Source organism: Camelus bactrianus, chromosome 5 (genome assembly GCF_048773025.1).
Source record: "Camelus bactrianus isolate YW-2024 breed Bactrian camel chromosome 5, ASM4877302v1, whole genome shotgun sequence".
In the NCBI taxonomy this organism is placed as follows: domain Eukaryota; kingdom Metazoa; phylum Chordata; class Mammalia; order Artiodactyla; family Camelidae; genus Camelus; species Camelus bactrianus.
This window is the reverse complement of record NC_133543.1, coordinates 95,426,678-95,498,132: the sequence shown is the minus strand read 5'-3', so window position 1 is coordinate 95,498,132 and position 71,455 is coordinate 95,426,678. Positions and strand designations below refer to the sequence as shown.

At 44.3% G+C, this 71,455-nt stretch overlaps 3 protein-coding genes and 1 non-coding gene across 9 annotated transcripts; 3 read left to right on the top strand and 1 right to left on the bottom strand.

Moving 5' to 3' along the window:
* Window positions 1-24,900: 24,900 nt before the first annotated feature.
* Window positions 24,901-25,694, bottom strand: LOC141577663 (small cysteine and glycine repeat-containing protein 10-like). Its single transcript, XM_074363238.1, has one exon. The coding sequence runs from the start codon at window positions 25,632-25,634 to the stop codon at window positions 25,305-25,307; it is 330 nt and encodes a 109-aa protein (XP_074219339.1). The 5' UTR covers window positions 25,635-25,694; the 3' UTR covers window positions 24,901-25,304.
* Window positions 25,695-27,311: 1,617 nt separating this feature from the next.
* On the top strand, window positions 27,312-27,980 carry LOC141577662 (small cysteine and glycine repeat-containing protein 9-like). The gene has a single exon (XM_074363237.1). The coding sequence runs from the start codon at window positions 27,373-27,375 to the stop codon at window positions 27,688-27,690; it is 318 nt and encodes a 105-aa protein (XP_074219338.1). The 5' UTR covers window positions 27,312-27,372; the 3' UTR covers window positions 27,691-27,980.
* A 16,917-nt stretch (window positions 27,981-44,897) lies between these two features.
* On the top strand, window positions 44,898-63,332 carry SLC19A3 (solute carrier family 19 member 3). 6 transcript variants are annotated; one of them, XM_045512121.2, is made up of 9 exons: window positions 44,898-45,025; window positions 45,652-45,702; window positions 48,717-48,819; window positions 52,606-52,683; window positions 53,981-54,132; window positions 56,342-57,155; window positions 59,676-59,868; window positions 61,159-61,300; window positions 62,081-63,332. In XM_045512121.2, exons 5-9 carry the CDS (start codon window positions 53,983-53,985, stop codon window positions 62,255-62,257), a joined length of 1,476 nt encoding a protein of 491 aa, XP_045368077.1. In that variant the 5' UTR covers window positions 44,898-45,025; window positions 45,652-45,702; window positions 48,717-48,819; window positions 52,606-52,683; window positions 53,981-53,982; the 3' UTR covers window positions 62,258-63,332. The 6 variants fall into 6 exon arrangements, with proteins under 6 accessions (XP_045368077.1, XP_045368076.1, XP_010947205.1 ...); XM_045512120.2 differs by lacking the exon at window positions 52,606-52,683; XM_045512122.2 differs by lacking the exon at window positions 52,606-52,683 and having other exon boundaries at window positions 45,006-45,021.
* A 6,459-nt stretch (window positions 63,333-69,791) lies between these two features.
* TRNAT-AGU (transfer RNA threonine (anticodon AGU)) lies at window positions 69,792-69,864 on the top strand. Its single transcript has one exon. It is a non-coding gene; the product is annotated as a tRNA-Thr (tRNA).
* The last annotated feature ends 1,591 nt before the right edge of the window (window positions 69,865-71,455 follow it).

The following is a 71,455-nucleotide window of genomic DNA, read 5'->3' as shown; positions in this document are numbered from 1 at the left end:
ATCTGCAGTCTGAGGACCACCCAGGGTGGCCATTAAACTTGGTTAGATCTGAGAGACCTACCGGGCTGGCTACATGCTGGAGGGGGCCGGGACGCAGGCAGAGCCAGCAATCACTTGCTAGTTGTGGGTTAGTAGCGTTAAGAAGGTAATGGACCTTGTTTATTAAGGGACTTAATTGGGGGTCCTGGTTATAAGGCATGAACCTGTTCTATTTTTCTTTTCCTAATCCTTACCAGGTCTATAGGAGGGCCCTGAACATGTGGGCTGGGGGTTTATATCTAGGGAGAAGGCCCCTGCCAAATGCAATTTGGTTAATGGGTCCCATTGGAACCCCCATCATTGAAGGAGATATGTCAGCAACTACTTTTACAAGTAGCAGAAGGGTTTGAGTTTTTTTCTAACAGGGAGGTATGGTTCCTATAGCAGACACTGACTGACCATTAGGCTTCCTATTGTAGAGAGATAGAGCACAGCTAGTATTAGTTTCTGGCCTCTGTTTCAGTCCTGGGGTGCAGTGGCTATCAGTCCTACAGCTAGCAATATAGCAACAACACTCATTAATAAAATTAAGTAAGGGCGCAGTTCATTTTACGTCTTGATCGGTGGTTCCTCAGGCTTCCGCTGTGCATTGACTAGCCAGCTTCCGAGTGTGGCTAGAGCAAGGCTTGGTGCTCTCTGGCAGGTGAAGTGGGCATCTGTGGTCTTGATTTCAAGTGGCTCCTCGATGTCCTGGTCGACTCTCCAGACGTCCTCGTCTCATGGTGATGCTTCTCTCTTTACTCTGATGTGAATCCACGGGGTGATAACCTGCAACTTTAAGAGCTGTCAGGATGGTTATGTAACTGGGTAGGGCCCCTCCAAGTGGGTTCAAGGGGTTCCTTTTTTCAATCTTTTACCCAGACTTGATCTCCAGGCTCATATGGGTGTAACATTGTTCCCAGTGAGACTGGGATCCTGTCGGTTACCCACCTATGGACTTTCTGCATAGTTTTTTCGAGGCCCTGCATTTGCTTATGAAGTTCTAAGTTTCCCACTTCCCTAATTCTTTCTCCTAGTATCTTCAGGGGAGGGGGTCTCCCATATAGGATTTCAAATGGGAGAATCCCATCTTGGACCAAGGGGCATAGAGTACCCACTGGAGAGCCACGGGCAGAGTGTAAGTCCAAGGTAGTTGAGTTTCTTGACTGAGCTTTATCATATCCTTTTGTAGGGTCTGGCCCATGCGCTCTCTCCTCCCTGAATTCTGGGGCCTGCAGGCCTCATGTAGATTCCAGCAGATATTTAGTGTTTTTGCCACTTGTACTATTTCTGCCACGAATGCAGGTCCATTGTCTGACCCTATGGTTAATGGCATCCCAAATCTGGGAATAATTTCTCTGAGTAAGGCCTTTGTTACTTCTCTTGTCTCCTCAGTCCGTGTTGGGTATGCTTCTACCCATCTTGAAAAGGTGCAGACAAAACCCAGCAAGTAGTTGTATCCTCTGCTGGACCCCATTTCTGCAAAACCCATTTCCATATCTTTAAAAGGAGGCTGGCCACAGCACTGGATTTCTCTTGGTCCAGTTGACCCCTGTTGTGCATTGTTCTGGGCACATAAGAGGCAGCGTGCTGAGACTGAGGCACAGAGGGATGGAAGTCGAGGGATCAGACAGTACCGTCCCAGCAGGGCCTCTAAGGCAGTCTTCCCCAGGGGGGTGAGCTCATGTTGCTGAAGGACACCTGGTGGGCTCATCGTTCAGGTATATATATCCATTTGTCAGGCATCACCCACCATCCTTCCTTTCTGCTGGTTCCTCCTTTAGTTTTGGCCCAGAGTTTTCCTCTTGGCCGTATGCTGGAGATGTTGACAGCAGTTTGGGTGCTAGTTGACCTTTGGGATGGCCCCAAGCTCTCTGGCATTGCCCGACTGACTTGCTGCTTTTTGCATAGATTGATCTGCTAGTTGGTTTCTTCTGTTTATGGGGTCATTTCTTTTTTTGGTGTCTTTTACAGTGGATGATTGACATCTCTTGGGCTCCCAAATGGCCTCTCATAGTAGTAAATGGGGACTTGTCTGGTTTTGGGGCCATGGTGGTCTTAGACATGTTGGTTAGTTTCTTTGCCTCGGCTCACAGCCCATGTGGAAGGGCTCTCTGGTATGTCCGCAGAGCCTCCCGATCAGCTTGGGAGTTAGAGTTCCATTCTTGTCTTGTGTCTGGGGCTGCATCCTGGGCCCATTCCTCCGCATCCATGGTTCCCTCTGGGGCCTGCTCTTGTAGCCATTTTCTAGTTTCTGTTATGATCTGCTTTCTTTCTTTAGTATTGAAGAGTGTCAGTAGCAGCTGTTGAATGTCATCCCAAGTCGGCTGGTGGGTCTGGAAGATGGATTCTAGGAGGTCAATCATGGCCTGAGGTTTTTCTGAATATGGCGGAGTGTGGTGTCACCAGTTCAGGAGATCTGTTGTACTGAAAGGCTGGTAGTACAGGATGGAGTGGCCAGGCTGTATGGAGCCATCATTGTTAACTTGTTGGGGCCCTTGGGTCTCCCAGAGAGGCATCTGGAGGGTGGCTGCTGGCTGGGCAGCCTGCAGGGCCCGACAAAGTTTCCTCCCCTTCGGCTCCCAGCTCAGAGCCCAGGGCAACCATGGTGGTACAGGCGGCGGTGGACCATCCAGTAGAGGCAGCTGTGGTGGAGCCGCAGAAGCAGGAGGAACATATGGCAGGGGTGGCATTGGCAGTTCTTCAGGGTTCTCCCAAAGGACTGGCCTCATTGTATCTTTCTTTTTCATCTTTAATGTCAGGACCACGAGGATCTTATATTGTCCCTGACCATTCCCGTAGACCCGGACCTATGGAGGCAAGGTTTGGGCGATCGTTAGCCAAGAGTCAATATATAGGAATTGGTCAGGGTGCCCTGGGGGCATGGTGATTATCCAGTATATGGCCCTGACAGCTGACAGGTCGAGTGTGCTTTCCAGGGGCCATCCCAGTCCGAAGGTGGGCCACTCTGACTCACACAACGTGCACAGTTTTTCTGGTGACAATTTAATTCCATAGTTTCCTGAGAAACCCTTTTTGAAATTCTCAATCATGCAGCCCAGAACTGTTGGCTTTGATTCTGAGGCTCCCATTATTATTTGTTGGCAGATTTTATGGCCTGTAGGTGTTGGTCTGCTCCTGGCACCAAGGACTGTGACCCCAGTATCTCTGTTTTTTTCCACTCCTCAAAACAGGGAGTTTTCAAAAAGCTCGCTGCCTCACTGGGCCTAATACCTATCTGCCCAGCTGCAGGTGCTGCCGATGAGTTGGGGCTCCCCATTAGGCAGGTAACCCTGAGACTCCCCTGGGCCTGGATGAGCTCTAGGGGTCCCTGCATAAAGTCTTTCCTATAGCCTGAATTGACAAAATATGAGGCCAGGATGGCCGGCCGGTGGCAGAATAAGTGGACCAAAAAGGGGGACCTCAAAGGAGGGTTTCAGCCAGTCCTGGGGTGGCTCCCTCTGGCTCAGGTCTTGTGGTCTTAATTTTAGACGGAGGAGTAATAGTGAGGCTGGTTTATTAATCGCGACAGGATATTCTGGGGGACTGGTGACAAGGTCGGGTCTGAAACTCTTTAAAGTAGTCTCATCTTAGTCCCCAAGGGCACAGAAGTCTACTCATGAGCTGTTCTATGTCCCTTACCCTCCCTGTGTAGCCACTCTGTGCCGGTTTCGCAAACGAGACAAAGGGAGTGTTTTTGCTACATCTGCCTGGCCGCTCCCCTCACGGGGACGAAGGTGCCTCTTAGCTTTGGCAGGTCCGTATAAACTGCTGACTCCGATCGATAACCCAAGGGGCTGATACCGCCATGAGCCGTATGAGGTCACCATGGAACCACAGGTTGGGACTCTCTCGATCTCCGTAGCAGAATGCTGTGGAGCTAGAAACTAGAACCTGATTACATGCTTCACAGGCCACACATTCATTCACACAAATACACAAAGATTATTTGCACATCCGCCTCCCTATCACTGGGGCATCCCTAATCTAACCTAATCTAACCAGATCTCCCCATCCAGACTACTGTAAGATGGGAAGCATAACCTGATCTCCCTGTCCGGACTACCGTCAGAAGGGGAGCCTGTAGGAGGTGATCAGTCTCCACTTCTGTCCACTTGGACAGAACCTGAATACCCTAACCTATATATGGACACTTTCCGGGGCCCCTACCTTGTTTGGCCATGTTGCTTGGTGAGTTGGTCCGTCCCTCCACTGAGTCCAGTTGGGGCACAGCCGCCCAGAGGACTGAATCACCTCCACGAAGGAGGACACAGAATACTGTTGGGTGGCACACCTCCTTGTTCACTTTTGGAGTTCCCAACCTCCAGGAGGTTGCTCCACCGCCCCGGTGGCTCAAGGGACCGGCGTGGTTGGAATCTCGCTGGGGCCTCCAGAAATGTTGCAGAAAAATCTGTTACAGCTCAGTGTTACAGCTTGGTATTACAGCTAAGTTGTGACAGCAACCTGGATCCGGGCGAGAGACCAAGCAGCACTCAGAGAGTTGGAGAACTCAGGTTTATTACGCCAACAGGCCCAGAGGAGTTAACACTCCAAGCTCTGGACTCTGTTTGTAGGTTTATACAGGCTTTTACAGGCTGCCAGTTTACACTTTTCAATGTCATATGCCAGTAAAGTATAACAAAAGTTGACTGATTATGAACAAGCTTTGTAGAAATGGAACAATCAGGAGGGAGAGAAATAACCATTTGAGAGTGAGGGAAATGGACCAATCAGGAGTGAGGGAAATAACCAATCAAGAGTGAGCTCCATGCAAATGAAATACAACAAATGGACCAATCAGGAGTTAGCTCAGGGAACCAATAGAATTTTAAGGGTAAGTTCCAAACTCCTAGAAGTAAGCTGCTTCAGAGGCAAAGAATGAGATAAAGCTGCGGGGCCAGGGAACTGGATGGTGTTGGCAGGAGAGTAGTGGCCCTGCCGGGGGGGTCCTGCTGGTCTTTTTTTGTGGGGGTTCCCACCTCAACCTGAAATATTCTTTTTTTAAAGAAGATCTTCAGTGAAATAACAGCAATAGCCAAGCACTCACACTAAGCTTGACAAAATGTCCCTTGGGCATCAGGATTTCTGCTGTTGTGACCCATGCATACTCCTTTTTAGCCAAAAAAATCATAAAAGTAGAGAATTTCACATATATATTAAATTCAATGTGGGGGGGTATCTTTCTCACAAGTACATTTCCTCAATAGAAATTAAAATCCTTGTTTAGTCACAGAAGACTCATTTCTGCAGATTTTTAGACAATTCCAGGTGTCCCTACAATCTAAATATTCTCTATAACAGAGCATAAAACCACTTCTCAATTTAGAATGGTATTTTCACATTGAATGTGAACAAATCAGGTTTTGGAGTTATGCAATTTTTAGGTGAATGGTGCTATCTCTTCTGGAAAAAAAATGAATTTTGCATAGAAGATCACACCCACACCACTACCACCATCAGCATCACCACAAACCATCCGTTTGTATTTAATAAGCATGAATAGAGATAGGTAAGAATTTCATATTCCAAGATGTTTTAAACAGTGTTTTCTCATTCCCCATTAGCTATTTTTGAAAATGAAAAACGTCGAATTGGGCATGGAGAAATAGCCACTCCTTTACATTATCAGCAAGAATGCTAAAAGGTACTATTTCTTAGAACAGCAATTTAGCAGTTTGAACATTTTTGTTTTTACGTGTTTGACTTTCAACTCAGAAATTTCCCATCCCAGGCAAAGGTGGACTGTTTACAAGGCTTTTCATGGCAGTGCAGTTAGAAACGAATAAAATAGTAAACGTCTGCCACCGAGGTCAGACTGAATGTCGTATCTGTGCAACAGAACACTGCACGGCTGTCAAAATAGGAAGATCGATCTATGCCCTGAGAATGAATGACTTGAGATCTAGTATATGTTCAAACAGTAAGCTTCATTGTGTCCAAGATCATTTACGTAAACAGAAATTTAATAAAAGAATTGTAAGAGTCAGGAGACTGATGATAACAATGAGGTATACATGAGGTGTTGTTCAGGTGCCTGGGGAGTGAAGGGGATTCGGGAGATTTCAGGAAGAAAGAAGACCTGACTTGATGGAAACCTGCAGGCTTCTCGATGGCACACCACCGCCAGTGCCGGAGTGTCCTGTGACATCGCACTTGACTTTAGTGCCCCAGGGAGCACTTAGCTGGGGACCAGTGATCTGAATTCTTCCAGTTTCGTGGATTCTTTTCATCTCTTTAAGCACACGCAACTGCCTCGGGGCTGCGCTGAGGGACTGCAGGCAAAATAGAGGCAGGGAGAGCCTGACAGGGGCTTCTTCATGACCCTGTGAGGGGCAGGGGTCTAGTTTTCAACTGACCAAACGCCTCAGTATCTCCAGGTTCCTAGGGGCTAAAGTAAAGTAATTTGAGGGGGAAATCAGGGGATTCTTATATTCACATTAGCTCAATCAATAGGCATTAAGTAGTTCACCCTAATTTTATTCCCTGCAAGTTTTTAGAGTCCTGTAGATCCTGTCCAAAAGGTCCTCTATCCTCTGAGAAATAATAGACCTACAACTGTCTCTCAGATTCCTGAGGAAACACACCCAGATGAGAGAGCCTTTTCTCCAAACACAATGACCACAGCAGTGAGGACTGTCTGCGTTGAATTACCATTTCCTATTTAGAAATTTAGTTCAGAGTAATTAATCATGAATGAATCTTTGTTGAAGCTGGATAGCTGGGAGTTAGTTACATATGTCTGAATGAGATCTGTTGCCTGCCACAATCAGTAAACAAAGGATGCTGAGGTCATCAAGTCATTAGACACTACTGCCTCCTGGAGGGGACCAGCGAGAACTCAGGATGGAGACAAGCAGGCAGCCCAGCCTCTGCTGCCACCCCCAGCTGTGCCCCCTGAGGGAACTCAGGATGAGGGGAAAATGGGCAGGAGACTGGCCCTGGATGGCCAGCTGCATATCAAAGGAATGATTTCAATGAGCTCAGACCTTTGTACCTTCCTATACACAGAAAAGCTCTAAATTCCTAAACAGATATCTGGTTTTCTTTAATTCATAGTAATCTTTGGATGTTCCCACTACCTGGTCTTTGTTGCAAAAACTCCTATGTATCCTGTCTTCCTGCCTCTTCAGAGCAGTTTCTGAGAGCAATCTGAGATGCTGCCTCCCAGGCTCCCATCCTCAGAATGTCCACCAAATAAAATTTACCTCTCAACAGTTAGGTTGCGCATTATTTTTCAGTTTACATATGTTTAAAGTTCCTTTTTTTGTTTGTTTTGGTTTAATGTATTTATTTGTTTATTTGCATATACATACATATGTTTGTTTTCATATTCTTCTTCATTAAAAGTTACAAGACATTGAATCTAGTTCCCTGTGCTATACAGAAAGCTTCTTTATAATAAACAGTTTAAAAACCCAAAAGATCAACAAATGTGTTCAGTTAGAAAAAGGTGCTTAACCTTACTAATAATCAAGAAAAATACTAATTTTTTTCATCTGCTATATTAACAAAACATTATTTTTAGTATCTATCTAGTGTTGGTGCTGATTATAAAGCAAGCATTGTACACTGTGGGTTCGAAGACCTGACATATTTTTATAGAGGACAACTTTGTAACTTTCCTCTGTATGTAAAACATGGATAACCTTTGATGTAGTAATTCCATCCTTAGGAATTTACTCTAAGGAAATAATCAGAAGGGAGAAAACACTTGATGTGTTGCTAACATTTATCCATCTCTGACTTTGCAGATTCAGTTCATCTGCAAAATAACCATGTGGATTAGATATTTTTTATTATTATTATTATTATTATTATTATTATTATTATTATTATTATTATTATTATTATTATTATTATTATTATTATTATTATTTCCATTAGAGGAATAAGGAGACCAGAGCGGTGAAGTCACTCTGTTGTGGAAAGATCTGCTCTGGGCCCTGAGGAGACAAATAACTCAGAGACAGGGTCTTGGAGCTTAGAAGAAAAGAGGCAGCTTTATAGCTTTGCTGGGCAAAGGGGACTCACAGCAGGCTAGTGCCTTTAAAACCGTGAATCCACCTTGGGGATGGGGCAGGGGGATTATATCCATAGCTTAAACAATAAAGCATGGATAACAATCAACAGAATTATTTCCTTCTCATAAGACTCAGAGTTGGGTCAGGGCGAATCCCTGTGACCAATTCCATAGAGGCTGGGGCTTGTCAGTCTTTTGATCTGTTTATCTTATAAGTGCCCAAGGCGTGGTCTTCTTGGTAATTTAGGCTATTTTGTAAGGTTACAGTCCCATGACCTTCTGCTTGGAGAACTACTCAGAGACCAAGCATGATTACTACTTTCGATTACTGGAATAAAGTAGAAACAGTAAAATTAGTAGCTTTATTTTAACTACAGGACTAGAGCTATGAGTAGCAACTGGTCAGTCTGGTTAGTTGACTGTTTTAAAGGCGAGCATAATAATATGCAATCTGTTAGCCTACGTGCAGCCATTTTATTAATTTTCCTTCAATTTTACAAACTAGTAAGTATTAGAGCTGGGATCTGACCCCAAAACCGGGGGGTTACTGTGTGTGGACAATCATTACAGGATTAAAGGTACATGCATGGAGTTTGGCCAAATAAACTGCACTACATACATCTCATGGTTATCAGATGAGCCTCAAGCACATTTCACTCTCAGACCCGCGCTGTCTGTACTCGCTTGTGTACAAGGCTGATCTTCCCTATAAACATCACACAGTGTTTTCCAAACAAGGACAAACTAGTGTCGAGCTTCACATCACCCAAATGTCCAGGAGTCTAATGACAGTAGGTCCCCATTTCCATTAAACCCCACAGTAACCACTGTGTGATGTGGGGGAAAGGCTGGCTCCATCCCCAGCTTGCTGCTGGAGGTTTGTCCCTCTGGTAGTCACTGCTGCCCCACCCTCTGCCTCTGCACCTCCCACCTCAGCTTGTCCTGAGAGGTCCCTAGGGTGCCAGGTCCCACACCCGGGCCCAGCTGTCCCCACTCACAGTGCCCACCCAGGCTTTTCCACCTCCAGCCTCCTCACCATGGAGCCCCTTTGCTGCCTCCACTGAATCTAGGGGCCCCTGCTCTGCTAGGCTGGTGCACCCTGCTGGAGCTCCCTGCCCTTACACCGTGCAGCCCACTGCCCCTTCCCTCCTCGATCCCCAGGGTGGAGCAGGGTCTTCCTTTAATTCCCCACAACCTTCCAGACCCAAGATTACAACCAAGTAAGTTTCCATGTAAGGTTCAAGGACAACAGGAAGTGACTTAAAACAGTGACCAATGACCAGTACAGCCTTGCTCTTCAGCTCTGCGAGCCTCCGTCCACTCCTCTTGTGTTACTGGAGCCCAGCATCACCAGACAGCTCCCCTCCCCCTGCAGAAATACCCCGAGGCATGTTGCTCCACTTGTGGTCCAGGCACAAACCACAGTGAGATTCCAGTGAAATCATTTGCCCACCCTGGGCAGGGCTGCACCCTATGTCCTATTCTGAAATTTAACGCAGCTCAACGTGCCGGACTCTGGGAATATCTGCTCCCTCCAAGGTATATCCCGCTTTATTCCCACCCACACAGATGTGGTCTTGTTTCCAAAGCCCAGTTTCACAGAAGGACAATTCCCTCAGAAATTGTTAAACCATCATCTGTCTCTCCTGATGCCTGGAGTATTTCATTTATGAGTTATGTGTATGGGATGTGGAAACTAAGTCTGTGCTGAGAAGTGCCAACTTCTGGCCTATTGATTTTCATGGTCCCTCTCTCACTAGGGGTTAAATTGAACTGGGGCATCTTTTCTAGAGACTTGAGGTCAATGCTCCAAACCATCTGTGAGCACCAGCTTGAACAAAAGCACACATGGCCTGAGGAAAGGAGACCCCTGAATCTGTGCCAAGAAAAGGAAAACAGCTACCCAGACAGTTTTATGTGAGTGCAACTAAAAGACCTGCCAAATCGCTGTGACCCCATGGAACCTCCCTGCCTGCCTCTTCCAGATCAGGGTGAGTGCTCATCTCCCTTGTGGACCTGAATCAAAGGAGCAGTGACCTGAAAGTAGCTTGAAGTCTCCCCACTAAAAATGGAAATGGCTTTCAACTTTTATATGAAACCTTTACTGCTCTATCCGAGGTTTTACAGGGGTGCAATTACAGGAGAGCAGTCAATTGACAAGTTTACATGTTTGAAACTGAACTGTTGATCTCAAAAGAGTGCTTGTCTTCCAGACACTCCCTTCCCAGTTACTGTCAGTTAAGAGCAACTTCATCCTTTCGGTTGCACAGACCGAGAAGACACTGGCATCACCTAGGCTCCGATTTTCCTCTCACGCCTGCACATCGTACACTGTGTGTGGTTCACCAACAAGGGAGTCAGTGTGTGGTGGAAAGTAACCTCTTAATTTTTATGTTCCTATAATAGGTTTCCTTACAATAAAATTAGTGTTTTAATAATGCACAACTTCTACTAATACATCTGTTCAATTATGGCCACACAAGTATTTTATGATTTTAATCTACAAAGAGACAGTTAAGTAGTAAAGGCAATGAAACAAAAAATCTCACTAAATTGGAGTCAGATTGTAGACAGTTAACATAATCAAACTAAAGAAACCAAGACCTAAACAAATAGACTTTCCTTTAGGTGCTGAACTTCATCTGACTATAGACACTGAGATCAAAAGTTGTTAGAAAAGTCGATCTAGAGGTAGGGAGAACGTGATGTCATAAGGGTCCAGGAATACAATGTTCCCAGAATCCTTTTTCTGGCTTACGTAAAAGGACAGTTGTAGACACCAAAATTTTACCATCATGTAAAAATGTACTAGAGACAGATTATCCACTGATTACTCTAAACCCATCTCAAACACACATTGGGAGGTCTTACTCATTTGATGGGTTTAGTTGAATCTTTGGCTGAGACACAGTTGAACAAGAAAAAAAGAGAAGATGTCGAGGAGTCTTTGAATGCTGATTTTATGTGGTTTATTGGGAAAAGAATTGTCTTAGGTTTACAGAACCAGAAAGCTGTAACAGAGCTAGAGGATGGAGAAGCCACAGGAAGAGGGGGAAAGAAATGGAAACAAGCATTTCAACAGTAAAATATCAAGAAACTGTAACATTAAAACTCATCACTCCACTTTGGTGGGCTGACACTTTGGTGATGGACAGAGGGAGACTGTGTTGTAATTTTTCATTTGGAGACAGGATCTCAGGATGGGAAGATCAAACCCTTCAGCCTGAGAACCAGTCTCATGTCACCCTTGTGACATTCAAATCAGGGAGGGCTGGCAGAAAGAAAGAAAATCTTACCAAGGAGGCAGCTCCCTGCAGCATCTTCCCAGAAGCGGGAGCCGCCCCCTAGTGGCAGCACTGCCTCTTGCAGCACCTCTGCTGACAGCAGCACTTCTGCTGACAGCAGCCCTTCCCGCAGCCGCAGCCGCAGTCACAGGAGTGGCGGCGGCACGTGCGGCGGTAGCAGCAGACCACGGGGGTGTTGCAGCAGCTCCCGCAGCAGCCCCCACAGCAGCCACAGCAGGAGCCGCCCCGGTAGCACCTGTACGAGGTGCAGCTGTCACAGCCGCCACAGCCACCACCGCAGCCACCACAGCCACAGCCACCACCGCAGCCACCACCACCGCAGCCACCACAACCACAGCAGCCCATAGTGTCAGCAGAGAGGACTCAGGAGAGGGGAGGACGGAGACTCAGGAGGTGAGGGACGTCTGATGCCGCCTCCTGCTGGGGGGGGCCCTTATATACCATCTTCAGGAGCTGAGCCCAGAGACCCAGCCTGTGCCTTGTTGTTGTTTATCCCACTTCCCATAAACGATCTCACAAGGCCTCTTACATCCTTCCTTGTTGGCCAGCTGATATTGCTAAATCCCGTCTCTTAAACCTATATTTGCATTAGAACACACTTCTGAGAGCTTTGTGCCCATAAGAATGTAAGTGTGTATGTATGTTTTGCCCCGGGGTCTAGAATAGTGCCTGGCCTGATGTACGTGTTCATCAGCCAGCTGTTGGTTTAAATAAATGCCTACAACACTTAAGAATAATCTTCAATTACTTGTAACCATGAAAGTCTAAATCTAGAGCCAGGTAAAAGTCCTGTTTCTATGTCCACTTCTTAGGCATCGCAGGGTAGAAAAAAGGTTGTTTTTCTCTCTACTGGTATTCATTACTCACGCCAAGTTATAGAAACTTTTTGGAAGAATAAATAAAGAGCAGGAACCCAAATGGAACGAGCAGACATCCCCACATGTACTTTTCATCTCTCCTTTAAACTCACTTCTGCTTTTCCTGGCTCCCTGAAATACTTTGTTCACAAGAAGAATTTCTTCATCATTAAAATGGACAAAAATAAAATACATTTGTGTGATGTCAAATGATAAAAATATAATTTTGTGTAACTTCCTCCTAAATTATTGGCCAAGAGTGAAGTTCCTGTTTGTTGTTTGTCTGTTAAGTAACTGGTAAACAAAAACAAGACAGACTTCATCTGGTGGCTGGCCTTCTCTCGTGCCTTCATGGGCAAGACTAGTGTTTCAGGCTGACCATGGCTAAGGGGGAATGTTTATTTGCAATGATTGGTCTCCATTTGGCTGACTCTACCTGTCAGTATGCCTTTTTGTGCCCCGGGTATCCTCAGGTGTCAACAGCGGTCCGCAGAGGTATGTTCTTGTTTGACTGTCTTGAGAACTGAGATCTGCCTGGCCAGGAGCTCCAGACAGCTCCCAGGGAGGGACCACGCCACAGTCCCCCTGGGGACACGCTTGCAGCTTCTGGAGGGGAGACGCCCCGGCTTTGCTGGCTCTGTGCTGCTCCCAGGGCTTTGGGGTCCCTGGTTGACAACTGGCATCTCTTTGATAACTTAACCTTTTGAAAGCCAGAGAGGGAACCCTGAAAATGCCCTCCTTTGATCTATTTCTCCCTGAAGCCGAGGCTGTCCGGTCTCTCCCTGCTCTCCGTTCCGGGTGCCCAGCACCGTGCAGAAACCCTGCTGAGTGCCCAGAGACCCAGGAAACGTCTACGATGGTCGTGTCGGAGATACAGGCAACATCCTGAGTCCCTGAGACCTTCTCTTCCCTACACTTCAGCCTTCACTTTTCTAGTTCTGGACTAAAGATATGACACACAAGTATATCATTCATAACAGAAAAGTCCAGGTTCCCAAAGGAGGATGCTCTGCTGAAAATAGGAGGTTATTTCAAGGTTCTCAGGAAGGAAGTAAATAGAAGGTCCTGTGAGATCCTTCCGTGGCAATTGGGCTACAGCAGAGGAGGGACAGTATTTAAGGGCCCCTGGGGCAGAAGGTGGCATCAGACATTCCTCACCTCCTTAGTCTACGTCCTCCCCTCTCCTGAGTCCTCTCTACTGACACCATGGGCTGCTGTGGTTGTGGTGGCTGTGGTGGCTGTGGTTGTGGTGGCTGTGGTGGCTGCTGCGGTGGCTGCGGTGGTGGCTGTGGCGGCTGTGACAGCTGCACCTCGTACAGGTGCTACCGGGGCGGCTCCTGCTGTGGCTGCTGTGGGGGCTGCTGCGGGAGCTGCTGCAACACCCCCGTGGTCTGCTGCTACCGCCGCACGTGCCGCCGCCACTCCTGTGACTGCGGCTGCGGCTGTGGGAAGGGCTGCTGTCAGCAGAAGTGCTGCTGTCAGCAGAGGTGCTGCAAGAGGCAGTGCTGCCACTAGGGGGCGGCTCCCGCTTCTGGGAAGATGCTGCAGGGAGCTGCCTCCTTGGTAAGATTTTCTTTCTTTCTGCCAGCCCTCCCTGATTTGAATGTCACAAGGGTGACATGAGACTGGTTCTCAGGCTGAAGGGTTTGATCTTCCCATCCTGAGATCCTGTCTCCAAATGAAAAATTACAACACAGTCTCCCTCTGTCCATCACCAAAGTGTCAGCCCACCAAAGTGGAGTGATGAGTTTTAATGTTACAGTTTCTCGATATTTTACTGTTGAAATGCTTGTTTCCATTTCTTTCCCCCTCTTCCTGTGGCTTCTCCATCCTCTAGCTCTGTTACAGCTTTCTGGTTCTGTAAACCTAAGACAATTCTTTTCCCAATAAACCACATAAAATCAGCATTCAAAGACTCCTCGACATCTTCTCTTTTTTTCTTGTTCAACTGTGTCTCAGCCAAAGATTCAACTAAACCCATCAAATGAGTAAGACCTCCCAATGTGTGTTTGAGATGGGTTTAGAGTAATCAGTGGATAATCTGTCTCTAGTACATTTTTACATGATGGTAAAATTTTGGTGTCTACAACTGTCCTTTTACGTAAGCCAGAAAAAGGATTCTGGGAACATTGTATTCCTGGACCCTTATGACATCACGTTCTCCCTACCTCCAGATCGACTTTTCTAACAACTTTTGATCTCAGTGTCTATAGTCAGATGAAGTTCAGCACCTAAAGGAAAGTCTATTTGTTTAGGTCTCGGTTATTTTAGTTTGATCCTGTTAACATTGTAAAATCTGTCTCCAATTTAGTGAGACTTTTTATTTCATTGCCTTTACTACTTAACTGTCTCTTTGCAGATTATGGTCATAAAATACTCGTGTGGCTATAAGTGAACAGATCTATTAGCCAGAGTTGTGAGTTATTAAAACACTAAACACTTTGATTATATTTTATTATAAACAAGCCTATATAGGAACATAAAAATTAATAGGTTACTTTCACCCACACCCTGAGTGCCTTGAAGGTGAAAGCACATGCAGTATACATACAGCGTACAACGTGGATAAATCCCCCTTTGGGATGTACTGCCCTTCTCTATGAACTACCCCTTAGGATTCTCTACCAAAGTCTGTTCCGCATTCAAGGCAAGAAATGAAAGGGGCAGAAGAGGGCTCAGTGATCAGGCAGCTGACTCCGGGACTGCAGAAGTTGATTTACTCCTACTGGTTTCTGCTGGACCAAAGAGGTCCTGCCCTCCCTCTGTCTCTCCCACTCCTCCTGGCAGTGCTCACAGCGAGTAGATGCTTCAGAAGTGTTGCACTGAAAAAAAACTGCAGGAGGCACCGGGCAGGGTCAGCGGGGCAAGCGGGGGTGGCCGGTAGGGGGTGGGGGGCAAGGTAAAAGCACACAGCAGACAACAAGGGCTGGGATGCTTCCTGGGAGAGGCTGTGGGACGATCTCACTGGCTCAAGGGACAACGGGCTCTTCCTGCCGGGCCCCAGTCTGTGCTCAGATGTCCCTACACAATCACACTGATACTGTTTGCTGGGGTGGGGGTGGGGGTGTTATTACTGGTTACTACTTGCCAGCCATCCAGTTAATAGAGGCATCAAAGGATAATAATATAAATAGATGAATTTGCTTCAGCATGTATCTGGCCATCACTAACTCTGTCAAACACTGCGCCCAGCGGGGTAGGATATACAGAAGTCAGCAAAAGCCGGGAGCAAGCCTGCACTAACAGAGAGGGAGTAGACCTGAGCGATAAAGCCTTTACTTCTGAGGATCGTGGCAGAATCACACATGCACACCAGTGACTTAATATTTTTGTATACACATCATGTCCCCTCAATGGAAAATATTTCTTGAGTGCCTACGATGTTCTAGGCACTTTTCTAAGCCTCTAGGATATTTCAATGAACAAAACAGATAAAAATTCCCACCCCCAGGAATTTTTTTTTGGTCACAACTGAAGCTTTATTTTAGTACGTTTCATTTTTTTAGAACATCCCTGACAACTAGAAACTTGTATGTAAGGGTGATTTTTATAACGGTAGGGTAAATATAATATAATAGGTGGTGGAATTGTAACAATAAATAGATTTTATGTATCGATGCACACTTTGACATCCCACAGGTAAAAAAGTCATACTCTATAAATACTCTATAAATAGTGGATTCCAGATTTGTCTTTGAGGGTTTACATGTTATGAATATTTCCGGACAGCCTATTTAGGAATACATTAAAAATTTTTTTTTTTAAATCATAAAGCATTAAAAAATATTTAATCCCTTTTTTCTACAAAGAATGAACATTTCTTAAATATTACAAATACTGAAACAAATATATTAGCTTGCAGATATGTATAATTTACTAGTTTACACTTAAAAATGCAGGATGATCAATTACATGTAAATATATGTATTATATCTTAGATCAAATGAACAATTCGGCATTACTCTGGAGCTGGTTTTGCTGCATTGCATGTGTGCCCAGGGCACGGTTACCTAATAGCCAGCTCAGGCAGCCGACCTACTATTCACTGTCAGGCTTACAGGAGTCGGACCACTAACTCTAGCAAAGAGCCCAGGAAGTAAATGATAATTCCTGTAACAATCGACCCCAAATGGCCAAGACTCAATTAATAAACTGACAGCTCCCCTAGTTTTTGTCCCTTCTTCCAACTAGTGATGAGCCAGAGAAAGCCAAATATGCACCCCAACCAGTCACATAGGTCACCCCACTTTACAGCGCTCAGCTCCAGCTTCCCCACAAAAGCCTCCAGTCAGGGGCCACCTGGATTCTTCCCTTTTTCCACCATAAAGCTCTCCCACCCTGTTTGCCTGTGAGTCTCTGACAAAAGGCAAGTGATTGTGGGTGGCCCTGTTGCCATAGCAGCTCTGAATAAATAGCCTCCACTCACCCCCTTTGACTGCTGTTCATTTATTTCCTCAAGACTCAAGAATTCCACCCCTGGTATGTATACATCCTTGCACGCTTGCTCCAGGAGCTGTATACAAGATTGTTCATAGCAACACTGGCAAAAACAGCAAGACCTGGAAACAATGGAAGGTCCAGTCATCTGGTCAGTAGATGAACAAATGAACAGAAGTATATTCATAGGAAGAAAACCAAAGGAATGCTGGGCGTGAGCACTAGCGTAGGAACTAACCTGGGTGTGGGGGTGCAGATGGGTGGGTTGCGGTGGGGAGGAGCCTTAGAGTTAGACCAGCTTGTCAAGGTCCCAGCCTATTAAACTACTAGAATGCTTAGTAAAGAAAATAAACAAGACCATGCTTAGAGTGCACTGTGAACCAAAGAGATTATGGTCTAACATTTTCTGTGCCTCTGAAGTCTGTATAATAATAAAGTATATTAACATGTGATGTCAAGGAAAAGAAACAGAGCAGAGTACGAGAGATTTGGATTGCAGAGAGGGTGCAATTTTATGTTCGATAGTCCAGTTAGCACTTGGGAGAAGGTGACACTGGAGAAAAGACTAGAAAGTGAAGTGGAAGAGAACTGTCGAGTTATCTGGAACAAGAGAATTGTGGACAGTGGGAAGGACCATGAGAAGGTGAGTCAATGAGGGTGCTAGGTGTAGGGATTTTAACAGGTGACGGGGAGACTGCATTTCATGAGTGTCACTGTAGGTCATTGTCTACTTCAGCTTTGACTGTGGGTGGAGCAGGCAACCTAAAAAGGGTTTGAGTTGAGAAAGGAGACCACTGTCTTACATTGTAAAAGGATTGCTCCAAACAGCACCTTGAGAGGTGACTATGGAGGGGCTACGATGGGAGCTGGGCCATGTTGAGGAAGCTCTTGCTGGTTGCAGGTGATGGGGCCCTGACTTGTGGCGCATGAGCAGGTTGTGTTCTGGTGATGTCAACTGGATTTGCTCATCAATGACGTGCAGGTGTGAGAGGAAAATAGGAGCCCACATGGTGCCAGGGTCTTCTAGGTCAGTGCAATAGAAAGGATGAAGTCCTTGTTAACTGAGAGTAACTGGGAAGGTGGTCTCTGGGAGAGAAGCACTCCTTTGAGGAAGATCAAGAGTTCACTTTGAAACATGTAAAGCTTAAGGTGCCAATTGTCATTGCTCCTGTAATTGCACCCCTGTAAAACCTTAGACAGAGCAGTAAATGTTTCATATAAAAGTTGAAAGCCATGTCCATCTTTAATGGGAGACTTCAAGCTACCCTCAGGTCACTGCTCCTCTGATTCAGGTCCACAAGGTAGGCGAGCACTCACCCTGATCTGGAAGAGGCAGCCAAGGAGGTTCTGTGGGGTCACAGCGATCTGGCAGTTCCTTTACTTGCACTCATACAGAACTGTCTGGGTAGCTGTGTTTCTTTTCTTGGCATGGATTCAGGGGTTTCATTGCCTTAGGGTGTGTTTGCTCTTGTTCATGCTGGTGCTACAAACGTGGAGCACTGACCTCAAGTCACTAGAAAAAAATGTCCCAGTTCAATCTTAACCCCAGTGAGAGAGGGACAATGGAAGTGTCAACTTCTCAGTAGAGACTTGTATCTACACCACATAAAAGTGACTCATGAACTGAAATACTCCAGGCATCAGGAGTGACAGATGTTGATTTATCAAGTTCTGAGCTAATGGTCTTGCCTGCAAACCAAAGGTTTGGAGGCAAGACCACCTCTGTGTGGGTTGGAATAAAGTGGGATTTGCCTTGGAGGGCACAGATATTCCCACCGTCCACCACCTTGAGCTGAGGTAGATTTCAGAATAGGACATAGGGGGCAGCCCTGCCCAGGACAGGCAGATCCTTTCATTGGAGTCTCACTGTAGTTTGTGCCTGGACCCCAAGGGGTAGCAAGATTCATGGGGGCATTTCTGCGGGGGGAAGGGAGCTGACTGGTGCTGCTGGGCTCCAGTAACGCAAGAGGGGTGGACAGAGGCACCCAGGGCCGAAGAGCATGGGTGTGTCGGTCATTGGTCATGATGTTGAGTCACTCCTTGTTGTCCTTGAACCCTAGTAGAAACTTGTTTTCTTGTAATCTGGGGTCTGGGAGGTTAAGAGGAATTAAAGGAAGACCCTGCTCCACCCTGGGGATGGAGGAGGGAAGGGGCGGCGGGCTGGATGGTGTAAGAGCAGTGGACTCCAGCAGGGCACACTCAGCCCAGCAGAAAAGGGGCCCCTGGCATCAGTAGAGGCAGCAAAGGGGCCCCGTGGTGTGGAGACTGGAAGTGGAGGAGCCTGGGTGGGTGTGGTGAGTGGGGGTAGCTGGGCCCAGGTGTGGGACCCAGCACTGTAGGGACCTCTTGAGGTGGGAATCTCCATAAAAAAAAAGACCAGCAGGACCCCCAGCCTGGGCCACTACTCTCCTGCCAGCACCATCGGATTCCCTGGCCCAGCAGCTTTATCTAACTTTTTTCCTCTGAAGTGACTTACTTCTAGGAAAGTGGAGCTCATTCCTGATTGGTCCATTTTCCTCACTCCTGATTGGTTATTTCTCTCCCTCCTGATTGGTCCATTTATACAAAGCCTGTTCCTAATTAGTCAACTTTTGTTATACCTTATTTGCATATGATGTTGCAACGTGTAAACTGGCAGCCTATAAAAGCCTGTGTGAACCTACAGATAGAGTCCAGAGCTTGGAGTGTTAACTCCTCTGGTCCCACAGGCGTAATAAACCTGAGTTCTCCAACTTTCCGAGTGCTGCTTGGTCTCTTGCCAGGATCCAGGTTGCCGTCACAACTGAGTTGTAACACCGAGCTGTAACACTGAGCTGTAACACGTTTTTCTGCAACACTCTCAGGACAAGCTGAGGTGGGAGGTGCAGAGGCAGAGCGTAGGGCAGCAGTGACTACCAGAGGGACAAACCACCAGCAGCAAGCTGGGGATGGAGCCAGCCTTTACCCCACATCACACAGCGTTTACTTTGGGATTTAATGGAAATGGGGACCTACTGTCATTAGACTCCTGGACATTTGGGTGATGTGAAGCTCGACACTAGTTTGTCCTTGTTTGGAAAACACTGTGTGCTGTTTATAGGGAAGATCAGCCTTGTACACAAGCGAGTACAGACAGCGCGGGTCTGAGAGTAAAATGTGCTTGAGGCTCATCTGATAACTATTAGCTGTATGTAGCGCAGTTCATTTGGCCAAACCCCTATGCATGTACTTCTAATCCTGTAATGATTGACTAAACATACTACCCCTGTTAGAGCAGGCAGATAGCTAGAAATGAGCAGAGAAAGGGAGATGCAGACCAATTGCCAGAAATTGAGCAAAAAGGTGGGCCACAGGCCAAATGCGGGAAACCATGCATTATGTAAGCACCAGGGGTCCCAAGCAGAGAAAGAAAAGCAGGAACCTCTTGGCTGATAAGTGGGCACAACTCTGGGGGTGATAAGCAGCCCAGAGACCAACAACAAAAAAAAAGAGAAAAAACAGGAAGCTCCAGTGTCCAAAGGGAACCTTTTCCTCATTATGCCCTCATTACAATCAAATCAGCCTTGCAGATTAAAAGTACCCATCTTGCACTGACGCCATGACACTTCCAATCCAGAGTAAATAAGGACAAGAATCCTTCCTCCCTTTGGGAAGGTGGAGTTGGTATGAAAATCAGGGAATACGACCCCAGACCCTTCCCTCCCTGATGAATATTCCACCCATTCATTTTTACACCCTCTGTCACCAAATTGCCAAAGAAACTGGGGCATCTGCTCACCTGGGCCTGCCTTCTCTCCCCTTGAGAGTGTACTGACTATTATTTAACAAATCCTCACTTTACTTTTTTAACCTCCACGTCATGTTTCTGAACTCTTTATGAACGGAATAAGAAACTTCAACACCAGATACGTCCACTGACAACAGTACCACCACCACCACCACCACAAACCATCAGTGTGTACCTAACAAGCAAGAAGAGAGATATTTAAGATCTTTATCTTCCAATGGTCTTTTAAATGCTATTTTCTCAATCCACATTAACTATTTTTAGAAATGAATAGTATGTTGAACTGGACATAGAGAAATAGCCACTCCTCTACAATCTAAGTACTAAATGGTATTATTCCTTGGGACACCAATTTAGCAATCTGAACATTTTTTTTTTTAATATACCCTTTCAACTCAGAAATTTTACATATTGGGCAAAGACAGATGATTTACAAGGCTATTCATGGCAGTGTAGTTAAAGACAAATAAAATATAAAATGTCTGCCACCGAGGTCAGATTAAATGTCTTGTCTGTGCACAGCTGTCAAAAAGAGGGAGATAGATCTCCAGGAACTGAGAGAGAATGACTTAAGTTTTATTAAGTGTTCAAACAGCAGGCTACAGTGTGTCTAAGATAATTTATGTAAATAAAAATATACCTAAATAACTGTAACACACAGTCAGGAGCAGATGTTACCAGTGAGGTATACGGGAGGTGTTGTGCAGGTGCCTGGGGAGTGACGGGGATTCGGGAGGTTTCAGGAGGAAAGGAGACCTGACTTGATGGAAACCTGCAGGCTTCTCGATGGCACACCACCGCCAGCGCCGGAGTGTCCTGTGACATCACACTTGAGAACTAGTGCCCCAGGGAGCACTTAGCAGGTGGAGCAGTGCTCTGAATCCTTGCACTTTGCTGGACTCTGCATCTCTTCAAGCACACACAATTGCTTTGGGGATGGGCTGAGGGAATTCAGGCAAAATAGAGGCAGTGAGAGCCTGACAGGGGCTTCTTCATGACCCTGTGAGGGGCAAGGGTCTAGTTTTCAATTGACCAAAGGCCTCAGTGTCTCCAGGTTCCTATGAGCTAAAGTAATTTGGGGGAAAATCAGAAGATTCTTATATTCAAGTTAGCTCAGTCTTAGGTGTCATTAAGTAATTCACCCCAATCTTACTCCCTGCAAATTTTTAGAAGCCTGTAGGTCCTGTCCAAAAGGTCCTCTATCCTCTGGGAAATAGACTTACAACTGTGTCTCAGATTCCTGAGGAAACACACCCAGATGGGAGAGCCTTGACTCCAAACACAGTGACAACAATAGTGAGGATTGTTTGGGTTAAATTATCACTTTGCACTTAGACATAATTGATCATGAATGAATCTTTGTTGAAGCTGGATAACAGGGAGTTTGTTACATATGTCTGAATGAAAGGTCGTCAAGTCATCAGACACTACTTCCTCCCCGAGGGGACCAGAGAGAACTCAGCATGGAGACAAGCAGGCAGCCTGGCCTCTGCTGCCGCCCCCAGTGGTGCCCCCCGAGGGAACTCAGGATGAGAAAAAACAGGCAGGACACTGGCCCTAGATGGCCAGCTCCATATCAAAGGAATGATTTCAATGAGTCCAGACCTCTGCACATTCGCATACACAGCAAAGTGCTAAATTCCTTAACTTGAGATATCTGGGGTTTTTTAATATTAACAGTAATGTTTTGATGTTCTATATTTTTTACATATATTCATTTTCTTATTCTTTTTCATTAAAAGTTATTAAAAGGTATTGAATCTAATTCCCTGTGCTATACAGAAACTTTACAATAAACAGGTTAAAAATACAAAAGATCAACACATGTGTACAATTAGAAAAAGATACTCAGCCTTGCTAATAATCAAGAAAAATACTAATTTTTTTCATCTGTTGTATTAATAAAATATTATCTCAACATCTATCTAGTGTCTGAGCAGATCATAAAGCAAGCATCATACATTCTATGGGGGAGTACTTCACATATATTTTATTCAGGGCATCTTTGTACCTTTCATCAGTACACGAAACATGGGTAACCTTTGATCTTATAATTCCATCCTCAGGAAATTGCTCAAGGAAATAATCAGAAGGGAGAAAAGATGTAATGTATCACTAAAATTTATCAAGCTTTTAATTTGTGCCAGGGACTGATTCATTTCATCTGCATCCTGACTTTATGGATTAGGTATTATTATTATTTTCATTATTGTTTCCATTTGAGGCATAAGGGATCAGAAAGGTGAATTCATTGCACAAACTAGTAAGTATTAGAGCTGGGATCTAACCCCATAACTGGGGGGTAGTGTGTTTGGACAATCATTACAGGATTAAAAGTTCACGCATAGGGGTTTGGCCAAATAAACTGCACTACATACAACTAATGATTCTCAGATGAGCCTCAAGCAAGTTTTACTCTCAGACCCACGCTGTCTGCACTTGCTTGTTTACAAGGCTGATCTTCCCTATAAACAGCACACAGTGTTTCCAAACAAGGACAGACTAGTGTTGAGCTTCACATCACCCAAATGGCCAAGGGTCTAATGACAGTAGGTCCCCATTTCCATTAAATCCCACAGTAACCTCTGTGTGATGTGGGGTAAAGGCGGGCTCCACCCTTAGCTTTTTACTGGAGGTTTGTCCCACCCTCTGCCTCTGCACCTCCCACTTCAGCTTACCCTGAGAAGTCCCTAGGGTGCCGGGTCCCACGCCCAGGCCCAGCTGTCCCCACTCACGGCACCCACCCGGGCTCCTCCCCCTGCAGCCTCCTCACCACGGAGCCCCTTTGCTGCCTCCACTGACTCTCAGGGTCCCCTGCTCTGCTGGGCTGGGTACGCCCCACTGGAGTCCCCTGCCCTTACACCATCCAGGCCTGCTGCCCCTTCCCTCCTCCATCCCCCATCCCCAGGGTGGAGCAGGGTCTTCCTTTAATTTCCCCAGAACCTTTCAGACGCCAGGTTACAACCAAACAAGTTTCTACTTAGGGTTCAAGGACAACAGGGAATGATTTAACATCATGACCAATGACCGACACACCCATGCTCTTCGGCCCTGGGTGCCTCTGTCCACCCCTCTTGCGTTACTGGAGCCCAGCAGCACCAGACAGCTCCCCTCCCCTTGTATCTTGCTCCCCCTGGGGTCCAGGCACAAACCACAGTGAGACTCCAATGAAAGGATCTGCCGGCCCTGGGCAGGGCTGCTCCCTATGTCCTATTCTGAAATCTACCTAGCTCAAGGTGGTAGACTATACGAATATCTGCGCCCTCCAAGGCAAATCCCACTTTATTCCAACCCAAACAGAGGCGGTTTGACTCCAAACCCAGGTTCATAGCAGGACCGTTGACCTGAGAATCTGATAAACCAACATCTGTCTCTCCTGATGCCTGGAATATTTCATTTCATGAGTCAGTTGTTTGGAGTGTGGATAATATGTCTCTGTTGTGAAGTGCCAATTTCTGACCTATTCATTTCCATGGTCCCTCTCTCACTGGGGGTCAAATTGAACAGGGCATCTTTCCTAGAGTCTTGAAGTCAATGCTCCACACCATTTGTGAGCACTGGCTTGAACAAAAGCACACATGCCCTGAGGAAAGGAGATGCCTGAATCTATGCCAAATAAAGAAACACAGCAACCCAGACAGTTCTATATGACTGCAACTAAAGGACCTGCCAAATCACTGTGACCCCACGGAACCTCCCTGCCTGCCTCTTCCAGACCAGGGTGAGTGCTTGTCTCCCTTGCGTACCTGAATCAGAGGAGCAGTGACCTGAAGGTAGCTTAAAGTCTCCCCACTAAAAATGGACATGGCTTTCAACTTTTATATGAAATCTTTACTGCTCTGTCTAAGGTTTTACAGGGTTGCAATTACAGGAGAGAAGATAATTGATAGTTTAAGCTTGGCATATTTGAAACTAAATTCTTGTTCTCAAAAGAGTGCTTGTCTTCCAGGCACTCCCTTCCCGCTCACTGTCAGTTAAGAGCAACTTCATCCTTTCGGATGCACAGACCGAGAAGACACTGGGGCCACGGGGGCTCCAATTTTCCTCTCACACCTGCACATCATACACTGTGTGTGGTTTCACCAATAAGGGAGTCAGTGTGTGGTGGAAAGTAACCTCTTAATTTTTCAATTCCAATAATAGGTCTCCTGACAATAAAATATACTCAAAGTAGTTACTGTTTTATTAACTCACAATTTATACTAATAGATCTGTTCACTTACGGGCACACAAGAGTATTCTGATCATAATCTGCAAAGTGACAGTTAAGTACTAAAGGCAAAGAAATAAACCTGACTCACTAATCTTTTGTCTGACTTACATAAGAGGGCACTTGTAGACACCAAATTTTTACTATCATGTAAAAACCTACTAGCGACAGATCACCCACTGATCACTCTGAATCCACCTGAAACACAGAGCAGGGGGTCTTAGTCACTTTGATGGGTTTAGTTGCATCTTTGGCTGAGACACATTTGAAAAATAAAAAAAAAGAAGATATTGATGAGTCTTTGAATGCCAATTTTATGTGGTTTATTAGCAAAGAATTGGTTTACAGAATCAGAAAGCAGTACAGAGACACAGGATGGAGAAGCCACAGGAAGAGGGGGAAAGAAATGGAAACAAGCATTTCAACAGTAAAATATCAAGAAAATATAACATTGAAAATCATCACTCCACCTTGTTGGGCCCATAATTTGCTGATGGATGGAGAAGAGTTGTGTTGTTGTTTTTCATTTGGAGGGAAGATCTCACGGACCAGAGGATCAAACCCTTCAGCCTGAGAACCAGTCTCATGTCACCCTTGTGACACTCAAATCAGGGAGGGCTGGCAGAAAGAAAGAAAATCTTACCAAGGAGGCAGCTCCCTGCAGCATCTTCTCAGAAGCGGAAGCCGCCCCCTAGTGGCAGCACTGCCTCTTGCAGCACCTCTGCTGACAGCAGCACTTCTGCTGACAGCAGCCCTTCCCACAGCCGCAGCCGCAGTCACACGAGTGGCGGCGGCACGTGCGGCGGTAGCAGCAGACCACGGGGGTGTTGCAGCAGCTCCCGCAGCAGCCCCCACAGCAGCCACAGCAGGAGCCGCCCCGGTAGCACCTGTACGAGGTGCAGCTGTCACAGCCGCCACAGCCACCGCCACAGCCACCGCCGTAGCCACCACAGCCGCAGCCACCACTGCAGCCACCGCAGCCACAGCCACCACCGCAGCCACCACAACCACAGCAGCCCATGGTGTCAGTAGAGAGGACTCAGGAGAGGGGAGGATGGAGACTCAGGAGGTGAGGAGCGTCTGATGCCGCCTTCTGCCCCAGGGGCCCTTAAATACTGTCCCTCCTCTGCTGTAGCCCAATTGCCACGGAAGGATCTCACAGGACCTTCTATTTACTTCCTTCTTGAGAACCTTGAAATAACTTGCTATTTTTAGCAGAGCATCCTCCTTTGGGAACCTGGACTTTTTTGTTATGAATGATATACTTGTGTGTCATCTTTAGTCCAGAACTAGAAAAGTGAAGGCTGAAGTGTAGGGAAGAGAAGGTCTCAGGGGCTCAGGATGTTGCCTGTATCTCAGACACGACCATCGTAGATGTTTCCTGGGTCTCTGGGCACTCAGCAGGGTTTCTGCACGGTGCTGGGCACCCGGAACGGAGAGCAGGGAGAGACCGGACAGCCTCGGCTTCAGGGAGAAATAGATCAAAGGAGGGCATTTTCAAGCTTTCTTCTCTGGCTTTCAAAAGCCTAACTTATCAAGGAGTTGCCAGTTGTCAACCAGGGACCCCAAAGCCCTGGGAGCAGCACAGAGCCAGCAAAGCTGGGGCGTCTCCCCTCCAGAAGCTGCAGAGCGTGTCCCCAGGGGGACTGTGGCGTGGTCCCTCCCTGGGAGCTGTCTGGAGCTCCTGGCCAGGCAGATCTCAGTTCTCAAGACAGTCAAACAAGAACATACCTCTGCGGACCGCTGTTCACACCTGCGGGCTACCCGGGGCAGAAGGACATGGCCCAACAGGTAGAGTCAGCCAAATGGAGACCAATCATTGCAAATAAACATTCCCCGGGGCCATGGTCGGGCAGAAACCCTGGGTTTGGCCACAGGTCTTAAACCTGGAGAGGCACGAGAGAAGGCCAGCCACCGGATGAAAGCCTTCTTATTTTTGTTTCCCAATTATTTAACAGAAAAGCAGCAAACAGGAACTTCCCTCTTGGCAGATGACATAGAAGGAGGCTACACAAAACTATATTTTTAGCATCTGACGTCACACACATTCTCTTGGGCTTTTTGGATGATTTTTAACAATCAAGCAATTCTTCTTGTGAACAAAGAATCTCAGGGACCCCGAAACAGCGAAGCTGTGTTTTAAGGTGAGATGCAAACATACATGTTGGGATGTCTGCTCTTTCCACTTCGATCTGGTTCTTACTCATTCATCCCACAAGTTTCTGTAACTCAGGGGTGAGTAATGAGTCGAAGTAGACAGAAAAACCATCTTTTTCTATCCTGCAATGCCAAAGAAGTAGATAGAGAAACAGAGCATTTCCCTGGCTCTAGGTTCAGACGTTAATGGCTATAAAACATTGAAGATTATTCTTAAATGTTGTAGGCATTCAGTTAAACGAACAACTGGCTGATGAACACGTACATCAGGCCAGGCACTATTCTAGACCCCGGGGCAAAACATACATACACACTTACATTCTTATGGGCACAAAGCTCTCAGAAGTGTGTTCTAATGCAAATATAGGTTTAAGAGATGGGATTTAGCAATATCAGCTGGCCAACAAGGAAGGACGTAAGAGGCCTCGTGAGAACTTGTATGGGAAGTGGGATAAACAACAACAAGGCACAGGCTGGGTCTCTGGGCTCAGCTCCTGAAGATGGTATATAAGGGCCCCCCCCAGCAGAGGGCAGCATCAGACGTCCCTCACCTCCTCCTGAGTCTCCGTCCTCCCCTCTCCTGAGTCCTCTCTGCTGACACTATGGGCTGCTGTGGTTGTGGTGGCTGCGGTGGTGGCTGTGGCTGTGGTGGCTGCGGTGGTGGCTGTGGCTGTGGTGGCTGCGGTGGTGGCTGTGGCGGCTGTGACAGCTGCACCTCGTACAGGTGCTACCGGGGAGGCTCCTGCTGCGGCTGCTGTGGGGGCTGCTGCGGGAGCTGCTGCAACACCCCCGTGGTCTGCTGCTACCGCCGCACGTGCCGCCGCCACTCGTGTGACTGCGGCTGCGGCTGCGGGAAGGGCTGCTGTCAGCAGAAGTGCTGCTGTCAGCAGAGGTGCTGCAAGAGGCAGTGCTGCCACTAGGGGGCGGCTTCCACTTCTGAGAAGATGCTGCAGGGAGCTGCCTCCTTGGTAAGATTTTCTTTGTTTCTGCCAGCCCTCCCTGATTTGAGTGTCACAAGGGTGACATGAGACTGGTTCTCAGGCTGAGGGGTTTGATCCTCTGGTCCGTGAGATCTTCCCTCCAAATGAAAAACAACAACACAATTCTTTTCCATCCATCAGCAAATTATGGGCCCAACAAGGTGGAGTGATGATTTTCAATGTTATATTTTCTTGATATTTTACTTTTGAAATGCTTATTTCCATTTCTTCCCCCCCCCCCTTCCTGTGGCTTCTCCATCCTGTATCTCTGTACTGCTTTCTGATTCTGTAAACCAATTCTTTCCTAATAAACCACACAAAATTGGCATTCAAAGACTCATCAACATCTTCCTTTTTATTTTTCAAATATGTCTAAGCCAAAGATGCAAGCAAGAGTGTGTTGGATTCTGGTGATGTCAGCTGGATTTTCTGATCAACCCAGTGCAGGTGTGAGGGGAAAATAGGAGTCCAGGTGGTACCCAGTGTCCTTGAGGTCAGTGAGATGACATGGATAAAGTTGCTGTTAACTGAATGTAACCGGAAGGGAGTGTCTGGATGAGAAGTACTCTTCTGAGGTCAGGAATTCAGGTTCAAACATGTAAATCTAAACTTGTCCATTGTCTTCTCACCTATAATTGTGCCCCTGTAAAACCTTGGATAGAGCAGTAAAGGTTTCATATAAAAGTTGAAAGCCATGTCCATTTTTAATGGGAGACTTCAAGCTACCCTCAGGTCACTGCTCCTTTGATTCAGGTCCACAAGGGAGATGAGCACTCACCCTGATCTGGAAGAGGCAGGCAGGGAGGTTCCGTGGGGTCACAGTGATTTGGCAGGTCCTTTAGTTGCAGTCATATAGAACTATCTAGGTAGCTGCGTTTCTTTTCTTGGCATGGATTCAGAGGTCTCCTTGCCTCAGGGTGTGTGTGCTCTTGTTCAAGCTGGTGCTCACAAATCATTTGGAGCACTGACCTCAAGTCTCTAGAAAAGATGCCCCAGTTCAATTTGACCCCCAGTGAGGGAGGGATGGTGAAAATGAATAGGGCAGAAATTGACACTTCTCAGCAGAAGCATAGTATCCACACCCCAAACAATTGACTCATGAAATGAAATACTCCAGGCATCAGGAGAGACAGATGTTGGTTTAAGAAGTTCTGAGGGAATTGTCCTGCTGTGAAACTGGGGTTTGCAAGCAAGACCACATCTGTGTGGGTGGGAATAAAGTGAGATATACCTTGGAGGGAGCAGATATTCCCAGAGTCCAGCACCTCAAGCTGAGGTGAATTTAAGAGTGGGACATAGGGGTCAGCCCTGCCCAGGGCAGGTGAATCCCTTCATTAGAGCCTCACTGTGCTTTGTGCCTTGACACCAAGGGAAGCAACATGCCTGGGGGCATTTCTGCAGGGGGAGGGGAGCCAGTTGCTTCTACTGGCCTCCAATAAAGCAAGGGATGGGTGTAGGTGGTATGGACAGAGGCATCCAGGGCAGAAACGTATGGCTGTACTGGTCATTGGCCACTGTTTTAAGTCACTTCCTGTTGCCTTAAACCTTAAGTAGAAACTTGCTTGGTTGTAATCTGGGGTCTGGAAGGTTGTGGGGAATTAGAGGAAGACCCTGCTCCACCCTGGGGATGGGGGATGGGGGAGGGAAGGGGCAGCAGGCCTGGATGGTGTAAGGGCAGGGGTCTCCAGCAGGGTACACCCAGCCCAGCAGAGCAGGGGCCCCTAGATTCAGTGGAGGCAGCAAAGGGGCTCCGTGGTGAGGAGGCTGGAGGGGGAGGAGTCCAGGTGGGCACAGTGATTGGGCACAGCTGGGCCCGGGTGTGGGACCCGGCACCCTAGGGACCTCTCAGGACAAGCTGAGGTGGGAAGTGCAGAGGCAGAGGGTGGGGCAGCAGTGACTACCAAGGGACAAACCACCAGCAGCAAGCTGGGGATGGAGCCAGCCTTTCCCCCACATCACACAGCGGTTACTGTGGGATTTAATGGAAATGGGGACCTACTGTCATTAGACTCCTGGACATTTGGGTGATGTGAAGCTCGACACTAGTTTGTCCTTGTTTGGAAAACACTGTGTGCTGTTTATAGGGAAGATCAGCCTTGTACACAAGCGAGTACAGACAGCGCGGGTCTGAGAGTAAAATGTGCTTGAGGCTCATCTGATAACCATTAGGTGTATGTAGCACAGTTTATTTGGCCAAACCCCTATGCATATACTTTTAATCCTGTAATGATTGACTAAACATACTACCCCTGTTAGAGCAGGCAGATAGCTAGATATGAGCAGAGAAAGGGGGACACAGACCAAATGGCAGGAATTGGACAGAAAGGAGGGCCACAGGCCAAATGCAGGAAACCACACATCATGTAAGCACCAGGGATCCCTGGATAGAGAAAGAAAAGCACAAATCTTTGGGCTGATAAGGGATCATGATTTTGGGGATGACAAGTGGCCTGGAGAAGAACAAAGAAAGGTGAGAAAAGGCAGGAATTTCCAGTGTCTGAATGTAACCTTTTGCTCATTATGCCCTCATTTCAATAAAATTAGCCTTGCAGATCAGAAGTACCCATCATTCACCAACACCATGACACTTCTGATCCAGACTAAATAAGGACAAAAATGCCTCCTCCCTTTGGGAAGGTGGAGTTGGTATGATAATCAGGGAATACGACCCCAAACCCTTCCCTCCCCAATGAATATTTCACCCATTTATTTTCACACCCTCTGTAGCTAACTTGCCAAGGAAACTCAGGGCACCCGCTCACCTGAGCCTGCCCTCTCTCCCCTGAGAGTGTACTATCCATCCTTTAATAAATCCTCACTTTACCTTTTTTAACCACTACATGTTGCTCTGAATTCTTTCTGGGGTGGGACAAGAACCTGGAACACTGGTTGCATCTATCAGCAACACCCCCAGGTATGGGGTCAGATCCCAGGGCTCAAATCCCACTTTTAATGCTTACTAGTTTCTGCAGTAACTTCACCTCTCTGGTCCCTTATTCCTCAAATGGAAACAATAATGATAATAATACTAATTAATAATAATAATAATAATAATAATAATAATAATACCGAATCCATATGGTCATTATGCAGATGAATGAATCAGTCTTGCCACAAATTAAGAGCTTGATGAACATTAGTGCCACATTACATCTTTTCTATCTTCTGATTATTTCCTTGAAGCAATTTTCTATGATGTAATTATGAGGTCAAATGTTATCTATGTTTTTCATTCTGATAAAAGTTACAAAGTTGTCCTTTATAAAAATATATCAGCTATTCACTCGCACACTGATGCTTGCTTTATAATCTGCATGGACATTAGATAGATATGAAATAACGTTTTGTTACAACAGCAGATGAAAAACATTAGTATTTTTCTTGATTATTAATAAGGTTGAGCAGTTTTTTCCTAATTGTACACATTTGTTGATCTTTTGTATTTTTAAACTGTTTATTGTAAAGAAAATTTCTGTGTAGCACAGGGAACTAGATTCAATATGTTGTAATAACTTTTAATGGAAAAGAATATGAAAATGAATATATGTAAAAAATTAATTAATTAATTTAAAAAAGAAACTTGAAACATATGTTAACTGAAAAAAATGCACAGCCTGAAAGTTGAGAGCTCTGTTTTATTCGATGGACTTTCTGAGGACTGGAGCCTGGGTGATGGCGTCTCAGATTGCTCTCAGAAACTGCTCTGAGGAGCAGGGGAGGAAACAGGATATAGAAGAGTTTTTGAACAAAGTCCAGGTAATCAGAACAGCCAAAGGTTACTGCTAATGAAAGAAAACCAGCTATCTCAAGTTAAGGAATTTAGCACTTTTCTATATATGGGAAGGTGCAAAGGTCTGAGCTCATTGAAATCATTCCTTTGATATGCAGCTGGCCATCTAGGGCCAGTCTCCTGCCTGTTTTATGTCATCTTGAGTCCCTTCAGGGCACCCGTGGGGGTGGCAGCAGAGGCCAGGCTGCCTGCTTGTCTCCATCCTGAGTTCTCTCTGGCCCCTCGGGGAGGCAGTAGTGGTGGCGGCTGATGACCTCAGTGTCCTTGGTTTCTGATGATGGCAGGGAACAGCTCTCATTCAGACTCATGTGACTAACTCCCAGCTACCCAGCATCACTAAGATTCATTCATGGCCAATTATTTCTAAATGCAAAGTGATAATTTAACCCATACAGTCCTCACTATTGTTGTCATTGTGTTTGGAGACAAGGCTCTCCCACCTGGGTGTGTTTCCTCAGGAATCTGAGACACAGTTGTGTGAAGGAAAAGCTGGGCTGGGCTAACTTGTAAATCTAAGTTAATAAGCGTCGGTTTGCTGATTCCCTGCTCCTGTTTTTTTCGCTAGCTAGCTGGGTTTTCAGAGAGACATATCTGGCCTTGGAGTGTTGGTTTGCTGCCCCCCTACCTCTGCTTTTGTGGTAATGATGCTGCTAAAGCTGTTCCATGCCTATTGGCCGAATACCCCAAGCTTGTAATTAACCCTATAAAACCTCATACACACACTTTGGAGGTGCTCAGAGCTTCGAAACAGAAGTCCCTCTGAGCCCGCCACCGTAATAAATCTGAGTACTCCAACCCTCTGAGTCGTGCTGGTTTTCTGGCTGGCCTGTTGTTTCCATAACATTTCTGGAGGCCCCAGTAAGATTCAACTACGCCGGCCCCTTGAGCCGCTGGACTGGTGGCTCCGGCCGACTGGGGCACGAGACCGCTAACGAACAGGGTGGCGCCGCGCAATGGTATTCTGGGTTCTCTTTCGTGACAGTGACTCACCCCCCCCACCCCCAGGTGACTGGGCTGCAACCAGAGCCAGACTCAGTGGAGGGACACACAGATTCACCAGGTGGCCTTCCCAGACAAGGCAGGAACCCCCAGGGAGTAAATCAGGTCCTGTCCCTAGTGGACAGAAGAGGAGGCTGATCACCTCCTGCAGGCTCCCCGTCTGTTGGTATTCCAGATGGGAGGTCAGGTCAGATTAGGTTAGAATAAAGATGCCCCTGTGATAGGGAAGGGAATGTGCAAATAGCCTCTGTATGTTAGTGGGAGTGAATGTGTGGCCTGTGAAGCATGCAGTCAGGCTCGAGTTTGTAGCCCCACGGCATTCCGCTACGGAGTTTGAGTGAGTCCCAACCTGTGGTTCCGTGGTGACCACATACAGCTCATGGTGGTATCGGCCCCTCGGGGTATCAATCAGAGTCAGCGGTTTATACTGACCCGCCAAAGTTAAGAGGCACCTTCATCCCCACAAGGGGAGTAGCCAGACAGATGCAGCGGAAACCCTCCCTTGTCTTGTCTGTGACACCAGCACAGGGTGGCTACACGGGGAGGAAAAGGGACATAAAACAGTGTGTAAGTAAACGACCCCTGTGAACTTGGGGACTAAAATGAGACTATTTTAAAAAGTTTCAGACATGACCTTGTCACCAGTTCCCCAGAATATCTTGTCGCAATTAATAAACCAGCCTCAATACTACTCCTCTGTCTAAAACAAAGACCACAAGACCTGAGCCAGAGGGAGCCACCCCAGGACTAGCTAGAACCCTCTTTTGAGGTCCTCTTTTGGTCCATTTATTCTGCCACCGGCCAGCCTTCCGGCCTCATATTTTGTCAATTTAGGCTATAGAAAAGTTTTTGTGCAGGGACCCCTAGAGCTCATCCAGGCCCAGGAGAGCCTCAGGGACACCTGCCTATCATGGAACCTTAACTCATTGGCAACACTTACAGCCAAGCAGACAGATATTAGGCCCAGTGAAGCAGCAGGCTTTTTAAGAACTCCACCGTTTTGAGGAGTGGAAAAAACAGAGATACTGGGATCACAGTCCTCCGTGCCAGGAGCAGACCCACACCTACAGGCCATAAAATCTGTCAACTAATAATAATGGGAGCCTCAAAATCAAAGCCGACAGTTCTGGGCTGCATGATTGAGAATTTCAAAACGGGGTTCGCAGGAGACCATGGAGTTTAAATGATCCCTGGCAGGCTCCATACTTTGTGTGAGCTTGAATGGCTGACCTTTGGAGTTGGGTGGCCCCAAGAGGAATTTTGGACCTAGCAACAGTGTGAGTAGTCTATCAAATAATCAATCACTGGAACTCTAGGCCACCACGATCGATTCCCATACATTGACTCCTGGCTGAATATCACCCAGACTCTACCCCCATGGATTTGGTTCTGCTCAAATGGACCTGGACAATGTAAGCTAGCATTTCAGCTGGTCCAGGCCAAAAAGACAGATAGAGAAAAACCTATTTTCCAGGGAGACACAGAAAACAAGATGTCCCTGTCCCCTCCATATGCCCCCAGGGTACTGATAACTCCAGTCCCAGTGGAGACACCACCACCCTCTGTATCACCACCTCCCCAACCCGAGGACCCAGAGGCAGAGCCCAGCCCCCAGCCTGAGCTGGAAGGAAGGAGGCTCAGCTCAGTACAAGCCAGGAGACCAGCACCACCGGCCCTCCACATGCCGCTGCGGGAGACACAAGGGCCGCAGCAAGTTGGGGAGGATGGGACTGTTCAGCCCAGGCACCTCGTACTCTGCTACCAACCTTTTAGCACCACAGCCCTTCTCATTTGGCGCCATCATACTCCGTCCTACTCTGAAAAACCACAGGCATTTCCATCACATTATGGTCTGAACACAATTAAGAAGAAGAGCTTCCATAATAATAGCAGATGAAGAACCACTGGTGAACTGGTCAGGATTTTTGGCCTGCCCTCCAAAGAAAAGGAGCGGAAAGTGTCAGAGTAGGCCACAGATGATGGCAGGGGAAGCCGCTCCGAGCAGAGGCAGCGGACGGAGCAGCGGCCTTGGCCTCAGGGCAGCAGCGGCAGCAGCAGCCTCCGCAGCCCCAGCACCGCATCCACCTTGGCCGCCACCACTGCCACCATGGCAACTGTCGGGGAGCGCCAGCCCCTGCCCAGTCCCAAAGTGATGCTGGGACGGTCATGGAGCTCTGTCATGAAGATATACCAATATTTGGTCTCTGTCCAGCCCATGATGATTTCTACTGGGTGGTGTGTAACGACTGTAATCAGGCTGTCAAACGGCAGGCTATGATTGACCCCGTAGAGTCTATCTTTCATTCTCACCGGCCCACCTGGGAAGATGTTTGCCAGCTGCTTCTGACTCTTTTCAATACAGAGGAAGAGAGACACATTCTCACTGAAGCATGAAAATGGCTGCAGGGCCAAGCCCCCAGGGACACACTGGATGTTGAGGGGCTGTCATGACACAGGCCCCTGACACCAGACCAGATTGGGACTTTCCCTCAGAGTCCTGGCTCAGAATGTGGGGCCATGGCAGCGCCCTGTGACCTATTTGTCTAAAAGACTGGATCCTGTGGCATCAGGATGGCCACCCAGTCTGTGGGCCCTCGCTGCCACAGCCCCCTGGTCAACGAGGCAGACAAACTCACACTGGGACAGACTTTAAATGTAAAAGTGCCCCACTCCATGGTGGCCCTGATGAACGGCCCAGGTTACAAATGGATAACTAACACAAGGATGACCCACTACCAGGGGCTGCTATGTGAGAATCCAGGGGTCCATCTAGAGACTGTACAAACCTTAAACCCAGCCACATATTTACCTGAAGGGGAAGGGCAGCCTGACCACGACTGTGAGGAAATCATTGAAGAGGTGTACGCGAGCAGGCCTGATCTAACCAACAAGCCCCTGCAAAATCCAGACCTGGAACTTTTCACAGATGGCAGCAGTTACATGCAGGGTGGACAACGGCGAGCCGGTTACACTGTAGCAACAACCCCCGAGAGGCAGTAAAAGCAGAGTCCCTTCCCCCAGGATGGTCTGCTCAGCGAGCAGAGATCTGGGCACTGGTCCAGGCACTCAGGGAAGGGAAAGGAAGACAAGTCAATATATACACTGATTGCAAATATGCATTTGCAGCCTTACATGTAGACGGAATCATCTAAAGCAGAGACGACTTTTGACTGCTGGGGGAAAGGAAATCAAGAACAAAGAAAAAAATTGCACAGTTATTGGAGGCAGTATGGGATCCAAAGGAAGTGGCCATTATTCACTGTAAGGGACACCAAAAAGGAAATGACTCTGTGAGCCAGAGGAACAGGCTGGCTGATCAAAAGGCAACAGAGGCAGTCACCTGGGAACACCCAGTAATTAAAATTATGGCAGCACCAGAGCTCCCCACTTCCCCAGAATCTAGCCACGATGAAAACAAGGGGGCACAGGCCGAACAAGGGAAGAAAGAAAAGTGTGGATGGTGGGTCATGACGGATGGAAGCGTTTTCATCCCGGAACGACTAGCTTATCGCATAGTCCAACAACAACACAAAGTGACACACATGGGAAAAACGGCTTTGGAGGCCCTCCTAAAGCGATCTTTTCTGATTTCTCATCTCCCTACTCTGTGCACATCAGTCTCCCAGCACTGCTTGCTCTGTGCTCAAAACAATCCAAAACAAGGGCCCACTGGGCCAACGGGAGGACAACGATGTGGATGGCTCCCTTCAAAGATTTAGAAGTGGACTTTACTGAACTTGGGCCCAGTAAGGGATATAAGTACCTGCTGGGTTTTGTCTGCACCTTCACAGGGTGGATAGAGGCCTACCCCACCAGGACAGAGAAAGCAAGAGAGGGAGCAAAGGCTCTCCTCAGGGGTGTCATCCCTCGGTTTGGAATGCCTACCTCCATCGGGTCTGACAACGGACTCGCCTTCATGGCAGAGATTGTACAGCAAGTGGCAAAGACACCGAGCATCCGCTGGAACCTGCACACAGCATACTGGCCTCAAGGCTCAGGGAAGGTAGAACAAATGAACAGAACTCTAAAACAAATGATAGCTAAAACCAGCCAAGAAACCCAGCTCCCCTGGGTGGACATTACACCCCTGGCTATGTTGTGGATTAGATGCACCCCAAGATTTAACACTGGGTACTCTCCCTTTAAAGTCCTCTATGGGTGACCACCACCTTTAGTCAGGATGGAAAGCCCCACCCTGGAGACAGGAAATTTAGGGCTCCAACAACAACTGTTGGGACTAGGACAAGTACTACAGGAAGTTTTGGGCTGGGTAATGGAGAGAACCCCCATTTTGTTAGGAGTCCAGATTCATCCCCATAAGCCGGGAGACCGAGTATGGGTGAAGGATTGGAAAAAGGAACCTCTCAAACCAACACGGAGGGGACCATATTTAGTAGTATTAGCTCCTCCTACAGCTGTTAAGTTGCAGGAATCATCTCTTGGATCCACCACTCCAGGGTTAAAAGAGCGACTTCACCTCAGACGGAGGGTCCCTGGAAAATTGAGAGTGTCCCGGGAGACCCGCTCAAGGTCAAGATCAAGAGGGACCAGAAAAGGATCGACGAGCCCTGCTCTAGCCACACCCGGAAGCTGGCTAGCCAATGCTCGCCGGAAGTTTGAGGAAAGCTCAACGAAACTGTTAAATGTATTCCTCTTGTGCTCCCTTGCCTCTTTCCCTGTTTGCTGTACCAACCTGCGTATTGGCAGTGGGGCTGGCCAGCACCGCCCCACCTGACTGGGTTATAGGCCATAGGGTCCTGATAGCTATTTTATACCTTGTTATAGCTAGTGCCATCACCGCGGCATCATGTGTAAGACAGTCATAAGGCTGATGTTACTGACGCTAACGCCCTCACTCCCCTTGCTAGTGGGGCTCGGAGTGGCAGCAGGGGTGGGCACAGGCATCGGTGGCATAGCCTCATCCTCTTATTCCTATTATCAGCTTACAGGTGAGTTAGGCCAGGATCTCCAATGAATAGCAGAAACCCTAGGGGCTCTGCAAAATCAGATTGATTCTCTGGCCGAGGTGGTCTCACAAAACAGGAGGGGTCTGGACCTCTTCACGGCCAGAGAGGGGGGACTGTGTCTCTTCATTAACGAAGAGTGCTGTTTTTATGCCAATCAATCAGGAATTGTCAGAGGGATGATTCAAGAGTTCCAAGACCGAGTGAAAAAGAGGAAACATATTTCAGACAAGGGCCGATTGACAGGCCCCTGGGGCCGGACCTCCTGCCGGGCACCGTTCATAAGTCCCTTGACCCTGATGTTTGCAGTTCTGCTGTGTGGGCCTTCTATCCTAGACTTCCTGATCCGCTTTGTCAGTGAGCAGATGGAGAATATAAAACTCCAGATGTCAGCCTCCAATTATGAGCCCCTGCGACAGGTGAGTGATGATGCCCAGTCCAACAGGGGCTGTGAACGCATCAAGGGCGGGGAATGTGAAGGAAAAGCTGGGCTGGGCTAATTCGTAAACCTAAGTTAGTAAGTGTCGGTTTGCTGATTCCCTGCTCATGTTTTTTTGCTAGCCAGCTGGATTTTCAGAGAGACATATCTGGCCTTGGAGTGTCAGTTTGCTGCACCCCTCCGCCTCTGCTTTTGTGATAATGATGCTGCTAAAGCTGCTCCATGCCTATTGGCTGAATACCCCAAGCTTGTAATTAACCCTATAAAAATCCATGCACACGTCTTGGAGGTGCTCAGAGCCATGGAGCAGAAGCCCCTCTGAGCCCGCTGGTATAATAAATCTGAGTACTCCAACCCTCCGACTGGTGCTTGTTTCTTGGCTGGCCTGTCGTTTCCATAGGCCATTTCTCAGAGGATAGAGGACCTTTTGGACAGGACCTACAGGACTCTAAAAACTTGCAAGGAATAAGATTTGGGTGAATTATTTAATGACGCCTATAGATTGAGTTAACTTGAATAAAAAAATCCCTTTTATTTTCCCCCAAATCACTTTACTTAAGCTCATAGGAACCTGGAGACACTGAGGCTTTTGGTCAGTTGAAAACTAGACCCCTACCCCTCATAGGGTCATGATGGAGCTACTGTCAGGCTCTCACTGCCTCTATTTTGCCTGAATTCCCTCAGCGCAGCCCCAAGGCAGTTGTGTGTGCTTAAAGAGTCACAGAGAGGCCACCAGAGCACAAGCATTCAGAGCACTGCTCCACCTGCTAAGAGCTCCCTGGGGCACTAGTTCTCAAGTGTGATGTCACAGGACACTCCGGCGCTGGCAGCGGTGTGTCATTGAGAAGCCTGCAGGTTTCCATCAAGTCTTTAACCCTTGTAATTAACCCTATAATTCTTTCCTCCTGAAACCTCCCGAATCCCCGTCACTCCCCAGGCACCCGCACAACACCTCCTGTATACCTCACTGTTAGCATCTGCTCCTGACAGTGCGTTACAGTTTTTTAGGGAAATCTCTGCTTATTTAAATGTTCTTGGACACACTGTAGCTTGCTGTTTGGACATTTAATAAACCTCAAAGCATTCCTTCTCAGTTCATGGAGATCTAGCCCCCTCTTTTTGACAGCCGTGCAGTGTTCTGTTGTACAGATAGGACATTTAATCTGATCTCAGTGACAGACATTTAGTATTTTCTTAGTCTTTAACTACACTGCCATGAATAGCCTTGTAAACAGTCTGTCTTTGCACAAGATGTGAAATTTCTGAACTGAAAGGCATGTACTTAAAAAAAAAGTTCAGATGCTGAACAGCTGTCCCTAGAAATGTCCCATTAGCATTCTTACTAGTATTGCAGAGGAGTGGCTGTTTCTCCATGTCCAATTCAATGTGTTTATCATTTTCAAAAATAGCTAATAGGGGATGAGAAAATGCTGTATAAAAGTCCTTTGGAAGATGAAATTCTTACGTACCTCTATTCATGCTTATTTAATACAAATGGATGGCTTTTGGTGGTGGTCATGGTGGTGGTGGTGTGGGTGTGATCTTCTATGGAAAATTCATTTTTTTCAGAAAAAAAGTCACCATTCACCTAAAAACTTCATAAACCCAAAAACTGACTTGTTTATATTCAATGTGAAAATTCATTTCTACATTGAGAAGTGGCATTATGCTCTGTTATAGAGGATATTTAGATTGCAGGCAGATCTGGAATTGGCTAAAAATCTGTGGAAATAAATCTTTTGTGACTAAACAAGCATTTTAAATTTAATAGAAGAAATTGACTTGTCAGAAAGGTACCCTTCCCAAATTGAATTCAAAGTATATATGAAATCCATAATATAATGAATTATTTTGGCCAAAAAGGAATATGCATGGATCACAATGGCAGAAATTCTGATGCCCAAGGTAGATTTTATCAAGCTTGGTTGAGTGCTTGTCTATTATTGTCTGTTCACTGAACGCCTTCAAAAAAAATGAAAATATTTCAAGACACAGTACAGATTGGAAACAGACAAAATATTTAAAATTTTAACATTGATGAATGTAGAGCTTCCGTTAAAGAATAAGCTGTGATCACAATACATTCAAGCAACCCAGCCCAGGGAGGTCTCTTGTCCTCCTTACTCAACGCTGCCCATCCGTCCTCCCTCAGGTAACCACCAGATAAGGTCTTGTGAGGCAGTATATTAAGGATGACTTAGCTTAGTTTATCAGACATTTAGAAGGTTGCTATGTAATAACTAGAAATACAAAGCAGCCACTGTGAAATCAGGAATCCACTGTACTTAGAGGCGGCAGGGGCAGACCTTGGTAGACAAAAGCAACGCACACTTGTCACAGGACAGAACACGGAGGATCACAGTCCTCCTGGTTCGAGGTCGGGGCTGCGGCTGCTATGCAGGTGCTAAGAAGTGCTCACAGCTTTGATGTTCATTATTCCTGCTGGTGAGATACTTTTCAGGTGTGAAGACTTGTAGTCAAAGCAAAAAGAGATGAAATTAAAACAAGGTCCCAACACAGAGCCCAAAGGGACAAACCTCACCCAGCAGGGCAAGTGGGTCTGGGAGCAGCAGACAGGAATGGATTGGGGGAGGCCGGCCCTGCAGCTACTGCCTGGGGCGGAGACCAGGCCGCCTCCCCCAGGGTCAGCAGACTGTCAGCGTCCCCAAGTGCTGCAGCCACCGGAGCCACTGATGAATAACCGAGATGCTCTCCCCCTTTTCCCACTGGATTTCCTTGTATGATATGTCCTGCCATAAGTATCAAGAAGCAAGAATCACCAAAGCCTCAGAGTCAGAGAAACTCAGCCAAAGAGAAAACTCCCGGGAAGTTCGGGTGACAGGGAGACAGCTGGGAGAGGACAGAGGGATGGAGGGAAACCTTAGCATTGGGAGCAAGCAGACGCCCCCGTGGCACCTGCGGACCGGCCCCCTAGTGGCAGCATTGCTTCCTGCAGCAGCCCCTCTGCTGACAGCAGCCCTTCCCGCAGCCGCAGCCGCAGTCACACGAGTGGCGGCGGCAGGTGCGGCGGTGGCAGCAGACCACAGGGTTGCTGCAGCAGCCCCCACAGCAGCTGGAGCAGCAGCCCCCCCGGTAGCACCTGTACGTGGTGCAGCTGTCACAGCCGCCACAGCCACCACCGCAGCCACCACTGCAGCCACCGCAGCCCATAGTGTCAGTAGAGAGGACTCAGGAGAGGGGAGGACGGAGACTCAGGAGGTGAGGGGGGGTCTGATGCCACCTCCTGCTGGGGGGTCCCTTATATACTGACTCTGGGGACAGAGGAGAGCAGACACGTGACCACTTCCCTGTTGCTACTTCGCTCCATTGTCATGGAAGAATCTCATAATATATTAATTAGTTCCCCCTCTTTTTTTTTTTTTTTTTTTTTTGAATGTCAGCTAGATTTAGCAGATTTTTTCTAAGTCAAAAAACCTAAAAATTCCTGGAACGGCCAGGTTTTGTCAACAGTCACAGGCACACAAGGAAATCTCACGTAGCACAACATGACATGCTTGGACTGACATCTGAACAACAGATAAATACAATCAGGAAGTTTTCCTGGGTACAGTCCAGAATCCCTCTTACCAAGGACAGGATAAATGAAAGGGTCTCAGCCTCAAAATTCATTGCCAAGTGCAGAAGCAGCCCTGATCTTGTCACCAGAGCCTGTTTACTGACTTCCTACCACAGGTTGTAAAGCAGGTCACTGTGCTCCATCATTTAGTAAACTGCCCATTGTGTGATGACTTAGAAAATGCAAATAAATCTTTTCAATGGCTTACCTTTTTCTGGTAAAATCCTTATTGCATTTAAAATAAGAAAGCATTTCCTACCTAGAATGAAAAATGAATTTATGTGCTTGAAGGATTTTTATTAACTGATGTCTAAGAACAAAATCTTACAGGCAAAATCATATGGCCCACGCTGGCAGAGAGATGAAAAGAAACAAAACAAGAGCCAGACAATTAGAAATAAAAAGACAGATACCTCAGAAGAATAAAAGATCGTACATGAAGGAAATACAATCACAGTAGACTAGTTTGACTCGTCTGATGGTAAGTGATATTAATATGGTAACAATTGTTAACATCAGGTATGTATTTTACTAAAAATAGTGATATAAATATATTGTGAGTGGCATACAAGAGTTAAATCCCCAACTATCTTCACAAAAACTAACATTGTCTATTAAGAAACAGCCATGAAAGAATTAAATAAGAAATAGGGGGCACAGGGGAGCTCCTGGAAGAAGCAGTTGGCAAGATGGCAGTGCTGTCTCTGCAGAGTGGCCTAGAGGGTGAGGTGGGATAAGAGGGCCTCACGGAATTATTTTAACACCCAGTGAAAAATACACGTACGTGTATTTTGTTAATTAATATTCAAGAACTCTTTGCAACTGAGGGACATGACCCTATTGCACGTTTCGCATGGCTGGGTATCAGCGGCCCTACCACCCAGCCTCAGTTCCCGCTCTAAATCACAAACCAAATAACGGCCCAGAATGTTCCATTACAAAATCTCCCGGCACAGAATTTTGTCCATTGCAGGGGCTCCATGTATCTTTATTAAAACTAATAGACGAATAGTTTTCTTTCAAATAAGTCTCAGGATCAGTGTTTTGAAATAATAGATGGGGAAATGCTCAGAAGAATAAAACACACTGTAGCTGGGTTTCTCAGTCTTGGCACTACTGACATGTGGAGCCAGACGTTTCCTTGTTATGGGAGATGTCCTATGCACTGCAGAATTTTGAGCAGTATCCTTAGCCTCTACCCACTAGTTAGACTCATAGACATAGAAAAACAAACTTATGCTTACCAGGAGGGGAAGTAGGGTGGAGATAAATTGGGAGTTTGGGGTTTGCAGTTGCTAACTACTCTATATAGAATAGATACACAACAAGGTCCTACTGTATAGCACAGGGAACCATATTCAATACCTTGTAATAACCTATAATAAAAAAGAATATGAAAAGGAATATATACATATAACTGAATCACTATGCTGTACACCAGAAACTAATGCAACTTGGTAAATGGACAGTATTTCAAGTTTTTTGTTAATTAAAAACAAACAAGCATTTGCCTTCAAGGAGTCGACATCTGAGAGGGAAACAGAGAATCGATTATAATACAGCTTTCTATTTCAGCTTTCTTTTTCCAGTCATCTTTTCTCCCTGATTGATCCTCTATCAGCAATTCAAATAGATTTTTGTGTACAGTATTACAATACTTTATTGAGTACCAGTTTAAAAGATGTTCAATTTATTTCCTGGATAAGCCAGCCAAGTGAGTAACTGACACTTTCCACAGGGCTTTTCATCCATCCTCCCAACAGCATTTGACAGAGCTGACCACTCGCTCCTCCCTAATACCACCCCCAGCCCCTACCCCTTTTCCTTTTCTCCTTCCTCTTCAGCCTCCTCTGCAGGTCTTTTCCCAACACTGGTGCCCAAGGCTCAGGCCTTTGTCCCTTTCTCCATCATTCTATATCCTCATCCGATCTCTACTCTGTCTTTTTTCTTTCCCATAGTACTCAGCACTTTCTAACACAGCATAAAATTCCTGAATTTATCATGGTCACCCTATATTGTCCCCTCTGCCTCACCCTACACCCAACTAGAATATACAAAGCAAAGATTCTCACTCTATTGTTTGCTGACATATCTCAAGCACCTAGAACAGCCACTGGCACATAGTATGTACTCAGTAAATAGCTTTGTAATAAACAGATGAGCTTTTTTAACTTTCTAATCATGGAAAATACCAAGCATACACAGAAGTGGAAAACAGCACAAGAAATTCCTAAGAACCATCACCCAAGCCAACTGTCAACACACAGTCCATCTCTGGTCATCTATGACACCAGGCTCCCACCACTCGGCCCCTCCCAGCACTGGATCCAACAGAACCCAATCCTCATGTCATCTCCTCAGTAAATATGTTTATGTTTCTATGAACGAATGGATTCCTCGTCATCTCTCTCTGACCTAGACTATAACTAGCAGATATCAGAGAAACACAGCAGTGGACTTCTCAAGGTCCAAATTGAGATGGTCTCTCAGGGAAAGCTGTAGAGGAAATCATGACAACTTCACCTTTAAGAAAATTTCAGTGTTCCCTAGCAGAACCCTACAATTTACTCATTGCCACTCCTGAGGTGGTTCTTGGTAATTTATAGGCAGACTCCCAGAAATCACAGGAGGGTGAGAAAAGAAAATCCGAACCAATAGAACAGTGACCGAAGACACTGGGGAGACTTTTAATCAATTTCATTTTCACTACTAGCCCTTAGAAACCAAGCAGTGTTTATCTTTGGAGGGGGTTTTCTATTTCCACCAGCAGATAAACAAACAAAAAAAAGTTTTGTAAAAAAAAAAAAATCCATTTTAACCAAACAGAACTTCATAACGCCTTAAAAAAAAAAACTCTGCTTAATAAGAAGTATTTATTAAATGAACTAAATATTTGTATTAGAAAATTCCCAAAGCACCAGAAAACCACCCTACCCTACCACTTTAAAAGACAAAAACAAAAACGTAGTGATTATAAACATTGTGTCTGGAGCCGGGAGACCGTGGCAAAATCCAGGCTCCTTTATTTACAGTTTTCTTTCCTTTGGCCTCACTTTATTTGCAGGATGGAGATGGTGGATGATCCTAAGTTTTTGGAATAAATGGATTTCTACGAAATGACATTTACAAACTGATGATCGAGCGACACTGCATTCAGTTCATCTTGCTTTTTTATTACGTTGATATTGGGCATCAGTATATTACCTCCCGTTGGTCCTTTCAGATACAGGGTTATTTGCCCACAAACCGCGGACTCCTGCCTCTAGTTGAAAGCTTTCCGCAGCCTGTAAAGGACCCTTGAAGAACTTTGGGGCGGGGCCTCCGGGCTGGGAGTCGGGCGGGCCCCGCCCCCGCCCCGCCCCCGCCCCGCCCCCGCCCCGCCCCGCCCCCACTCCTACCTTCAGAGCCCGACTCGCCCCGCGGCCGGACCGCTGAGGGTGCTGGTCCCGGAGGGGTTAACATCCCAGGTTGTGAGCGATATGGCGAGCAGAAACCCCCTCCTGTAGGTAAGAGTATCTCTGGGAGGTAAATTAATTGAAGAAACACCATCACCCCTCGCCCGCCGCGCTCCCCTCTCCCACAGTTTCCGGGGCATGAGCTGGGCGGGTACCTGCGCCGCCGCGGGCGGGTTCGGACTGGCCTGGATTACATCCCTGAGCCCCAGGCCGAGGGCCTTTGATCCGCAGTCCTGCCGCCACACTGCTGAGGCGCGCTCAAGTAGGTTTGTCTAGAATTCTTTCTTTCAACCATCTGGAAAAGCAGATTAAGTAAAACCAGGATTCTGAGGAAGGGTTAACATTCCCCATGGAAATCTTAGCGCGCAACCCCAAATCTCCATCCAAGAATGTCGAAAAGGTCCTGTTAAGGAAAAGAAAGGGGACTTTGAAGTTAGGAGATGCGGACTCTACTGAGACTACTTTAAAGGAGATTTTAAAATAACACATATCTTGCAGTAATATTTCTGGAAAGGATACCTAATTCATCAGATAACGTGTATAACAATTACTCCTTCAGTCAGTGTTGCTGCTGTAAATATGCAAAAGGTTTGAATTTGTGGAGTGTTTAAAGTCCCAAAAGAGTGAAGGAAATAATGTTTTCTAAAAATACTCACATAAGTGTTTTGCTCCCCCAGACTTCAGAACACATCGGTGTCTCCTTAGGCAAAAGGTGTGTTTTCGTTAAGGTATGTATTTTAAATAGACCGAAACATAACTTCCAAATACAGACATACTTTGCTTTATTGTGTTTTTGATAAATCAACGGTTTGTGGCAACCCTGAGTTTTCCCGCAAGTCTACTGGTACTATTTTCCAACAGCATTTGCTCATTTCTGTGTTTTCGTGTCACGTTTTGGTAATTTTCACAATATTTCCAACTTTTTCAATGTAATTGTATTTGTTGTGGTGCTCTGTGATTTTTTTTTTAATTGAAGGATAGTAGATTTACAATGTGTTAATTTCTGGTGTACAGCATCATGATTCAGTTATGCATATATATACATTCCTTTTCATATTCTTTTTCATTATAGGCCATTACAAGGTATTGAATATAGTTCCCTGTGCTGTATAATAGGACCTTGTTGTTTATTCTGTATATAATACTTATACTCTGCAAATCCTGATCTCCCACTTTATCCCTCCCCACTCCCTTTCCCCCTGGTAACCATAAATTTGTTTTCTATGTCTGTGAGTCTATTTCTGCTTTGTAAATAAGTTGATTTGTGTCATTTTTTTAAGATTCCACATATAATTGGCTATTGTAAATATTGCTGCTATGAACATTAGGGTACGTGTATCTTTTCAAATTAGAGTTTCCTTTGAATATATGCCCAAGGGTGGGATAACTAGATTATAGGGTAAGTTTATTTTCAGTTTTTTAAGGTATCTATCTCCATACTGTTTTCCACAGTGGCTGCACCAGACTACATTCTCAAGAACAGTGTAGGCGGGTTTCCTTTCTCCACACCCTCTCCAGCATTTACTGTTTGTTGATTTTCTACTGACGGCCATTCTGACTGATGTGAGGTGATACCTCATTGTAGTTTTGGTTTGCATTTCTCTGATAATTAGCGATACTGAGTATTTTTTCATGTGCCTATTGGCCATTTGTATGTCTTCATTAGAGAAATGTTTGTTTAGGTCTTCTGCCCATTTTGGGATTGGGTTGTTTGTTTTTCTTATTGATCTGTGATTTTTGATGTTACTCCCACCACTTGTTGAAGGCTCAGATGACGGGTAGCATTTTTTAGCAATAAAGTATTTTTAAATCAAGGTGTGTACATGGTTTTTTTAGACATAATGCTATTCACACTTACTAAACTACAGTACAGTGTAAACATAGCTTTTATATGCACGGGAATACCAAAACATTTGTGTGAATTGCTTTATTGGCAGCACTCACTTTATTGGGGGTGGTCTGGAACCGAGCCCACAATAGCTCCAAGGTATGCTTGTTCTTTAACCATCTTAGTGGTAGCTGAAAAGGACAAAAATACTAGTTTCTTTTGATCATTATTGGTTATGGACCAACAATGGTTTCTTACGTTTGGGTAGTGGTAAATGCAACTGAAGCATGAACATTTAAAAGATGAATTGCTTTGGCTTGCTGCCCCTTAACAGTTTAGGTGAAATGATCTGCTGTGTACCCTTCTGTGGTACTGGCTGTGAACTATGAGGGCCTAGCTGTGTTCATTCTGGTTGGATTTGCAATGTGTGCCTGCATGAGGAAGACAGGAAGGAAGCTGTATTGAGTGCATAATGTGCCAAGAACCAGATAGGGCCATTCCTGAGACAAGCTTGAGGGGTGAGTGTGATTATCTGCACTTTAAGAAGAGGGTTAGAGAGGTTAAGTCCCTGCCAACTGGGGTGGGGCCAGGAGAAACGTGGGCTTCAGACTCCAAAGTTATACTTTTTCATGGGGCCACACTGGCCAGCGTGAACCCAAACATAGGGAAAAAATTTAAATAAACAAGCCTAAAGCTGGGTGGTTCTGCAGTGGCATGTCAAAATATTAAAGCTGATTCAGTAATTTAACAACTATTCACAAATCATTGAGATTCAAAGGAATAAATCGGAGGTTGCTTGGATAGGCTGCAAGCACAGTGCCTAGTTAACAAGTATTAAAAGATTATTTCCGAAAAGGGATAGTCGTAACTCTCCTACAAATATAAAAATGAAAACATGCTAAAATTTGATTAACTCGCTGATGAGGAAACTGAGAAGGCTGTTAGAATCAGATCAATGGAGAATCCAAAGAATTGGTTCATTTATAGATCAGGAATGTTGAAATGGAGGTAAAACTGGTTTTCCGTGGAGGATTGGGGAAGAAAGCTTATCTTCGTTGGCTAGAACTCATTTTCACGTCTACAGATGAGCATCATTTCACATTGCCTGTCCGTTACTACAGTTACAGAGTTGTAAAATAGCTCTCGAGCAATGCCTAGTTTTTTCTTGAAGGACACATTTTTTCCTCCACCTCTGCCTCCAGGCCTTTGATCAGCTAAGCACTGCATTTCAGTGGCTAGATGCGATGGGTCGACTTTCTGTCGAAGTTGTCCGCCAGTGTGATGGTTTTGAGAGGCATATTCCTCCAGCTGCATCTGAGACCAGACTGATTTAACCATAGACACATGGAGAATAAACAGTCTGGGAGGGGGTGATCAATTCATCAGCAAATATTTCATGCAAGTCAAGAGAGAAGGACGCCTTATGTGATAAAATGGAATCTGAAGCATGTATCTTAAAGACTGCTTGCACCCTTCCTCGCAATGGTTTAGCAGAACCATTCGGGTCTGCACATTGAATATCTGGACCTAATTCACCTTTTGAAGTTGTGTGGAGTGCTTCATTTCAGTGAAGATTCCGTGGTTTGGGTTTGGGTTTTGGTGGGGAAATACATACAGAATTACTAGTGGGTGACAGGTGACAGGGCTGCTTCATAATTTTCTGAAATTCTAAATCACTTAATACAAAATTCTGGAGGAACTAAATTAGATTATTTTAATAACACTCAGAAGGAAGTGTTTTTGATATTTTTACCTCCCTAATCATCTGTATTTTAGAAAGATCTAAATCTCGTTATCTATTTTTTGCTCAATGACATTCCAAAGAGGGTGGCTGCAGAAAGGGGTGGGTTCCAGTGTATGAAGCCAGCGGGAGGGGGTGAGGTTTGGTGCATATAAAGTCGTTGTTCCTGACAGATCAGTTCTGAAGGAGGAGGACTCAGACCCTGGTGAGAGGAAGGGACTTTGTGACAGGCACTCACAGCAGCTGGCTGAGAAGGAGCAGAAGTTGGATCTGAAGGTAAGAACCTGGATTTAGTTGTAGAAGGAAGTGAGTTCGGGGCACAGAAGGAAACAGTAACTCTGATCGTGTCTGCATTATTTTGAAGAACGTTAGATGTGGCCATACTTACAAAGTTCGTTGGCCTGTCCTAGCTTTTTGATTTATGGGCACTGTTTTCATGCTAAATATTCTAGGACAGATCCCGTTTCAAAGATGCCTTTCTACTTGCAGATTAAAGTGAAACTTTGCCCCAGCACAGAATTTGGAAAAACCTTAATTGTTGCACCAGTAGGAAAAGTTCAGGGCTTGGGGAGTTCTACACAGTAAAATGCTTTGCTTTGTGGGCGAGGGGCAGGGGCAGGGGGCGGGGGAAGAGTAGGATGCATTTTTTTTAATTCAGGTATAATTTACATGCAATATAAAGTATAGATTTTAAGTTTAGTGTTTATAATTGTACACAGCCATGTAACTATGTCCCATCAAGATATAGGATATCTCGTCACCCCCAGAAAGTTCCCTCATTCCCCTTTACAAACAGTTCCCACCCCCAACCCCCCACATCTCAGAGGTGACCAGTGTTCTGATTTCTGTCAGCCTCGGAATGGTACAGGATGTCCTTTTTGTGTCTGGATTTTTTTTTAGGCAGCATAATATTTGAGATTTATTTATTTGTATTGTTTCATGTATCAGTGATTTGTTCTTTTTCTCCCCAAATCATCTTAAATACAGTATAGTTTAATTACGTACAATGAAATGCACAAAAATATAAATGAACTTTGACAAATGTGTGTACGTTTGTAATCACTGCCACAATCAAGATACAGAGCATTTTCATCACTCCAGAAGGTTCCCTTGCTTTCCACTTCAGTCAGTCTCTCCCCTGTCCCCGAGTCCAGGCAACTACTAACCCAGTTTCTCTAACTGTAGATTGGTTTTGCTTGTTTTAGGATGATACATACATAGAGAGTCATACAGTTTTGAGTCTGGATGCTTTGGCACAGCGTGATGATTTTCATATTCACCCAAGTTTTTGCAGTAATTCATTCCTTTCAGTTGCTGATTAAATCAGTACTAGTTGCTTAAATATACAATATTGTTTATTCATTCACCTTTTACTAGACATCTCAGTTGCTTCCCATATTTTTCACTGTTATGAATACATGAACGTTATTATACAGATGCCGAAAGCTGTTCCAAAGAGTTGGTACCATTTCACATCCCCACAAGCAATGTGTATGAACCCAGTTGCTCTAAATCTTTGTGAGCATTTGATGTGCTAGTGTGTTTGTACTTGGGCATTCTAATGGTAGCCATGTGTTTTCTCTGGTTTTCCTTTCCAGTTTCTTTTTTTTTCTTTTCTCTTTTAATTTTTTTTTTAGTTGAAGTATAGTCTGTTTACAATGTTGTGTTAATTTCTGGTGTACAGCATAGTGATTCAGTTATACATACTATATACATATTCCTTTTCAAATTCTTTTTCATTATAGGCTATTACATACAAGATATTGAATCTAGTTGCCTGTACTATATAGTAGGACCTTGTTGTTTATCTGTTTTATATATAGTAGTCAGTTTGCAAATCTTGAACTCTCGATTTATCCCTCCACCCACCTCCTTCCCCTCTGGGAACTGTCAGCCACCAGGCTATGGGGTGAACCACGTGCTTGGCAAGGAATCCCTGACTTGCTGGGGGGCGGAGGAGCAGCCAGACGTTAGCAGCTGAGAGACTCAGAGTCTCCCATCAGGCAGCGGGCAGGGACCGTGGCTGTGGCTCTGAAGGCTGGAGAATTGCCACCAGCTGAGACACCGTCTCCGAAAGGATCACCTGCTGCCCCTACACCAGGAAACTCCCACTTCTCTGCGCGGTCCTTCTGGGTTAAAGGACTGCTAATGTTTGTTTAGATGCCTTCTCTCATTTTCTCTGGCAGAAAAGCTAGCTTTGGGGCATGTGTTTGTTTCCAGGGGAAGGGGCTGGACAAAGGAGAGGGAGAAGGAAGCCCAGCATCCTAGGGCTCAAGGATGAGCCCCCCAGGTACTTCTCAGCTGTTTTCAGCTGAGGTCTCATGTTCTCCCGAAGCCTGAATCACAGTGGGGCCTGCAACATGGAGAGAGCAGAGGGAAGGAAAGTGAGGTGTGTTTGATCAGCGGCTCTGTGCCCAGCATGGCACCAAGTCCTCTCCAGGTGTCAGAGCACCCCAAGCCCACAAAAGCCCCACACACGCGGGTAGCACAGTTATCCTGTTTTACAAATGAACAGCTGAACGCGGGGCACTTGTAGAGTTGGAAACCTCCCTGGCCTTTGCCTGAAGCTATAGGAAGTGCACTCAGGAGACCGAGACAGAGCTTTCCTGCTTCTCAGAGGTGAGGTTTGACTTCCATCCTCTTCCTCCTACGAGGCTTTCTGTGTGTCGGGCACTCTTCCAGGCACAGGGGTAGCGCAGTGAGCCAGACAGACCAAAGAGCCTGCCCTCCTGCTCACCCTCGAGCCGGGCATATTCTGTCCTTTCCTGCTCGCCCTTCCCACCTACTCCAGGGGCAGCACTTGTACAGCAGTTAGACAGTTGCTGAAGACAGAGGTAGCCCAGGGGACTCTAGCAGCCCAGCCACCGCAGGCATCGCCCTAGGTCTCTGAGATGCACAGACAAGCTCGGAGTTAGTGCACTATCCATGGTCAGCACAGACGGAGAGAATGTTCCAGATGGAGAATCAGCAGATGCTACCCTACTAAGACCACCCTTTGAAAGATGACCAAGCTTTAGTAACTGCCTACCCAGGATAGCCTCTTCTACAAGAACGTTACTCACAGAGAAAGAAGGTTCCAGCAAACCCAGGTAGCAACTCAGGAAGAAGATAAACCTCATGCCCTCTAGGCTGAGGGAGGGGCTGGAGGACCATCAGCTCCAATCTGCTCATGGCAAAACGTTCGCGTCATCAGTCCTGTGCTGTCATCCAGTTCCCTACCCTCCTTCCCATTGTCTCTGTGCAGCGTCACAAGGGTTTTGTTGACCTAAACAGAAACAGAACTTACTTTATTTAACTTAAGAGCAGAAATACGCAGCTGTCTGGGGCCACCTTGTGAAAGGATAGGGTGGGTGCCAGACCAGTGGTGCGACCTAGTAGCCCCACCACCACCACCTCCCCATCTCCTAGCAAAATTCCCACCCCATCCAGGTGACTTGCTCTCCTGGGGTGAGCAACTTCTTCCCTCTCTGTGGCCCTCTTTCAAACTGCAATTGCCCCTGGAAGCTCTGTGTCTTAAGCCCTGACCTTCAGTGTGAATGTGCTTATAAAATCACTTTCTTCCCTCACTGTGGGGAGAGGTTGTCATTAAGTTAATAAGAGCCACCGAGGAAGAAGGGCCACCAGAATGAGGCTGAGTGGAGCAGGTGAGAGGACCCTGATGGGCATCAGGGAGACCTGGATTCAAATCTTGACCACGTGGTTTAAACCCAGCTGTTGGGCATCTTTGATTTCCCATATACTCACCTGGGAATTTGGGGAAGTAATGCACATAATATATCATATGTACATATATTACAGTAATTGTGAGGATTTAATTAGGTTACGTGCAGAAAAGCATCGTACCCACAGCAGGTTAGTTTCTTTCCTATAAATGATCTCAGAGAACTTAACCACATCCAACACCACCAAAAATGTGTCTGCTTTGCAAAGTAAAGCTTGATCCAAAATAAGAAGGAATGAGAGTGAATTTTCCTTTTGCACCTTGTAAACCACATGAAAAAGCAAGATGTTTCCAGACGTGGCCACCATAAAGTAAACTGTTGTTCTCATTTTTCTGTGCAGTGACAAATGCGATCCTCCACTGAACTTTTGATCTGAAATTTAAATTTCAAGCAATTTCATTTCTGGGTGAGGAAAAAGGTATAAACTGTGTATTAACTATTAATTAGCAACCTGCCCCATCGAGTGGTACAAAACTACAGACTTAGAGGAGAAATGGGCCCCATCATGAAGAAAAGTGGAATGACAGTCTAAGGAGTGATGCCTTCCATTCCCAGGAGAGAGTTGGCACCAGTATGGAAAAGGGGGGAAATATGTAAAAGGGGGCAGGTCAGATCTTTATCCAGCTTAATTTTTTTAATTATGAATTCTCAGGTGAGAGACACCCAACGAAAATGTCTATTATATGTCAAGCACAACACTAAGCAAGGCATAGTCTAATGGAGGGATGAATGTGTAAATGAACACATGCCATTCAGTGTGTTAATATTTCTGAGTCCTAGGTTTCAGTGCAAAATACAGGGGGCAGATAATAGAAGCTGTGAGCAACTCAGTCTGTGTTCTCTTGAGTTTGACCTAGAAGGTCATGTACAGGCCTACCTTGTTCTATTGCACTTTGCTTTCGTGCACTTTGCAAATACAGAGTTCTTTACAAATTGAAAGTCTGTGGCAACCCTGCCTTGAGCAAGACTGTCAGCACCACTTTCCCAACAGCATTTGCTCACTTCATGTCTCCGTGTCACATTTTGGTAATTCTCACAATACTTCAAACTTTTTCATTTTTTACTGTGTTTGTCATAGTGATCTGTGCTTAGTGATCTTTGATATTAATTGCAAAAAGATTACAACTCGCAGAAGACTCAAATGATGGGTAGCATTTTTTTTGCAGTAAAGTATCTTTTAATTAAGGTATGTATATTGCTTTGTTAGACATGATGCCATTGCACACTTAATAGACGACAGTACAGTGTAAACATAATTTTTATATGCACTGGGAAACTAAATAATTTGTGTGACTTGCTATATTGTGATAGTTGCTTTGTTGCAGTTGTCTGAAACCAAATCTGCAAATACCTCTGAGATCTGCCTGTACACGAATAATTCACTATCCAATGTTTTGCTTACTTTCAAGCATTCATTGGCCCATCATTTACCATTTAGTAGTAGCACTCATTACCATGTTTATGATGGAGAACTCTAAAGAAGTGGGACTGTCCCCCCAGCAATAATGAATAAGAAGTTTGTTGACAAAGGAGGGTTGACTGGTTCCCCTAGGGAATATTTGAGAGAGTTACCCATCCCTTACATTTTCATGTCAGCTGCAGATGGATGAAACTTTATCCTTCCATAAAACATTTAGAAATCAACTTCTCATGACATCCAAGATGCCAACAAGAATAAACATCAGTTAATTTTGGTTTTGTTTCCATTTGACCAGCCATGAGTTGTTTCCAAGCTTCACCGAGACATTCCTGGATTTATCCCACTGTGATCCTCTGCCTGTTTGGATTTTTCTCCACAATGAGACCCTCAGAACCCTTCCTTATGCCGTATTTATCTGGACCAGATAAAAACCTGACCAGTGCAGAGGTAAGTTAATATACATATATATCTTAACATGGTTTAATCTTAACAGGACTTGAACAAGGACATAGAGTCAGGGCTTCATTCAGCTGGAAGTAAGATTAACACACTGACTTCAACGAACGCTCTGTTTTCATGATATTTGTTATTTTATAGAACCATTCAAGCTAGTCTTTCTTCCTCACACTTGCAGAAATGGGAAACCAAAACCCATTACCTGTGTAATAAATATTTTCACTTTTGTCGAGTCCTAACATTAGTCTTGATGCATGGGGACATTTTAAGTCTTCATTGATTCTGTTATACTAATCCTAAAATAAAATCATTGCCGGGCACAGGATCTAGTCCTAATAAACTTTCAGGCTGCTGAAATATAAGTAGACTCTGTTAAAGAATTATAGTGTTTCTTTAGGACACTTGGTTTTGAAAAACTCTTCCTTAGCAGGTGAGACATTAACAGCTTTATCTCCCAGCTTTATCTTCCCCAGAAGTCTCAATTCTCTTACTTAAAAGATCCACCTCTTTTTTTTTTATGACAAGTGCAACAGGAATACGGACTGACCCAGCAGGAAAATTACCCTGGGTCGGTTTCATAATCTCCAGTCATAGTTAAGAAGACACTACGGTGTGTGGCTTCACCTGGAAGGCTCAGGGATGCTGGTTTATTGGGTGATGAGGTGGTGAGGACAGGAGGGAAAACTTACTCTGCTGAAGTGTGAAATCACTTCAGGGCGACTCTATCTCAAAGTTTCCCAGATGGCAGCATATCGTTATTAAGACAAAGCAAATGACAGATAGGGGTCCAGAATCAGCCAGTGAACCCAGAGGGTCCGGATAATGCAGCCACTGTGGATCAGTTAGGTACCCATCCTCAGAGGTGCAGCTCAGTCACACTCGCCTGTCAAGCCACTGAACTTTCCCTTGTCATTGACACTTGGACCCACTGAGGATGCCAGAAAAAGCAGTGGAGGCACAGAACAAGGTGTAGTGCAACTGACCCATCATGCCCCAAAGATCAGCAACTTCCTCAGTCCTTTCTTTCTAAGAATGAACATTGAGGTCCCGTGCATTTCTGACTAAAGCCATGAGATGACCCATATTCAGCTGAGGCCAGAATTGAGTAAGCGGAGACTAATCAGTAGAATTGGAGAGGAAGTGGGTTGGGAGCCCAGCAAACTCGGCCAGGAAGGAGATGAAATGCATTGCTGGTTCCCACAGCGTAACTCTGCAAGACGATTCACTCTCTGCTGTCTTCATGTGTGTGTTCATCCAGACTTTGGGAGAGCTGAGATTTTTGACATAATGATGAATCACATCACAATAAAAGGTGTTGGATTCTTCTAACATGGTAGCTGCTTTATCTAATGTTGTTAATCTTCAAACAAGAAGAGAATAATAATTTTTAATAGCCTGAAAAACCCAGATGTGTCTGTTGAATAATAATTTTTAACTAATTTACAGGCAGACCTCAGAGATATTGCAAGTTTGGCTCCAGACCGCTGCAATAAAGCGAGTCACATGAATTTTTTGGTTTCCCAGTGCATAAAAAAGTTATGTTTACACTAGATTATAATCTATTAAGTGTTTAATAGCCTTATGACTAAAAAAGTATATACCTTAATTTTTTAAATATCGCTAAAAAATTGCCAGAACAATTACAGTAGTAACATTAAAGATCACCAATCACAGATCACCATAACAAATATAATAACAATGGGAAAATTTGAAATATTGCAAGAATTACCAGAAGTGATACAGAGACATGAAGTAAGCAAATGCTGTTAGAAAAATGGCAGCAGTCTTGCTCAACACAGGTTGCCACAAACGTGTAAATAAACACGGTATCTGCAAGGTGCAATGAAGCAAAATGCAATAAAACGAGATATGCCTGGACTCTGGTGTACACACTGTAATAAACTTAATATAGTTCAGATTACACATTAAGCCAAGATATTCTTCAACTGAGAGGCATGTATGTTTATAAATTGGGGTTTTTTGGGGCGATGGGGGAAGGTGCTCTCCTTTCCTAGCAGTTTCCTTGAAAATCAGTTTTCTGTTGTGCCTCTTCATAAGATGAAGAATACCACATCTGACTGGATGCAGAATTTGATGTTGGGTAAGCCGCATGTACCTTAGTAACACGCGTATCTGAGAAAGGAAACCCTTCTCACTTCCTGGTGCCTCACAGTCCACGACCCACTTTTCAACTTTGCAGCTCACAAAGGAGGTCTTCCCCGTGTGGACGTATTCCTACCTGGTGCTGCTGCTCCCAGTGTTCATCCTCACCGATTACATCCGCTACAAGCCGGTCATCATCCTGCAAGGCCTTAGCTTCATCACGACCTGGCTGCTGCTCTTGTTTGGCCAAGGAGTGAGGACCATGCAGGTTGTAGAGTTCTTCTACGGGATGGTCACTGCCACCGAGGTGGCCTACTACGCCTACATCTACAGCGTGGTCAGCCCGGAGCACTACCAGAAAGCGAGCGGCTGCTGCCGGAGCGCCACGCTGGTGGCCTACACGGTGGCCTCCGTGCTGGCCCAGCTCTTGGTGTCCTTGGCCAGCCTGTCATACTTCTACCTCAATGTCATATCCTTGGCCTCTGTCTCCATGGCCTTCCTTTTCTCACTTTTCCTACCAATGCCTCAGAAGAGCATGTTTTTTCACGCCAAACCCAGCAAGGAAGCCCCTCCAAAGCCACCAGGAGGGGATGTTGTCTCAGAGGAACCTCAGATGGATCTCAAACCAGTCTGCCAAGAACTGTACACCATTTCAGGCAACCCCGGTATTGGCCAGCAGAGCAGCCCAAAGCCAGAAAATGTCGTTTTGAGAGTTTTTGTGCAGTGGTTACGAGATTTGAAGGAGTGTTACTCCTCAAAGCGTCTTTTCTACTGGTCCCTGTGGTGGGCTTTTTCCACAGCAGGTTTTAACCAGGTTTTGAACTATATTCAAGTCCTTTGGGATTACAAGGCACCATCCCAGAGCTCTACAATATATAATGGGGCTGTAGAAGCTGTTGCAACCTTTGGCGGTAAGTAAACTTTGATTTATCTTCCTTTGATGGGCTACCCCACCCCCATTAAGTTCATTTCTCCAGTTGCTAAGTGTCTCCATGGTGATAAATTAGCCCTGTTCAGAAGGCATATTAATCTTTTTCAGGATTAGAAGGCACTGGGAAAAATAAAAAGAGGAACATGACATTTCTATTTAATGTTATAGTTAGTAAGTCAAGAGCTCAGGATTAGCACCAAATGATTCAATTCAAGCCAGATTCCTGAGATTCCATTTCATCATCAGGAAAACTGTGAATAATGGCCCCTGTTCTTTCAGGATTGTTTTTAATATCAAAAGGAAAATAAGCATCTCATTTGTAAATAAGGAGTTTTCATTCTTTTAGAAAATGAATTGAGCTATGAAGACTTCCAAATGATCACTAGAAGAATTTTTGTTAATAAAGGATTTCAGTTAGCTAGTGCCCATCTTTAAGCAGTTCTAGGCTACACACCACAGATTTCTAAAAGTAGCTTTCTTATGAGATTTAAATCAGAAGTGGAAGTAATGTGGCAGTCAGGATTATAATATCAGAGGGAAATCTGCCTTTGAAGTTCACTCTACAATAAATATTTGTATCCTGGTAAATGGAAATTTAAATACAACTAAGACTTTGAAGATATTTTCTAGGAAGCAGGAGATGTCCACACCCTCTTTTACAAAAATTTTCAGAAAACTCAGGTGGCATCCGTTTTATTATTGTCTCTCCTTTAGGAGACTTTAATTCCTAGAAACCAAGAGTGTGCTGAAATTGGATCACTGAAATTATTTCTCCTACATTCCAAATGCTGGGAAGAAAAGTAACTATTTTTTTTGCAGTAATGGTTTCTGCCTAGAATACGTGTGGAAAAGTTAATTAACCAAGTCTCAGTAATTTGAAACATAAATGCCTCTCACTTTGTTAAAAGAACTAAAATTACTAACCCTAATTACTATCAATTATTCAGTCTCTTAAATTCTTTAAGTTGTTTCCCCAAAACTTCAAGTAAATTAAGCAAGATCTTGAAGACTAACATTAAGATGGAATTAGAAATAAGATTAAGATTAAGAAAGATTACCAATAAAGACTAAAAGTTACTACCCAGTGCACCTCTGTTACTTGTCACTGAGAAAAACAATAAAGAAAGGTAAATGTGGACAGGCCAGGTGTCCTGCCAGAACAGTTGTTTCATCTTTATCCATCCCTGTGCTAAACACCTTGCAGTGACTGAGTTTATGTTCCATTTCTGACCACTCTGTCATGGTTAGGAACCCTCTGCATAGAAGAGTGTTTGGCACATAGTTGATGCTAATTAAAAGTGTACCAGATGACTGGATAAAGAAGATGTAGGATACACACACATACACACACACATATACACACAATGGAATACTACTCAGCCATAAAAAATAATAAAATAAGGCCATTTGCAGCAACATGGATGGACCAGATTGTCACTCTAAGTGAAGTAAGCCAGAAAGACAAAGAAAAATACCATATGATATCACTTATATGTGGAATCTAAAAAAAAAAAAAAAAAAGACGAATTTATTTACAAAACAGAAACAGAGTCACAAACATAGAAAACAGACTTATGATTACAAGAGGGGAGAAGGGGTGGGAAGGGATAAATTGGGAGTTTGAGATTTGTGGATACTAACGACTATATATAAAATAGATAAACGAGTTTATACTGTATAGCACAAGGAACTGTACTCAATATCTTGTAGTAACCTATAATAAAAAATAATATGAAAAGGAATATATATATACGTATATATATATATATATATATACGTATATATATATATGACTGAACTATTATGCTGTACACCAGAAATTGACACATTATAAACTGACTATACCTTAATTAAAAAAATAAAATAAAAAATAAAAATTATGGCTGCAGTCCCATAAAAAAAAATAAACAAAAAAACAAAAAACAAAGCTAGATTTAAATAAGGAAAGACTTTATCCAAAAAGATTATTACTCTAGGGACAATGCTCTGATCTCAGAAAACTGCAAGTGTCTCAAAATCAAATAGAAAAAGGCTTTTCTTTATATAAAATAGATGAACAAGGAACTACTGTACAGCACAGGGAACCATATTCAATTTCTTGTAATAACATATAATGGAAGAGAATCTGAAAACAAAATATACATATGTATGTATATTTACAACTGAATCACTTTGCTGTATGCCTGAGACCAACATTGTAAATCAACCACATTTCAATAAAAAATTTAAAAAACAAAAAACAAACAAACAAACAAACAAACAAACAAAAAGTGTGCCAACTGAATGAAAGAACAGAAGGTAAAGAGAGAAGCCAAAGGAAAACATGAGTGAGAAAAGGATAGAAACCCCCATTTAGGTGGATCACGCTATTTTCACGAATTGGGAAAGCAATATATTCATCTTTCAGAATTGCCTGAGACCTGAGTTCTTAGGAGAGCACGTTGCTGCTTCCCATGGGCAACGTCAATATGTTACCTCTTCCTTAATGTTCCTTCTTCAGGGGCCGTGGCCGCCTTTGCTGTGGGTTATGTGAAAGTCAACTGGGACCTTCTGGGAGAGTTGGCTCTGGCCGTCTTCTCAGTTGTCAATGCAGGTGCCCTGTTTCTCATGCATTACACGACCAACATATGGGTGTGCTATGCTGGCTATTTGATTTTCAAGACGAGCTATATGCTTCTTATCACCATAGCAGTGTGAGTAGTACCAACCACTTCTTTCCACTCCTAAAACTACACCGTACTCTCTTTTCTGTATTCCTATAGTTCCTTTGAGAACTTTGGAAGGATTTTACTCAATTGCTTTATTAAATATTGACTACTTCATATTAAATTAGTTACAATTAAGCTATCTTTTCATTTAACTGTCCTCTGAATATTGCTAAGATTAGTCATCAGGGAAAACAATTTCTGTAGGTTCAAAAAGCAAAGGCAATCATACATTGTCAGGTTGTGATTTTTATTTCAAGCAGTGTGCCAATTTGCACAGTGTGGTACAATTTGATTTTGCATGATTAAGTTTAGATTTCATCTCTGATTTCACTTGGCTGCTTGAGTTAATTCCAAGCACATACTGTTGTATGAAACAAAATATTTGCAGCGGGTTGTTAAAAACCGGATACTTAAAATAGTAGATGCAAAGATTACAAGAAACTATAAAATCCCAGAGATCATTTTCCTTAATAATTAAAAACATTTGGTTCCATATATAAGAACAGAGAAAGTTCAGTATAGGTAATGTGCTTTTGTAACCAAAAGAGATAAGAAACATTTGAATTTCAGATCATTTGAAAGTAGAGCCAAAGCTTTATCAAGTTTTGGGTTTTAATTTCTGAAAAAATATGCTTGATAAGTAATTGACAAAACACAGAAGTATAAAGATCCTGAGAAAAGATCATGAAACAAAGGAAGGATGAAACTGTGGCAAGTTCATTTTTCTCACTGAAAGGTATCAGTTTAATATATCAAACTCATGTATCTTGAGTGTTTTTTTTTTCTTTTGTTAAGTTCGGATGACATTATTTCTTTTCATCTTAAGAATCTTCCGAACCCAAAGCCTTTTACATGCATTCCAGGGAAGAACTGTCAAAAACATATATTTGCGTCTTTCATAAGTGTTTTGTAATAAGATTTCAAAATCTATATAATTATAAAAGATAAATTAATTATAGATTCACTCAGTTGTACAACCAGTCTTGGTCTGGATCTTCCAAAGAATAATCCACCTACTAAACTTTGAAATTGTCATTAAAATGGATAATTAAAAAAAATAACTCTCTAAAAAACTCCTTAGGTTGGATGTTGCTGGCATTTCCATGAAAATTCACTATTGAAACAGTATCTAAAATCAAATAGCATCCCATATTCAACAAGACACTGCTTTCTCTTCAGTTTCTGTCTTTTAAAGATAAGATATCCCATGTATCTTCTTGTTAAAAACAACAACAACAACAACAACAACAAACCTTGTTCTATGTTTCATGACAGATTTCAGATCGCAGTTAACCTGAGTGTGGAACGCTATGCCCTGGTGTTTGGAATCAACACCTTCATTGCCCTGGTGATTCAGACCATTGTAACTGTGATAGTAGTAGATCAGGGAGGACTGGGGCTGCCGATCAGCATTCAGGTGAGCTGCAATACTTCTGTTCTCTTCATATAGTTGGACGAAGGCAGAATAATGAGGTCATCTCAAGGGTTTTTTCAACCCTACCACTGCCAGTACTTAATTTCTTTGAATTCTTTGACTAGGCAAAATTTAAAAGAAGCCATTCCTTTAACTAACATACTGTAAAACCAAGTAGGTTTTGAGCAACAACAACTATAGGTTAACGTTTAGTGTTGGCCCCTAAAGCCTCATCAGGTAACTCTCTCGCCATTGTGTCCCCTTTATGTCTCCTCCTCCTCCCATCATCCAGTACCAAGGTTTACTACGATGCAACTGGAAGGGGTAAAGGGCTGCAGAGTTTAGTTCCCTTTTCCCTACACCATTGAGAGACTTAAAATTGGCCCAATTTCACATTTTACATATGGATCTGAAAAAAAGCGGGGATAAGACAGGCAAGCAGTGACCTCAATGTCTAAAATTCGTTGCACAATTCTCCAAACACAGACACATAGATCAATGGGATTTAGTGTTTTTTTCCCTCTTGGTGATGTTTGCTAGACTTTGAATCCAAGCAACCCTGACCCCAGCGCCCACACTCTTAGTTACTGCGTTGCTTACACTTTCCTACCTGGTTCTTCTAAGATGGGGGAAGAAAGTACTGTGCAAATCCAAATGATCCATATTAAGATCCTGGGTCGCGGGTATTCCATAGGTCAAACAAATCAAAAGCATAACTATGTATTATCAATGACATAGATGGTCACATTGCATGTGTGTCTAATGAATTCTGTTTTTCTCTAGTTTTTAGTTTACGGGAGTTATTTTGCTGTCATTGCTGGCATTTTCCTAATGAGAAGCACGTCCATTATCTACTCAGCTGAATGCCAAAAGAAAGTGCTGAGGTCTGCTACAAGTCAGACTCCAGATGGACCACATCCAGAAGAGCCAAGGAATGTCATCATGGGAACAAAGCTCTAACCCGTGTCAACCTCTACAGCCTCTGAGCAAGGACTGCTGGTCAACCACTACAGTCTCTGAGCAAGGACTGTTCTGAGCAAAGTCCCTGAATCCCATTAATTGACACATTTCACAAGTCTGGATTCCAAGGAACCTTTCCAAAAGCACCACACAAGCTCAGCTTTAGACCAGATATCTGTGTGCCCAGCTAAATGGGATGCAGTCATCAGGGCCCATCATCTCAGTTAAATAATCCATGTTGAGGAACCCCAGTGAATAGCAGTGGCTGGAAAATTCTGGTTCTGATTGCTTTCAAGGACATGCAAAGGCCTTGGAACCAAACCATGAGAAAACTCTAGCCATCCTAGAGTTGATGTTCCTCATTTGTGAGCAGAAATACTAACTGACGTGACCCTGTTGGCTTGGCTTAGATATTTGTTTCATTTTACCAAGACAGGCAACACAATGGACATTTTTAGTCACATGAGCCATTGCCCTTCTTCTTCCGTTAAGTGTATTTCTTTGAAACTTACAGTTCTCTGAGAGAGTTATAAAGCTCTGTCCCACTTTTATGGACTTCTTTTCTCTCCTGACAACATAGTATTATTCACAAGCTATTATTTGATAATATCACCATTTAATTTTTTCATGATTACTTTTACTTTGTGCTCTGCTGAGCTTTGTTGTTGCAATTCTACCTCAGAAATAGCTCCAGACATTCCTGTGTGGCCACAGAATGACATTCATGTCAATTCCCAGTGGCTCCAGCAGAGGCAATGAACTTTCTCTTGTCATGACCCCAGATGTTTTAGTGTCATGTCAGTGTGATGTCTGTCTAAAATGAAAAACTTAAGTGGAAGTTTTTCAAGGGTTTCTAGAAGTATTTGTAAATAAGAAAATACTGATGGAGGGAACACCTAATTTTTAAATGGCAGAGATAGTGTTAAGTAAATTGATGTGTGCAAAAAATATTAAAGAGCCTTTCTAATTTTTTGATGAATTGTGCTAAAAGTTGTCTGAGTTTGTCTGTCCTTTGAAATGTCAATAGAAGTCTCATTGAGCCGTCTGCCACTGGGAATAAAGAAAGCTGATTCAAGATTTGTGTTTCAGATAGATTTTCCTCCAAATCTCAAAATTCAATCACTGGACTGAAAATAAAATTCAGTCCGAAAGCCAACACACTTACTTAGTGGAGAAAACTAATAACTAATTACATCAAAAGCAAGGAAAAAATGACCACTATTATCCTTCTTACTTATTGTACTGAAGGCATTAGCCAACACAATTAGACAAGAAAAAAAATAAAAAGTCAAAAATTGGAAAGGAGGCTACAAGTATGCACCCAAGAGAGTCAATTAAAAAATGGGATAATTGCATAGAAAGTAAGTATATGGAAACCAAAAGCTTACATGATACAACAACCATTTGGAAGATATATGGGAGTAAAAGACCACATTTATAGTAGAATAAAAATAAAATACCTACAATTACATTTCATCTATTTAAAAATTTAATAAATATGTAACACATAAATGAATATGCCTAAAAACACTTTTGGAGATTATGAAATAACACCTAAACATATGGAAAAGCCTACCTTGTTCTTGCTTAGGAATAAAAATATATATAAAGACAATCTTCCTAAATAAATGTGTATGTTAAACCCTATCCCGAGGGGGAAAATCATTTTTAATTAGCAAAGGTGATTTTTAAATTTATTTGGAGAAGTTAACACAGCATTGTAAAACAACTCTACTTCAATAAAAAAAATAATAAATTCATTTGAAAAATTAAGAAAGAACCAAGAAATGCTTTTTATAGTGGAAAAAAATGAGATTAAATTATTTACAGAGAATTCAACCCTACTCTAAATTCTTACTATAATAACATTATCAGCATGAAGAGACAGTCCAATGTAAGAAGTTCTGAATTAGTCCCTAATTCATATGGGATTTCAGACTATGATAAAGAGAGCATTTCATACAAGAAGAAAAAGATGGAATATTTAAGAAGTTTGGAATAATTTTTTTCCCAAAGGAAAAACTGAGTTGGACCCAAGAGTGCTAGAATGATCAATATGTAATGATTATGTATCAATATGCAGATATAAAAAAAATGAAACTGCAGAAGAACCAGAAGAAAACATGTAGGAATTGTTTCATAACTTCAAACCTTTCTAAAGTAGCAGAAAACCTAGATGTCATAGGAAGGGAAATTGACAGCATAAACCTAGACTCATGCATGGAAGAAACAGTATAAGCAAAGCACAAAGACAAGTGATGATCTGGAAGAAACATTGCAGCTCATCAAAGCTACTTTCCCTAATTTATGTAGAACCAATCCTGATAAGATTGATAAGAAAAAAAGGTCAAAAGGATGTGAACAGGGAATTCAGAGAAAGGGAACTACAACAGCTCAGACATGTAACAGATGTTTAAATTATCTCATTAGAGATGTGTATTAAAACTACAATCAATGAAGCACCATGTTTCACCTATGAGAGTAGAAAACAGTCTAAATGTGTGACAACAGAGTTTGTTTTCTGGGAGTGGGTCAACAGGCAGTCTCAAAGGTTGTTGGCAGAAATGTACATTAGGTTTCATTGCTACAAAGAAAAATTCGGCATGTATATCTTTCCACCTATAGATTTCTCTGATTAGAATAAACACCACTGATGCCTGGTAACTGACTTGTATGAAAGGATTTTCATTACAGAAAAGTTTCTAAGCAGAAGAAAAATGGAAACTACTTAAATTTATTAAATGACAGGGAAAATGGATTATGGGACACCACTATATTTCACTTGTAATAATATTAACTAGATAAAAAAAGAGGAAAATCTTTGCATAGCAATAAAGGGCTCTAAAATATATTATTATTTAGTAAATAATAAAAAATTATTATGAACTGGGAAAAAGTCAAGTGCAAAAATAATAATGAATGCAGTAACTCACCATTTGTGTTTAAGTAAGGAAGAAAGTATCTATATTGGTTTATGCACACATACAGCTTTTCTGGAAGAACCAAAATAAATAAATAAGTAACAGTGGGATTACGTGCTGTGGGTAATGGGAAATGGGAGGGAGGTGTCTTCTGTTCATGACTTTTTATGTTTACCCCATACAAATTGCCCATCCCCAAGTTAAAATACTAATTTTTTTAGTGCTTCACCTCTTGGGAAATAAATTAGCATGGAAGAATAAAGAGCCAGAGATTTTTTTATTTTTTGTACGTAACCATACTGATGTTTTTACATTTTTTTGGCAATATGCGTTCATAAGTAAATGTGCACTTATAATTAAAAAAACAAACACAGAAGGAAAAATATCAAGTATTTTTAAATAAAAAAATTTGTATTTGGTATCTCATGAAAGAGAAAGATTATTTTTTAAAATTAAAATCTAGGTTTGCTTTGCAAGATTTGTGGTTGGTAAGAAAACCTCATGGAGAAATATCTTAAATGCTTTTTTTTCAGAGTGAATTACATTTTATTTTATTTTTTTTCCAGAGCCACTGAGGATTGAGTCCAGGACCTCGTGCATGCCAAGCACGTGCTCTACCACTGAGCTGTACCCCCCACCCCTTTAAATGTTTTGTTTTGTACATAGAATGACTCGGAAACCACAACAGAAACAGAATTCATAGATAAATAACAGAAATAAGGGAATAGAGATGGCAGGCGAATAACCATTTATGAGAAGAGAAAAAAGAAAAGGTGATGGGTCTCGCTTGTTTGGCCCTGGCCCTTTGCCTCCATTTAGGCTTTGACTTAGGTGAGACATTGAGACCTGGTTCGAGGAAGTTGTCACTGAAGAGGCACGCAATGCATTTTGACAGGTGAACAGGGTCACAGGGCCTTTAAGGAAAAGGCGCACAAGGCAGCGGGTGTTGAGACACCCGAGGGAATCCCTGATCTGGTGAGATGGGAGATGGGCAGGTGGCTGGGAGGCCTGGGCCCCGCAGGCCCTGGGCGGGCATTGCGGTCACTGCACGTCTGTCATTCAACTTAATTCGAGAAGACAGAAATCTCTTGCTACCATAGCAGAATACAAGCAGAATCCCTGAGGGGTTGTTCTCTATATTTTATTTTAATTTAGGACATTTAGGTAGTAGCTATGTGGTGACTGGAAACAACAGTAATAGTCCTAGAACGAGCGAGAGCAACAGACCCAGGGTGCGCACAGACGCAGAGAGGCAGAAGGACCAGGTTGGAAGGCTGCATGAATACCCATCAAACACAACACTCAGAATCACGGGCCCTTTGCCTGGGTTAACATTTTTGTAATGGTCGTTTCCTGTTTATTTGTTTTTTGTTTTTTTGTTTTTTTGTTTTCAGATAAAAAGGTTTAAGACCATCAGGTTAAAAGAGAGATGCACAGAGTTTAAAAAGATATTGTCCAAAAGAGTAAGTCCCAGGAGATACAGGTGACGTGACGTGGGAGGAGCAGAGAGACTAGATGGAGGAAAGTCAGTTCACAGCAGAGAGCGACTCCCAGCCTCTCCTTCCCTAGAAGCAGGACCGAGCAGGGCAGCCGTCTGGCAGCCGTCTTGCAGCCGTCTGCAGCCACTGTCGTGCTGACAGCAGCCCTTCCCCCAGCCGCAGCCACAGGAGTTGCAGCCACAGGTGCGGCAGCATATGCTTCAGTGTCTAGACAATGCCCTGACAGTTTGGCAGTGGAGGGAGGTGACCCAGGGTGACTCAGAAGCTGGGCAATCATGGGTACTGGTGGCAGGAGAAGAAGAGATCAGAACTCACCCAGGAAGGGATAAAAACCATCAGAATTGTGGAAAGGTAACTGCTCTATTTGCCAACCTCCTGTCTTTCTCAACAACGGGAGAGGACAAGGGATGGTTTGATTTGGTATTTTGATGGAGCTTCAGAGGAATTTGTTTTATTCAAGCAGTCAGGGAATATATATATACCCAGCTTCCCGTCCCTGTGCACTGATGACTTCGGGAAAGATACTTAACATTTTTTGTACCTCAGTTTTCTCACCTACAAAATGGGGACAAGAGTGGTCTTACTTCATAGGACTGTTGTGAGTATTAGAGGGTTAAGATGTGCAGGTCATGTACCCAAGAGTACCCAGCACACAGTGAGGGCTGGGTAAGTCTTGGTGAATATTGTAAGAGCAGGACCCTACGGGGCCCTCCCAGAATAGCACCCCCACCTCTATGTCCTCTGCCTGCCCCTTGTCTATAGAAATACTTTCCGAGGCTTCCCTGAGTTCCAAAGAGAAGTGAGAAAATGCAGGAAAAAAAGGAAAACAGTCAAGCAAGACAAAATAATTATAGTTTGGCCATTAAACAAAGTCAGGGACCTTTAGTTCCTCCCCAAGGGCTATATATTATATTCTGAGCCATGTCCTTTGAGCTGTTTTGCAGCTACTGAAACCCTCACCAGGTGGCTGCCCACAAGCACGTAGACCCCAAATCACTTGGAACCAGAAGGTTGAAGATGTTGACTCCCAATGACCTCACCACCAACCGATCAGAAGAATGTCCACAAGCTGATCATGCACCCACAACCCTTCACCCTCACCCTGTCCTTATAAACTTTTCCAAAGCCTTCAGGGAGTTTGGGTCTTTTAAGCACTAGCTGCCTGAACTCCCTGCTCGGTGCCCTGCGATAAACGCTGCACTTTCCTTCACCACAGCCCGGTGTCAGTAGATTGGCTTTACTGCGCACGGGCAAGCGGACCCAAGTTTGGTTTGGTCACAATATTACTAGTAAAAATTATGTCTCTAAATGTGAGTTGTCCAGGCATACACGTTGTCTTGAGCTGCCAGAGTTATGATACAGAGACCACAAACACACTGTTAGCATTTTTCTAGGACAGTCGCAATTTTAAATATCTCGTGGTACTGCCTAATTACATAGCAGAGCACTATGTTTGGGTTTTGGAAACTAAGGTCACTGCACTAATAGGAAAATTAGAGGCTTGAGAAGAGACAGTCTGCATGAGTTTGAAGATACTGAATTGCCCTGGAGAAGGTCCCATCAAAAGTAAGACCTTTTCTGTAGTAGTAATTAATTGAGTGCTTGATGTGAACCAGGTATTGTTCTAGGTCCTACACTAATGAGAAGGCTTAGAAAAACCATCCTCCATTTTCCTATTTTCAGCAGAGAAATAGAAATTAAACAACTCTCTTCTCCTCCCATAGCATCAATTTCTGCTCCGTCTGACCCAGATTAGATCTTGGCCCAGATAAGAACAACATATGATGGCTTTATCTTAGTGGATGGGTTTTTTTTTTCCCTTGCTTTAACACTGTCAGTAAATTAAAAATGTATTTTATTTGAATGTGTAAGAAGTTCAAATGAATCCTTAAATTTCCACTTTTAGGTAACCAATTTTGGTAGACCCTACCCTCAGCTCCCAGTAACTTTATAGTCAGAGTGTATTCTGGGGACCCTATAGGAAATAGTAGGTTATGAAGAAGGATGGAAAATATTGTTGCCAAAATAATGTGAGCATTTTGGGCGACAAGAATCAATTGTTTGTAAATTTCTTATCACAAGCGTAGCTTCCCTAGACCTTTGGAATTAAAAAAAGTGGTGGGGGAGCAAAAAAATATTGGGACACTTAGTTGTGTCCACTCCAAAGACCCTGTTATCTGAGTTATTGCATTTGGTTTTCTCTCCTAAGGGATGTCTTGTAGGGCATGGGGAGACTAAAATTGCCCAAAGCCAGATACTTAAATGTATCGGGGGAATGCCCATCCCACACCCTGTTCCTTTCCACTTCACACAAATTGGAATCTTGGGCAACACTGTTGTTTCTTCTTCATGAACGTCACTTCCCTTTCATGTCTTTCAAAATAATGACTGTCGGTCCTCCGTATCTGAGGGCTTCACATCCACAAAGTCAATCAACCTCAGATCAAAAATATTAAAAAAAAAAAAAATTCCAAAAAGTTCCAAAAAGCAAACTTGAATTTGCCCCTCACTGGCAACTATTTCCATAACATTTACATTGTATTCGATGTAGAAGTACTCTAGAGACAGTTTAAAGTATACGGGAGGATGTTTGTAGGTTATACGCAAATACTACACCATTTTATATAAGGGACTTGAGCATCTGTGGATTTTGGTGTTCTAGGGGGTCCTGGACAATCCCTCCAGATACTGAGGGATGGCTGTATGAGGACAGCCGACCTAACCCAAGAATGTATGTAGGCTTCAGGTCCCTAATATAAACCCCACAGTGCTGACAGACCAGCTCTAGCCCTGTGAGTTACACCCACAGGCAGACAGAAGAATGCTGGCCTGGAGCCAATGCGAATGTCTTAAAGGAGGTGGTTCAAGGACAGGTTGTAAGTGGTGTAACAGGTAAAATGAGGCAGCGTGTTAATAGCTGCAATAAAAGGAGCCAGATATCTAAATTTTTATGCTAAGAAACCAAAATGCTTTTGAGAGCCTGGAAAAGAAGTCTTTACTAAAGAAAATGATAGGGGGAAAGACGCAACCAACTTTGCAGATAGGAATTAATGTAAAATGTCATAGAGAAAAAGCACAAGTTTGTGGCCTTTTAAAAACTCAACCCAATTGAGGGGAGGGTATAGCTCAGTGGTAGAGCACATGCTTAGTGTGCATGAGGTCCTGGGTTCAAACCTCAGTACCTCCTCTAAAAATAAACAAATAAGTAAACCTAACTACCTCTCCCCCACCAAAAAAAGTCTGTGGCAGGTGTTATTACCCCATCTGCCCTACAGATGGGAACTTTGAGATGCTGGCCTTGTGTTCCAGGGGAGCCAGGTCCAGAACACCACATTTGCCTGGTTAATTTTGTTTCTGGCCAGCTAACACTCTCCCTTTGTGTAAAGCCTCCTCTTCTCTTTCAAGACCACGAAGGTAAGCCCGGACAAGCTTGACTTACTTGCCAGAAGAAGCAGTTGATGGAAGACATCTTTCTAGTTTTTGCTGCAGACATTGGTTTCACCAAATAGCCAACCAGCCTTTGCTGATCTTAACAGGGTAAAATACAGTACAGAAAATTATTCAGTCCAGAGGAGAGAGAAATTTCTGTATCAGAACAGAGAGGGCAATAGCAAAATAGCAATTTGTACAAATTCTTATTTCCACTCCTCACTGGCTCTGTTATGGAGAAGGTCTTTACATGAGTCAAACAATCATTTAAATGTCATTGATTATATCATTTGCCAAAGGTTGGAGAGGGTCTGCAACATATGCTTAAAATTATACACTCTTAGATGCAATAATAAAGGAAAAACATCTTTGAAACTACTTCCAAAACCCCATCAGTGGCATCAGCAGCAGGCTGGCAGAGCGGGTTCTGCCAGAAAGGGAACAGAAGGGGTCTTCCCCCTTCCTGCATCCCCCGGCCTCACAGACACAGCCGGCTCTCAGTACAGATGCTCCTCCCCTTTCATCTGAACTTTCAATTTAGGAACGTTTCCAGATAGGAATTAGGCATCATTCCTGGGGTGATAACGTGACCATTTAATGACACTCATCATTTTAGATGGCAATCTTAAGCCATATACCACACAGGTTCAATCTTTGGGCGTGGCCAGCAAGGACAAAGGAAGCAAATAAGATTGTGAATCAGCTTGAAAGGAATGAGGGAAAGAAACTGAGATTATCATGTCCTAACCCAGTAGGTAGGAGGAAAAAAAAAAAAAGGAGTTTAGGCTTTGCATCCTTACAGAACTGGCTTGTAAATTCTACGACCCTGGACAAGCCACGTTATCTGTCTGAATTTCTGCTTTCTCATCCACCGAATGGAGATTATACCTCCTTTGCAAACTTTTCAAAGGATTAGAAAGAAGTCATGGAAAGCATATAGTATAAATATCTCCCCAAGTAGGGATTAAGTTTAAAAAACAAAGGCAGCTACCAGCAGGGTTCTTTTTATGTGCTTATTAATACTATGTGTTAGGAAGAACTGATTTGGTTTTACTGGGGGATTGCATCCTTGGAGGACAACCTAAGCACTCAGAATCTCAAGAAATGTAGACACAGAGGGACAACCAGACTGAATTAGGTTGCTGGAAGCCGTATTCATACATGGTCATTAAAATTAAAGAGGTATTAGAAGAAGATACCTTGTATTTTACCAACTGAAGGAGTTCCAGAAGATACGGAGGTGGTAGAAGTCTACTGGGGACTGAGGAGTGTCAGATACTTGTGTGCACATCTCTCTTAGCGTGCAGAGCCCTGCCACACCACTTTGTGCGATCTGGGATGATCTGGGC

Coding starts and splice junctions, on each gene's coding strand:
- LOC141577663 (XM_074363238.1), bottom strand. CDS start 25,634: ATGGGCTGCTGTGGTTGTGGTGGCTGCGGTGGTGGCTGTGGCTGCGGT.
- LOC141577662 (XM_074363237.1), top strand. CDS start 27,373: ATGGGCTGCTGTGGTTGTGGTGGCTGCGGTGGTGGCTGTGGCTGTGGT.
- SLC19A3 (XM_010948903.3), top strand. CDS start 53,983: ATGAGTTGTTTCCAAGCTTCACCGAGACATTCCTGGATTTATCCCACT. Junction 57,156..59,675: donor AGCTGTTGCAACCTTTGGCG/GTAAGTAAACTT, acceptor TTCCTTCTTCAG/GGGCCGTGGCCGCCTTTGCT. Junction 61,301..62,080: donor GGCTGCCGATCAGCATTCAG/GTGAGCTGCAAT, acceptor GTTTTTCTCTAG/TTTTTAGTTTACGGGAGTTA.